This window comes from Diospyros lotus, chromosome 14 (genome assembly GCF_014633365.1).
Source record: "Diospyros lotus cultivar Yz01 chromosome 14, ASM1463336v1, whole genome shotgun sequence".
Lineage (NCBI taxonomy): Eukaryota > Viridiplantae > Streptophyta > Magnoliopsida > Ericales > Ebenaceae > Diospyros > Diospyros lotus.
The window spans coordinates 24,989,686-25,050,633 of NC_068351.1; the positions used below are offsets into that span (position 1 = coordinate 24,989,686).

Sequence of the window (60,948 nt, forward strand, 5' to 3'; positions counted from 1 at the left end):
AACTATCTTAACACATCCAAAAAATTAAATTTCACCCTTTTGGAGTCACCGCTCTACTAGATGAAGGTGTCGTATAGTACTTCGAAAATGTTGTCCCGAGGTTGAAAATGAATCCCTTCTTATTTTGCCATCCAAAAATATGTCATTGTTAGACGTAACTGACAACTAACCTAAACAACCCCACTTTGCAAATGCTTGTGATGAATCATTCTGACCTCATCGCCTATTAAACTCATCCTTAAACATGGAATTTAGATGCAAGTAAATTATGTGAAACAAAATTAAATTTCACATTACAATGACAATAAAAATATTAAATTTGGTTAGAAAATTAGTACTCATGGCAACAGATGCAGCTTTTGAAGAAATCCAACCATCTTTGCCTTTGTAGTGTTTTATCCATGTAAAAAGTTTGAAATTTGTTGTTTCCCTATTCAACTTAATTCTCTACAAAAGAAAAAAGATGCATGTCATTTAATTGAGATAAATATAAAGTTTTTTCATGGGATATAACTAAAATTAATACAATAATTTACTTAAAAATGATATGTAAATAGAACTTACTATTTTTTTCTTATGCTCAATCGTCGATATGTTGCCATCGGTGTGTAGAGATGAACCTTCTCCAAAGTGTCTATTTTAAACATTCTATAAACTCTTTTGCACCCAATGTGGGTCTTATCATTTTTCCTCTAGGGATATCAGCAAGAATCCATTATCCTCTATCATTTCCATCCCTCACTTTTTTCATCGCATTCTTCATTGACTTGGAGCCCTTGTTGTTGAAGTGTTTCCTCACTTCATACTCATCATGTGGTGACTAATTGTCTTTTTTCTGCATGCATGTAAGAATATTTTAAACAATCGTGAAGAGTTAACATTTTATATAAAATATATTATTAATCAATTACTAATACATTTTAACATTAAACGCTTCAAACCACATCTCTTTTCATAGTAGCATCCACCTCACTCCTTGATCTCCAAGCACCTTAAACTTGGATTTCAATATGCTAGAGATATAGGCTGATGGTTCCCTTATTGGCTCAAAACTATAATTATATAAAAAAAATGTTACGACCAACATATATATTATAATAATAATAATAATTAAAAACTAAATAGGGTTTGAGTTGTAAAAACTTACTCTAATCCAGTGATAAGTTGTACCCATATACGCTCGTCTATAGGATCCACCTCCCTAGGTAGAGGTGGATGAGACAACTGCATGGTCTTAGAAGTTGACAGAGTGATAGGAGATTGGATTTGAGTAAAAAATGGTTATGTGGCAGGAGTACTAAGGAGTAGATGAGGGTGAAGAAGTATCAGGGGTCATAGCAATGCATGCCCAGTGTTGACTTAGGTCTTTTCTTTGACCCCTACCCCAACCCATAGCTTGATCTGTCATCTATATAGAATAAAAACATGCATATAATACACCAAATAACCTTGAATCAAATTAGACTTCGTGTTATACATATAATACAATCATATGATACATTCATACAATACACCAAATAACCTAACTAGATCTTGTGTCAGTAAATTCTTCTTCATCAGCATCAGATGGAGTGGACATGTTCTCCTTTGATTTTCCTAAGTCTATTTGAATGAAATATCTTCTATCCATTTTGGTTGCATCACTGTCTTTATCTATAATTTGGTCTAGAACCTCGTTTGATATTTTGTTAGTTGTAGCTGGGGTGACTCAATTGAAACATTCCAATCATGTCAGCTAACATTCAATGCAGGAAATCTATAAATAAGAGAAGATGCTTTGTGAAAAAGGTTATAGAAAAAGAGAACATTTTTTAATACACACTCAAGAACTCTTCTCAAGAGCTTCAACCGATCATTCAATATATTTTCAAAAGCCTTATGCTTCTCACAAGTTTATTTATACTATCTTTCAATGAGATTTTTTAAAGAGAGGATTTTACATTCAAATCTTGTAACTCTCTTTTAAGAGAAAATTTTCAGTACTTACTGTTTTATCTTATATTTTTCTCTTAAGAAATCCTTTCACAATATTTGTGAAACTTGTAAAGGTTACACCTAATCCTTGAAAAGGTTGTTTGGTTGTGGCTAAGACAAGTGTGAAAAGCCAACTGTAAACGTTATGCCTTATCCTTTGAAAGGCAGTAGTTGTGGCTAAACCTAGTTTGAAAAAGCCAACTATAAAGGTTAAGTAACTGATCCTGTGAAAAACTACAAGGTATAGTAAAATACACTTTGTGTGTTTACAAAATCCTTAGTTGTGAACCAAGGTAGTGGACTAAGATTTATAGTTAAAACACTTTAAATCCAATGTGTTGTATTTTTACTTTCCTTGCATTCTTATTTCAATTTCATTTATTTAAGTTCATTTTTAAAAAATGGTGAAAAAGCTTAATTCACCCCCTTATAAGCTAACAAATTTATCAAGTGGTATCAGAGTAAGTCTCTTTTAAGCATGTCCAATAGCCTAAGATAAAAGATCAAATGGCCAACGGATCTAGCAATGCATACTAGGAAAGCTAATCCTGTAACGAGCCACCATTCTTTAATGGGAACAACTACGCCTATTGGAAGAGTATGATGAATATCTTCATCCTCTCAAGAGACGTGGAAGCTTGGAGGATCATTCTCACTAGCTTCCAAATGACCACAATGACAATAAGGACAAACATCATTCCAAAACTAGAAAAAGATTGGAATGAGAATGACATGAAGCAGATAAATCTAAATGCAGTAGCCAAGAATATGTTAGAGTGTGCACTCAGCCCAAAAGAATACAATAGGATCTCAGCCTATGAAACGGCCAAGAAAATCTGGAACAAGCTTGAGGTAACACATGAATGAACATCTAAGGTAAAGAGGTCCAAAATAAGAATGCTTAAACATGATTATGAACTGTTTTTAATGCAGCCTGGTTAGACTATTAAGGACATGTATACTAAGTTAAACAATATTGTTTCTAATCTTAAGAACCTAGGAAAACTTATTTCCAATGAGGATATAGTAGAGAAAATTTTGGAATGCCTTCCTTATGAATGACATCCTAAGGTCACTGCTATTCAAGAAGCACAAGACTTATTAGGATCCCTCATGACACGTGAGCTTTCTATGAGAAGGCAAGAAGAAATTCCAAACATAAAAAATAAAGGAGTAGCCTTAAAAGCATCTAAGAATGATACTTTTGAATCTAAATCTAAATCAAGTGATTTAGAAAATGCTGCACTTATTGCCAAAAAGTTCTTTAGAAGATTCAACAAGAAGTTTTCTAAGTATTTTCATAGGAATAGGTCTAAAAAAGCTTCCAAGAAAGATTAAAAATAGGAAGTGAAGTATGGTTCTAGAAAGCCAGGCCACATCAGGCCAAAATGTCTAGAAGGCAAGAAAGATGAGAAGCTAAAGGACAAGAAGAAAAAGAAGAAGGTGTTGGTAGCCTAGAGTGATGAGGACACATAAGCCTCATCAGAAGATGAAGCCAAGGAGATTACCAACCTCTGCCTTATGGAAAAAGAGGAAGATGAAGTGAATCTGACTACTTTTCTTATTCATCTTATTACTCTAGTGACAATGAAAATGAAAATAACTTAACCTTTAGAAAATTATAAAAAACACTTATTTCTGATTTAGAAAATTCAAGAGACAAATGCAAGATTTTTGAAAAAGAAAACTGTGCTTTGCAAGAAAAATTTGTTGCTTTAGAAAAAGAACTTAAGGATTCAAAACTTGTTTTAACAAAATTTACTGCTGTCAGTACTATTTTAGATAAAAATTCTCAAGTCTTAAAAAGGTTTTTATGATAAAGTTGGTCTAGGATATAATGGAAACAACAAAAACAAAGCCTTTGAAAATTTAGTTATGGCCAAAGCAAAACAGAAAGACCTAGGACCAAAATGCACCTAATGTCAAAATTATGGTCATATGAGCCTTTTTTGTCTTATAGTAATGGGAATCCCATATAAGATTAAAAAGGTTTGGGTTTCTAAGGAAGAGATAAAACTAACTCCTAAAAAGATGTGGGTAGTAAAGAAAAAGGAAACAGTAGGAGGATAGGAGCCTAATCCATTGGACCCAAAGTCCTTGGGTACCAATTCAATTTTTCTTGGTTACAGTCCTTATGCCTCAAAGAAAACAACTCGAGGGTTAACTGGTATATTGATAGTGACTGTTGAAGGCTCATGACTAGAGACAAAATCCTCTTCAATAGGGTAGTAAAGCATCATGGCAGTCATGTCACATTTGGTGACAATTTAAAACCTAAAATATAAAGGTAAAGGTTCAATTGGTAATTTTGTTCATACCTATATTTTTTATGTTTATTATGTAAATGGCCTTAAGCATAACTTGTTAAGTATTAGTCAATTGTGTGATAAAAGTTATAGTGTGTCTTTTAATGAGCATGAATGTAAAGTAGTAGATAAACACACCAATGCTGAAATTTTTATAGGTAAAAGAAGTGGAAATGTTTACATAATTGACATGTCTTGTTGCTTTGAATAAAAATGGGAATACTCTATGGCATATGAGATTAGGACATGCTAGTATGCATCTTGTTTAAAAAATAATGAAAAAAGATTTAGTAAATGGTCTTCCTAAAATGAATATAGATAAAAATAATTTTTGTGATGCATGCATGAAGGATAAACAAGTTAGAACATCATTCAAGTTAAAGAACACAGTATCAACCTCTAGGCCACTTGAACTTCTTCATATGGATTTATGTGGTCCCATGAGAACACATAGCCTAGGAGGAAAATCATGTATCTTTGTGGTTGTTAATGACTATTCTAGATTTACATGGACAATGGAAGGCAATAAGCAACCATTAGTAACATGCATACTATAAGATTTTTAAAGAGAAAGAGAGATAAGAGTATGGACGATAGTGAATGTCACCAAGTTCTTAAGGCCTTATGTCGTCTGTAAAAATACTGGATTTTTGTTCGCACAGTTTGGGCCTACCTACATCCACGAGGAGGTGATCATGAAGAGGAAGATGTACATGTTTTTGTTGATGCGATTTGAACTCAACTACATCTACAGTGAAGGTGTGAAAAGATGTTGTAATTTTGTTTACACGATTCAGTGTATCGTGCCTACTTTCACAACCATGTTTTGTTGAGGCAGTTCGACGTGTGGTGCCTACTTCCACAACCATGTTTTGTTAAGGTGGTTCGACTTATAGTGCCTACTTTCGCAATCATGTTTTGTTAAGGCGGTTCAATGTATGGTGCCTACTTCCATAATAAGAATCCTATTATGAGAATCCCATAGTTTTGTTTACATAGTTCAAGGTGTCATGCCTACTTCCACAGTATGAGAATATCTTTTGTTCACGCGGTTCGGGTGGAGCTTACATCTTCGATAAGTATGTTAGAAGTCCTTTTGTTGACATGGTTCAAGTTGGCCTACATTCGGGTACGTATGTTGGAAGTCTTTTTGTTGATCCAGTTTAGGTAGACCTACCTCCGTGGTGAAAACACAAAAAGATGTTGTGATTTTGTTTGCGCAATTCAGCATATCAAGCCTACCTCCATGATAATGTTTTGGTAAGGTAGTTCGGTTTATGGTGCCTACTTTTGCAACAAGACCATACCTTTTATTTGCGCAATTTGGGTTGATCTACATGTTGTGATATAGCACACTTGAATTAGCACACATCTAGGGGGGTGAATTGGGATTCTTTAAGCGGGTTTGAAACCTTTGAAATTTTGAGTGAAAATGAAAAGATATAGCAATGAAACAATGATGTGTTTGAATAGGTAAATGATTGTAGAGAAATCAACAACAAAAAGTAAAGGAGGGTCACGATATGTAGTGGTTTGGCACCAACCTACATCCATTTCTCCAACAAACCCGTTGGAGATTTTTATCCACTAAAACCTCTTACCAAAAACTGATAGGACCTCTAGCCTCAATATTAGGAATTACAAATCCTCTTACCAAAAACTAGTAAGCTCCCTAGTTTACAAGTTAGGCAATACAACAGTAGGTTAAAATCAAAGATAATCTAAGAGATAGCTCTCTTAGTTACAATGAAGCTCAAAGATAAAAATTCAAAGACTTATCAAGAATTACAAGGTTATAACTTGCCTTTGAATGTAAAAATTGAAAAGTGGAGCACTTGCACTTGTTCGTTAGCTTCTTCTCTTGTCACTTCAAGCTCTAATCATCCAATGCAATTGAATATCTGATCTAATGACCATTGAGCTGCATTAAATGCCTAAAAAACTAGTTGTTTTAAAATGTCAAATAAGAAACTGTTGACAGATATGAAATTGGTCTACTGTTTCTATCGAAACATTTGAAATTTCAAATAGGCCTTTAAATAAACTTTCGACATATTCAAAAGAAGTCAACTTATGCAATCAAACTATAAATAATTTTGAACACAAAGTCGACACTGTACAGTCATTGTTGACTTTATTTAAACTAAAAACATTTGGACTGAAACTATGAAATTTACCTATTGACAGATATAGGAACTATCAACTATTTTTTGCCAAAGACCAAAAGTAGTCAACTATTTCTTTGAGAAATTTGATAGTTTTTGAACTTTGAGAAAACCCATATTTTAAAGGCATAAAATAGTCAATAGATTAATAAAAGAAGTCAACAATTTTGCCTTGATGTTTTAAAAGAATTGTATGAGTTTTAAAGAACAATCTTGACATATTTCTTACACATATTCTTTTAAGATCAACGAGGGAAAAACAAATTCAACCTCGTTGCACTGCTTACAGTTCAGCAATGAGGGAAAAAAAAATTCAAGCTCGTTGTCCTACTTATAGCTTAACAACGAGGGAAAAACAAGCTCAAACTCATTGTCCTGCTTATAGCCTGACAATGAGGGAAAATGGATCTTAGGCCCCTTGTCCCGCTCATAGCCTAGCAATTGGGAGAAAAATTCAAACTCATTGCCCCACACATGACCCGGCAATAAAGGATAAATCCTAATCCATTGTCCCATTCACAGCCCAAAAACAAGGGAAAAATAAGTGCAAGCCTATTGCCCTGCCAATAACGCAATAACTGGAGTAGAATCAAGCCCATTATACGGTGCACAGCCCATCAACGAGTAGAATCAAACACATTGTCCGGTGCATAGCTCGACATTTATGGAAAACAAACTTGTTGTGTACCTCTGTCAGAGAATTAGAAAGCATGAGAGCCCAGAAATTCAAATAAACGATGCGCAAACAGATTCGAAGGAACGTGCAAAAGATGAAACATCTCAAGAGAATGAATGTCCAACAGTTTACAGGACAAAGTACTCTTTCGCTCGGGATTCTTGGCCAAAAGAGTATAGAGCAATTGATACGCCTTACAAATGAGAAAAGCTTCATAGAAAGCTAAGTGGTAGGATCGTAAATAAGTATCCAAGTGACACTACAAGAAAAATACTATTTAGTGACAGAATTAGCGACGGAAAAAAATCCGTCACTAATTAGTGATGAGTCAACAACGGAGTTGTCATCACAAAAATTTAGCTACGAATTAGTGATGGAAAAGGCTGTTGCAAATTTTTTTATAATTTAGTGACGAAAGACTCATCACTAAATAATTTTAGAGAATTTAATTTTAATATGAAATTTTAATTAAGTATTTGAATTTAGCAATAGATTTTCTATCGCTAAAAGAAACTCAATTTTTTAGCAACGACAAAAATTCGTCGCTAAGAATAAAAAAATTAAAATTAAAATACAAATCTTTTAGCGACGGATTAGTTCTATCCCTAAAATTAATATACTGACTAGCTCTGCCATTATGTGATTTACCACATGATTCGTTATGTTGTGTTACCGTTCATGGTTTGATATGCACATAGGTACGGAATGCATGTTGGGGTATTCATTTATTGAGTATGCTTGGACACAGACATTCTAGCATGGTTAGATTGCATCTGGCACAGGCATATGCATCGCATGTGGTTTACTATGTGGGCGGAGCATGGCCTGATGCCCGGATGTATGGGCGCCAGTCTATCACATTGATACTCACTACGTCATTGCTTTTATGTGCATTGCATGGTATTGACAATTCACAGGTCTTAGACTAAAGGACCATTCTGAGGGAGCCTACAGCTCGGCTATTCTATAGTCGGGTGTAGGGAGGACCGACGCGAGCATTCTGGTGACGGGAACACGACTCGGGATGACGCGCACAGGTTTGTTGGAGATATATGTTGCCTTTCAAGGCAACGGTAGGTTGATATAGGACTTGGGTGTCGTGTGTCTTGTGCAGGCCCCAAGGACCGATATGTGCTTTCATTATGCTTTGCTATTGTGTGGTAGCGTCTCATGGCTTGTGTGTGCTTGGGGGTTGGTATTCTAGGGAGAGTTTACGGGTTATGTTCAACCTACGACCTTTCTTTCTTTATGCTTGCTGAGTCTCTCGACTCACTTTATTTTTCCATCATTCCAGGTTGAGAAGAATGGTGTCAGGGAGGATTGATATGGCGATTAGTATTCTTTTCTTTAGATTCTGTGTGTACAGGGCAATCCCAACTGAAAAGATCTTTAGGGTGTGAGTTGTGATCAGGGGCTCTGATTATGTATATGTGGTATTTGATTAATTGATGCTTTATTGAGTAAGGAAATGCCCCTGAGATGTATATTTATTTTAATTTGCTTCCGCTGTTGTATAATAATGGGGCAAATTTTTAACCCACGCATTTAAGTTATTAGTCAGTTGTAAATAAAGATCTAGAAAAATTCTGGGTCGTCACAGTTGGTATCAGAGCACGGTTGGGATGAGTTGCCCCTGTACACATGGAAGAGTTGAGAAGTGTCTAGGTTGCCTTTAGCGGCCGGATATGAGTCTAAATAAGGGACCCTATCCCTAAGTTGTGAAAAGGAAGCGAGTGAAGCGAAGTGTCCCCAACAGTGAGTATGTGGCATGGTATAGATTTGCGTTGGGATACCCTAGCAAAGAGCCATATGCTTTTAGGCCGGTTTTAGGTTGAGGGGTGAGGAATTTGACGCTTGGCTTGATACTTGATTTTGTGTGTAGGTCCTAAGGTATCTTGTTATTTGGTATGGATCCAAGAGGACTGAGTTCTAGGGTACCAGACCCGAATTATGTGGCACTAGACTTAGTTTGGAATCATTGGGAGCGTAAGCTACTCCCCACCCTGGGTGGTAAGCAACATGATGGGGAACATGTGGTGAGTTTCTTGTGGCGCATGGACCAAGTGTTCCTCTTGACCACGCATGAGCACCTACGAGGATACTCCGAAAAGTAAGTGTTTTTGTGAGAAAGCATATGAATGAGAAATGGAGGCAACTCACTCGAATTCTAATGGAGGATGAGACTCTTCAGGTCCACTACGACCAGTTTGCTAGTGTTGTAGAGCTACAGGCAGAGATTTAGGACCCGGCTGATTCCGGAAGACAACAGGTATCATTTGTGGGATGTCCAGCGGAGGCCGTGGTGTAGAGTCCTGCTCGTCTGAGAGATGAATCCGTGGGACCAAGCTCTAGTGTTGGGAGCAGCGGGGGATTAGTGAGTCTGACAGATGAGGCCACATCCCGAGTAAAAGGGGATGCGATAAGCACCACCTAGCGAGAGCATGCCTGGGTTAGCAAGAAGAGGAGATATGAGGTTGACTATAAATAGGGTTTGTGTATGTATTTTCTTTTGGTTGTTGGGGTGGATGTAATCGCTGTTATATAGGGTATGTGTAAATTAAAGAAATGGGAATTTTGTGTAAACTCTCCTCGAGTATGTGTGGTTATCTTGGTATGTGTATGGGAATCGATGAGGTGTGAGCCTTAGATGTAATATTTGTGTTGTGCTATAATAGTATTAGAAGGGATGGAAATGACTTATGTGTATGAGTTGGGTAAGTAAGAGTCTGTAATGGTGTAGAATACAGTTCTGAATGGATATATGGCACACATTCGCGAGGCGTGCCTAAAGCGAGCTAGGGCATGGGATACTTGCCTGAGGAAATTGTGTGTGTGGAGCTGTGGCTCATGGTGCTCATTCGGTGTGGTTCCGACGTGTAGTAGAACGTTGGTCTTTATGGTGGTGTGATGAAATTGTTAATATAAAAGGAATTATAAATGCGTGGTGGGTATTAATACGCAAGATGATAAAAGTAAGACATGGTTGAACATAAACATTGTATGAGGTGGTTAGGGTGTATGACCACGAGCGAGTGAATGGGATGCATGATGTTATTGTGACTTGCTAGGTCACTCTTATTGGTAGGTGCATATGTATGCTCATGGGTAACTGTGAAAGAAATAGGTGAGGCAGTAACGAGGCACAGCATGCAGTCGATCGTGGGTAAGGGAGCTATTGGCCGGTGGCCAACGGTCACCAGTTGTCTTCCTATTTGTCGGTCTCTTTGCTGGGAGTTCGGTATCTACTATGTGTAGCAATGGGAAGGAAATTACAAGTTAGACATGTTAGTTGCGTACCTGAGGACTTGGGTAAACGGAATATGATGGAGTAGAGTGGTTAAAGGTTTATGAGTTGCCACGAGGTTGGAAGGAATAGATGAGAGGAAAAGTTAGTGAAATTAGATAGTCAGAAGTAAGTTATTCTTGGGCAGAACGGTCAATTGGCTGGGGAAGTAGAAAATCTCAAGTGTAATTGGGAAATTTTTGTATGTAGCCTAACTTGCTTGTTGTCATTTATGAAATTGCCCAGCTTGTTGTAATTTGTGTATGGGTTACTTGTGAATATCTTTGGTGGTAGTTTATGTCCGAGGGTGGAATTGAAGTGTTTAGCTATACAGCTGAATGCTGCAATGTGATGTCAAATTAATGGTATTAAAATTTAAAAATGGCGAAATAAGGAATGGAACTCATTGGTACGTTTGTAGGCTGTGTAAATATGTGGACATTGAAGTTTTGTTCTTGGGTATGACGAGCAAATAAATTGGAAGTCTCGTGCTTGGAAGGCCTAACTGCGATTTGATGATGATTGTTCTGTGACGCTTGGGCATTTATTCAGATGTGGAATAGGCACTGTGTAGGCAATGAGATCGAACTGTGTTGGTGATAGTTTGTAGTCTCTAAAGATTTGGAATTCTGGTGTAACTCTGAGTGGGGGAGTTATCGTCTCGGTGACACTTGTGGTTGGGTTCTGAGGAAATGAGTAATTAAGTGATCGGGATCTACTAGATGAGGTAGGCAGTTCACTCGAGACAGTTATTAATGGCTATGTTGATAATGGAAACTCATAGGTGTTAGGCTCAAGCGAGTGTAGAGAGTATGTCGAGACATGAAGGTATACTCAAGTGCATTTCTAGGAAGACTTACCCTCTAAGTTGGAGACCGAGACTAGCGATGGATTGTTGTTTGGGTTCGTTAACGATGTAGCTTGACCAAGGGTGTTCCTTAGGGTGCATTTGTATTTTGAGTGTGAGGGGAAAAAATTGATTTGAGAGTGAGCAAGGATAGTCATGCATAAAATAGGAAGGCCATCACTACCCTGCTACCCGGTTTGGGGTAAAATAGTCCATCTGATGATGTTTGAGGTGACTAACATGCTAGTGACACTTATGGACCGTATGGGTTAAGCATCCCGAGCATCTTTGGCTAGAATTTATGGTGTTGTATGAGTTTAGCTGTCGGCGGGGTTACGAGTGGACTCCTGAGGTGCAGACCGTGAAGGAAATGATCACCTAGGGTCGTCCCAGCCTCATCGATCTGACCACTATTTGTGTGGCCAATCGAGCCATATGTGATGAAATTGTCTGCAGAGCTTGAGGGTAGTTGTTGGTCCGATGATCGTTTGCTTTTGGTCTGACCAGAAGGGGTCGCAAAGCGAGTAAGTGTAAGCTACTACCATAGCTTGATGAACAGAGGTTTGAAGGGCAAGGGGCAGAGACGGGCGCCATGCTTGATGGGGCCTAAAGTTCAGGGGGTAGTTCCACTCCTACCATTACTGCATTTGCATTGGGTTGTGTGTCATGAATCAGATTATCAATCGGATTGAATACCTCTTTATTCTAATATTGTACTTAGATTGATGTGTGGTTGAGATATTGTTAAACGAGAGTGCGATGGGAACATGAGATAGCTTTGGGGTGGCGGTTGGATTGTGATATTATAATAAGGACATCTCGTTGATTTCTATAGTGTGATTGATAATGTTCCTTAGGCTGGTTAAGGTATTGGTAGTCATAACGTGATCTGATTGAGGTGATGGATTGGGGAGATGTGTTAGTGTATTAAGTCGAGTAGGATACGTAGTAGACTTGGATTTGTGGGAATATTGAAAAATAATGATATTGAAGGTTTTGAAGAAAATGTTAGGTAATATCATGAGAGTTGTGAGCATATCTTGAGGACATGGACTGAACGCGAATTTTGAGGATGAAATTCTATTAAGGAGGGGAGAACTATAACATCCCGAAATTTAAAAATAAATAATAATTATAAATATTAGTGTTGAGGTCATTATTAGGTATTTGGAGATTTAAGGAAAAATAATAATTTATGTTGTTTCATGAAAATAGGAAATTAAGGGTAACTAATTAAATTATTTGAGAATATTTATGGAATTAATGATAAAATTAATTAGGTGAATTTTTAAGAATTTTTGGGGTACAAGTGTAATAAGGTAAAAGGGAGTTTAGGGTGTATGTGGAACTTTTTGGAAGTTGTGGGTTTAAGTGTAAATTTCAGAAATGGTCAAGAGTTATTTTAAATTTAATTATGTGTGTACATAATAATAAAGGTGATGGTTGGTCGAGTGCCACGCCTGCGTGAGGGAGGCAGGCGCGGACGCAAGTTCGATTAGCTAGAGGCACGCGCGGTTGGGGGAAGAAATGCTGATTTTAATCAGCAGCCCAGCCCCAAAACGACGTCGTTTTGGAGCAAGGCGGTAGGCAGCCATGCCGCGGCCACGTGGCACGCACTGGTGCGTGGTGTTGCTGCTTCCACGCGCCCTCTATTTTGCTAATTTTAAAGCCCAATTGGCCATGTTTTCTGCCAATTTTTTCGTAGGAATAGGCTGCCATTTAATGCTTTAATTGAAGCGAAAATTCAAGCTTAATTGGGAGCAGAATAGAGAGCGTTCGGGAGAAGAAATAGGCACGAAGCAGCGTGAAGAAAGGAGAAAAATAGAAAGAAAATTCAGGAAAATTAATTTTACTCCATGCAATTGAAGGTTTAAAGGGCGAGGTAGGTTAATCAACTTGTATTAAAAATTTTCTACGGATTAAATCTTATTTTTATGCTGTATTTTGGCTTATTTTAGTGTTATTATTATTTTGCAGTGCGTGGGCATTTAAGGCAAAAAATCTGCGAAATAAGGCAAGCCCTCTTCGTTTGGTAAATTTTAGTGACCTCTTATACCCGTAATAGCCTCGATTTTATACCGAATTAGCTAGATTATTGGAGATACGCGTATAGGTCTCGTATTTAAGTTTCGTGTAATTAGTAAAAAATTACTAATTTGTGCAGTAGCAGATCAAGGAGGTGGGAACCTACTATTAAAAGGCAAGCTCTAAACCCCATTTGTAAACCCTACAACTTTCGTGTAAGTCCCCGTTGTTTCTTGTATTTTAGCCCCTCCCTTACGCTAATTCGGCGCCTAGCATTACTTATTAAGTTATTATTCGTTTGGTATAATTTAAATTAAATCTGGGACTTCTAGAATTTTATTTGTTGTGTCCCTATGGGGTATTGTGTATTGCCCCCATTCCTTTCGGAATGATGTTGAACCCAACTTGGGGACTAAGTTCTTAGAGGTGCGGGTTTATTTATGAATTTCTCGAGCGTGAGTCGACTAGGGCTATCGAGCAATGGGGTAGGGGTCGACTGTTTGGTGATGTTGGAGTAGACTATCATATGGCTCTGAAGTAGACCGTCGGGCAGACACTCCTAGTCATTGACCGTTGACCGGTGTCAGACACTGCTGACTAGATCTGCCATTATGTGATTTACCGCATGATTCGTTATGTTGTGTTACCGTTCATGGTTTGATATGCACATGGATATGGGATGCATGTTGGTGTATTCATTTATTGAGTATGCTTGGACACAGACATTCTAGCATGGTTAGATTGCATCTGGCACGGGCATATGCATCGCGTGTGGTTTACTATGTGGGCGGAGCATGGCCTGATGCCTGGATGTATGAGCGCAAGTGTATCACATTGATGCTTACTACGCCATTGCATTTTTATGTGCATTGCATGGTACCAACCGTTCACAGATCTCGGATGAGAGGACCGTTCTGAGGGAGCCTACGGCTCGACTATTCTATAGCTCGGGTGTCGGGAGGACCGATGCAAGCATTTGGGTGACAAGAGCACGACTCGAGATGGCGCGCACAGGTTTGTTGGAGATATATGTTACCTTTCAGGGTAGCAGTAGGTTGGTGGTATGGGACTTGGGTGTCGTATGTCTTGTGTGGACCCCAAGGACCGGTATGTGCTTTCATTATGCTTTACTATTGTGTGGTAGCATCTCATGGCTTGTGTGTGCTTGAGGATTGGTATTCTGGAGAGAGTTTACAAGTTATGTTCAACCTACAGCCTTTCTTTCTTTATGCTTACTGAGTCTCTCGACTCACTTTGTTTTTCCATTATTCCAGGTTGAGAAGAATGGTGTCGGGGAAGATTGCTATGGCAATTAGTATTCTTTTCTTTGGATTCTATGTATACAGGGCAATCCCAACTGAAAAGATCTTTAGGGTGTGAGTTGTGATCAGGGACTCTGATTATGTATATGTGGTATTTGATTAATTGATGCTTTATTGAGTAAGGAAATGCCTCTGAGATGTATATTTATTTTAATTTGCCTCTACTATTGTATAATAATGGGGCAAATTTTTAACCCATGCATTTAAGTTATTAGTCAGTTGTAAATAAAGATTTAGAAAAATTCTGAGTCGTCACACTCACTCTATATAACTCACCTATATATTTATCATAGTAAATTAATATGCTAAAAACTTAAACGTCATATTTGATTGGTGGATTAAATAGTGTCGCTACAAAGTTAACAATGAGATAAAATAGTGACGACACTAAATAATATTATTTCACACTTATATTATAATTATTTTGTATGTAGTGTGTAAATTAAAAGACATTACTTACATTAAATTAGAAGCGACCAAACTTTTCATTTCCTAAAAGATATAAATATATTTGAGTATATTATATTTTCTTACATCGTTCGTAATCCTATATATTACTTACTCTTCACAACTTTCACTTAGACATAGTATTCTTAATTTTACAACCGAACATATTTATAATAATAAATCCTAGTTCTCACAACCAATTCCATAGGAATAGTAAAGTTCACCTTTTCTTTTTCTCTTTTTAACTTTGTATTGCATATTCTTAGTTGCCTTTATATAATCTTATTTATATTAATTATCTTACCCGATCATTTAATTGACATGTTATTTACTGTATAAATAGTGGAGTAGAAAGTACCTATTAGCGGGTACATATTTTTAATTGTAATATCATACTCAAAATTATATATTTAATTAGCTAAGTAATATTTTTACTATGCTACACTCCAATTAATTGTATAATTGAGATGAAAAATTTTTGAATAATATTTTCAGTGTTTTTAGTGAAAAATGTAAAAGTAAGACTGTAAAGTCTCTTTTACTACTATATTCTATCTATATTATTTGACTCATTTGAACAATAATATAAAATTTTATTCTTTAAAAAATAAAATGATCTTAAAGTTTATCTCAAATAGCACTTTTAAGGAGATGATTGTTCATTTTGCTTTACTCTTGAGAGACTTGTCCTAGAATATAACTTGTTAAAAACAATTTTTAGCTTAAATAATATATATAATTTAAAACTATAAATTAATTAGTAAAATAATTTATATAATTAATATTATTATTTATAACATAAAACTATTGATCATTTAAAAAATAAAAGATTAATCTTTACCTCATATTTTATAATTAAGAATAAACTTGCATACTATTAAAAAATATTTTTATTAAAAAATAATTTTATTCCTTCTTTAATCATTATTCTTCAAGTACTCTTTGTGTTTTATTTTGTTACTTTTTTTCCCTTTTTCTTTATCTCTTATACTTTTTTTCTAATTAATTTGAAGTGGTAAAATCAAATATTTATAAAAGAACTATATTTTAAAATAGTTTAAGAAAGTATATTAATTTAAAAAAATTATTATTTAGCGACAGACAAATTCTCTTCCATCTGTGACGGACAAATGCTCGTCACCCATTGATTAGTGGTTAATTTTATAAAAATTATGTTATAATTACACCTTTCTTTTGATCTTAAAAATGGCTTAAATTAGATATTAATATATATTTTATGATTATATGCAAGTTTAAATTGAAAAATGAATGAAATAAAGTTCTAAAGTAAAATTTAAAAATAATAATATATATATAAATATATATAATACATATACATCATTATATGCGTGCATGTAATATATATATATAATATAATCTAATATATATATATGTGCCATGTGTAATACATATATATATATAATATATAATTTATTAATAACACTAAATTATTTTTTTGTAAGCATGAAGAAGGTGGGATTGGAGACTCAAATTGAATTAAAGAATGAAAAATTAAAGTTCATGAAAAATTAAAATTCATGAAGAATTAATACCCAACTTGAGCAACCCATGGAAGATATCATTTGGAGAAGGCCCAAGCATTATTTTTAATTCTAATGAAGATCAAAAACCCAATTATAGAAATCTATTTTTATTTTTTTTATTTTTTTTAATGTGAGTGCTTTATTATGTGTGTTTTTTTAGCTAAAATCTATTTAACTATTATGTGTATATTATAGCTAAAATTCATTTAACTTTATGAGTGTTTTATTAGGTATGTATTTTAACTAAAATCAATTTAATATTATGTGTGTATTATAGCTAAAATCCATTTAACTTTAAGTGTGTGAGTGTCCATTAGATATAATTATGTCTAGTTAAATAATTGAAATTGTGTGGTTTGTATTGCATCTTGTGGCCTATTTATAGCTCACTTGATTGCATTTGTAAGTGTGATTATTATTCTTGAATCAAAGTTTAGTTGTTTCCTTAAAATTCTCTCTTTGAGAATTGCTTTTGTTCTCTCTTATTTTCTCTATTGTTTTCTCTTGTGGTCTTACTTCCTCTCTTTCTTCTTTTAAATTCTTAGGTCATTTATTGTTACTTTATTATTCATCGCCTAAATGGCCGATTAGTTTATACTTTTAAATTTCTGTAATTTTAATTCTAGTCTTTTAATTATCCACCGCCTAAATGGCCAGTTAGTTTCTGCTATTTTAATTCCTGTCATTTAAATTATGTTATTTAAATTTCGTCATTTAAATTCCTGTCAATTAACTTTCAAATGAAAATAAGTAGCTAAATCTAATCTTGGGTTAAGGCAAGGACAGTGTCCAACGCCAATGATTCCTAAAGAAAGCTGCACTTAAAATGAGTGACATTAATTTAAATTTCAGTATGGATGTGTAATAATTATTGAGAAATCACTAGGTTTGGATTGGAGCGTAAGCCTAACTTAGAGCTTTCATGCCATGTATGGAAGTTACTAGAACTGGAAACGCTATCATACCCAAACCCGGATGATTGATTTAGTTGTTTTGTGTATTAATTACAATTGGATTTATGGTAGTTGCTTAAATTAGAATCCTGCATATCATATATGGAGATTGCTTAAATTAGAAGTATCATCATCTCTAATTGTAGTTAATAACAAACTCTTATATCTGAAATTAAATTAATGTTACTAACCTTATCTGCTAAAATTTGGGAATCAATGGGTTGGCGCTGAAATTGTTTTAACCCAAGTACTATACAATTTCATATTCTTACGTTCAGTATTTATTTCAATTTCTGCCTTGCTTTATTTCCTAGTATATGTTGTCAAAAAAACCATAAAAAAACCTTGTTGCCAATTTGTCCAAATGCGTGTACGTGTGCGTGTGCGTGTGCGTGTGTATGACATTCTTTTTCTTTTGTCATAAATAAATCTCTCAGTTGATGATCTGGACTCATCCAGAAAATATAAATTTAAATTTGGACTACAACTGCACTCGTACACTGATGAGTATAAACATCTCACCAAAATAAAGAAAAGAAAAATATAAAATTTTTATTGTATTTTATTTTGTGTTTTAATTGCAGGGTGAGAGTGCAGCCACCCATCGCAAATGATTGTTGATTTTTTTCCTCTTAAAAGACTTATCATTTTTAACTTAAAGAATATATATAATTTAAAACAATATAGGAAGAAGCTTAAAGAGACTTATCATTTTTTTCCTCTTGAAATGTATCATTTATGGGTTTAATGGAATTCATAGGTATAGGAAGAAACGCTATGAAATAGAGATTTTTTCTTTAGAGCATATTTCTATTGTTAATACAATATATAAGTATCGCTACTTCAAAAAATATTATACCATTGATTGTGAAATATTGATTGCTTGTTAAATCATGTAAATTGCATGAAAATAGAATACTCTAAATTTGGAGTTTTATTTATTATTTATATATATTATTTTATGTTTATTATTGAGTATAATATATATTAGTTTTTATTTTTTTGTGTATTATATTTTTAGTTTTTTGTTATTTTAACTTTTAAATACATATGTGAATATTTTTTAGATAAAAAATATCCATGTTAGTAATAGATTATTTCGTTAAACAAATAAAATAGTCGCAACATATCATTTTTTACTGTTAATTTATAATAATTAGTTATTACTTGATTAATATTTTTGTTGGTTATTTTTTAATAATTAATTGTTAATTTTAATTTTTTTGTTATTTATATTTATTGCATGTATATTAAAAATAAATTTATTTAACGTCTTACTAAAAATTAAAAATAATTATAAATAATTGAACGGAACGTGATGATTGGTTATTAATTAATTATTGCAAGTGGATAATTTACATCAAATGTTATGATTTACTTTTTTGTTTTATTTTTTTACATAAATAAATAAAAATACATAATTTATATATAAGATAACTTTTAATAGAAAATTTAAAAGTTTCAAAAAGTGTAGAATAATTTAGCAGTTGGACAAAAGGATTATATATCTCAAATTTATCTTTAAAATAAAAATTCTTTTTCTTTGCCTAAATTTGAGATTATCCCACAATTAAGAGGTCCAAAAAATGATTTATTAAAAAAACAATTAAAATTAGAAAATAATAGAAAATAATAAATAAAAAAAATTAGAAAAGGGGGAGATAAATTTGACTTGGTCCGTTGGTGCAAAGATACTTAAGAAAAGTAACCCCACCTTACTAATTATTAACAACTTTTATTTATCTTCCTTATTCTCCCATCCATTGATTCATTATTAATTAATAAAGGAATCAGAGACTAACGTTTATTAAATTTTTTAAAAAAAATTTTAATTTGACATACTTAATCTCTTTATAATTTAATTTTTATTAAGAATCATTTTCAACATTATTTTTTTGCTAAAAGAACTAAATTAAAATATTGAGAAAAGAAAATGAATTAATTAATTAATTTGTCACACGTGTCTCAATTAATTTGAAATAATTGTATACAATTTTTTTATTATAAATTAAATAAAAATAAAAATATCAAGCTTATCCTAAGTAGAAGAAAGAAACGTCAATTAATGATTTGTGGGAGGAAATTAAAAAAATAAGTGAGAAAATATAACTTATATACCTAATTAGTCTTTAAACTCAAACCAAAATCTGAATTTATTTCTTAAGAAGTGCAAAGATCAATTCATTCATAACTTTACGTGTAATTTTATTTATATTTGAATCACAAAAGAAATTAAACAACAATTTATCTTTAGATCGTAAAAGTAAAATGATCTCTAAAGAATTAAATTATTTATTTAATTTTTTTAGTAAATATTAAATTTTTGAACACTATATTTGTGCTTCTAATTTTTAAAATTTAATTTTTTTTTGAATTAATGGTTAGCAGAAAAATAATATAAAAAAATTAATTTTTTTTGATAAAAATAAAGCTAGAATAGTATTAAATAATAAAAATGTAAGGAAATTTAATAGATATAAAGCTTAAATAAGTTAATGAGGAGGCCTTATTTTTCTGCATTAAAAATGAACTTATTTTGATGTAGAAAGAAATATTAGAGAAAACATGAATATAAAATCTGAAAACTAAAATGTAAAATAAAATATCCTATAAATAGAAAGTAATTTATCAACGACATGCTTATATAATATTATTTTTTTTAAGTTAGTTTACTTTATTTGTTTTAATTACTCAAATATGAATTTGTCAATGACTATGGTCTATACTACTTAAAGATGATTTTGTGAATTTTCAGGATAGTTTTTTTGAATATATATATTATTGAATTTAATATGAAATTCCCGTCATGTATTAAGTGAATTGATAATAAATATAACCCAAAAAAATGTGTGATTACTAGAGAATTTTATGAGGGTGTCAATGAGTTTATTCAATTTATATCTACCTAAGAAAGTTTCATGAGGCTAAAAGAAAAGTTAAAATGTCCTTGTATGAAATGCGAGTGTATGCAGTTCAAATCAATCAATGATGTGAAATAGATGTCTCAAGTGTTGTTCAGCAAAAAGAAGATGATGATGCAAAGAAAGAATCTATATCAAAAGACGACGAAGAAAAGTTATTGTCTGATAACATAAATAGTGATGATAAAATCATGGATGAATATGTAGAAGAAGATTGATTTATTTTTAAATATGTGAATTTACTTATATATACTATGATATAATATCTTTTGTATTTTTTAATGTTTATGATCTTGTACGTTTAAGCATTTTTTTATTTTTCATGTAATTCTTAAAACAGATGTCAGTACATTCATCTCCTGAACTAAGTAGGAGTACTAAGGGTAGTAGGGGTAGAGGTAGACATTGATCCTATAGGGACACACCTTCTCTAGATCCTAGTAGTATTGGTTCGCAGTCTTCTCTTTCTATCTCCACACATGTTGTCCCTTCTATTCATTTATATTCTCAGTCATTGCACTCATATGCTTTCGTTCCCATGACTCAGTTCCAATAGCCTTTTAGTGTGATGCAATATCTTATGGGTTATACTACAGTCCTAACCAGATCCCACCTACCCGAGACTGCATCACAATCTATCCTATCTCATAAGTCGATTTTTCATCCCCTAGAGGTTCCTATCCATACTTATTTACACTGACACCCCATGCACATCCTTCGTGCTCTTCTCCTGCGCAGAATATTGAACCGACTCCATCTGAGCCAGCTAATACCGATCAAGTTGATCAGCGAGTAAAGTTATCTTGCAATCAAACTGTGATGAATGAGTATCTTATATATTATTTTAAATTAATATTATACACATAAATGTATGTTTTTACCTGATAAATATTGGTTTTACAGTTTTTTCCCTGAGATTGACCCACAAAGTGTATAATCAAAAATTTGGAAGAGACGATACACTGAATCTTGGCTTTATTAGGATGACGTGCTAGAAATAACACGACGGATGTGGCTAGAAGAATTTAGCGTTAGTATAATTACAATTCTTAATTATAGAAAATTTTAATTTAAAATTTTATATATATTTATTCATTTTTAACTTCTTATAGAAGGAGTTCAAGTGACAACCCGAAAAGAATGATTGTATATGGATCACTTGGAATAAGTCTGGTCAGAGAAGTTTCAAGAATAATTTGAATAAAATTAAAGGAGGTGCTGATAAAGGTGAATGGATGGATATGATCGTATGACAGGCATTGCACGTAAAGTGGGATGAAGACGAGTACAAAAAGCAAGCAAAACAAAATAAAAAGAATCGCACCTCCGACACTAGTGGGTCAGTCCACACAGGTAAATCCATTCCTTTCACCTAAGGCTAAAGGATGATGGTAATTAGTTTTCTTACTTAAATGTAAATTTTATAAACTTATATAGTGGTTTATATTTTATTTTATTTACTTCATACATTTGTCATGCAGGCAAAGGAAATAAACTGTGAGCCCAATGAATTTGAGATTTTCAGGAGAACCCACACTCATAAGGATGATCAAGGACGAGAAATGTGGGTTGATAATAGATCAAAGAGCATTGCAGTAATTGTATTTATGTACATCATTACAATTTAATAATTTTTTTTATTAATTAACAACGTCAATGTTTTAATTTATATATGAGGCGTATTAAAAATTAAGTGTAAAGGCATCTTCAACATTCGCTGGAGGTAGCGAGCTATCCTCTCCACCTATAGTCGACGAGTGTCACATCTTTTATCAACCTGTATCTGGTAGGAATAAAAATGGTTGTCTCTACAATCTTGCCTCTCAAGCTAAGCAGTCATATCTAGTTGGATCCGATAGCAGCTCAAGTGGTTCATATGAGTTGTCATCGGAATTAAAACAAATGTAAGCACCCTTGCCCGGATATCCCAACCACCTGGACTACCCAAACAGGAGCGCCTACTGAAGAAGAAAGAATGAAATATAAGGCAGAAACTACCCTGGCATGCATACACGAGAACTAAAACAGCGGAAGCCAAACTATACACATGCATACACTATGGGCACTTCGCTAGCACAACAATCACATGATAAGTAAATGAATACAGACTCTTATGCCCACATACAAGAGACACAAGGAATGACCGGGCACGGTAAAAAAGAATAGAGAAAATCCCTTCCAAACATCAGAGTTAACAAGACTGACGGAACTGTCTGTACACCATATCGACTCTGCCGCTAAATGCTATCTCCCTTACTCTTGACCCACGCTGCTACTACCTGGAATTATGGAAAGCAAAGTGAATCGAGAGACTCAGCAAGCATAAGGAGAGAAAGGCTGTAGGCTGAACATATCCAGTAAATTCTCCCCAAAACACCAATCCCCCAAGCACACACAAACCATGAGACGCCCAACACAGTATAAAAGCGTAAATAATAGCACATATCAATCCTTGGGGCCCACACAAAACACATGCACCCAAGTCCCATACCAACCTGCTACTGCCCTGCCCTGAAAGGAAACATATACCTCTAACAAACCTGTGCGCGTTATCCCAGGTCGATGCTCCCGTCACCCTAATGCTCGCGTCGGTCCTCCCGACACCTGAGTTGTAGAATAGCTAAGCCGTAGGCTCCCTCGGAACGGTTCTCCCATCCGAGACATGTGAACTGTCGGTAACCATGCAATACACATAAAATGCAATGGCGTAGTGAGCATCAACGTGATACACCAGTGCCCATACATCTAGGCATCAAGCCATGCTCCGCCCACATAGTAAACCACATGAGATGCATATGCCCATGCCAGATGCAAAATAACCACGTTAGAATATCCGTGTTCAAGCATACTCAATAAATGAATACTCCAACATGCATCTTGTACCCATGTGCATATCAAATCATGAACGATAATACAACATATCGAATCATGCAGTAAATTATATAATCGCAGAGCTAGTTAGCAATGTCTGGTATCGGTCAACGGTCAATGACTAGAAGTGTTCACCCGACGATCCATTTCATGGTCGTACGATAGTCTACTCCAACGTCACCCAACATCCGACTCCTGCCCCACTGCTCGATAGCTCTAGTCGACCCACACCCAAGAAATCCATAATCAAACCCGCATATCTAGGAACCTAGTCCCCAAGTTGGGTTCAACATCATTCCGAAAGGAATAGGGGCGGTACACAATACCCCATAGGTACACAACAAATAAAAACCCAACGAGTCACATATTTAATTTAAATTAATTAATGCTAATAAAATCCTCAATTCGTATAATTAATACGCGAAACCGAAACGAATTAAGGAAAGGCGTGAGGTTCACAAAATGGAAGAGGTTCACAAGGGTAGAAGGGAGCTTGCCTCGTTTTAGCAGATTACAGGGTTTTTTAAGCTCGCACGCCACCAAATTAATACTCACTGTAAAATAATATAACTTCCCAAAATTAACAAAACTACACCCAACATTAAATTCTAACAGTACAAAATGATTAATACATATTTCTCTACTTACCTAACTAATTAAACCTTGCTTAAACCTCTTTTAATCTTCAGTTTTTTCTCAAAATGGCCCTTTACGCGCTGCCTCTTCTTCTCCTAATTTTGGTATCTGGAATTGCTTGAGTTTTGCCTGATTTCATCCCAAATTGAGGCTTAAAAAAGAGATAGAAGTGGGCGACTCAGCGCATGCCGTGTAGCAGCTGCTGGCTGCCCACCGCCTTGCCCAAAACAACGCCGTTTTGGGCAAGGAATGGCTAGAAAATTCTAGCCAAAATCCTTCCTCGCGCGCGCGCATCCGCAGAATTGAACTCGCGTCACTCCCCTGGTCGCTAGTGCGTGCGACCACCCGCGCCACTCGCTCCCTTCAACCATAATATGCTTCCACTTAATTTTAAGGTGAATCTCGACCACTTCCGCAAATCCCATTTCAGCACCCACAATTTCCATTTCCACTAACATCCCAAGTTTCTAGAAATTCCACTAAATTAATTTATTTTACTATTTCCACCCACAATTTCCATTAGTTACACATGCACACCCAAATTTCCATTTCCACTTATTCCACTAACATCCCAAGTTTCTAGAAATTCCACTAAATTAATTTATTTTACTATTTCCATAAATAATCCCAAATAAGATTATTAATTGCCTTAATTTCTTTTTAATATAAATAATTTAATATTTCCTTCAAACATTAAACACTCCAGAATTACCGTCAACACAAATTAAATTAATGTCTTCCTTAAATCTACAAATACCCAATAATGACCTCAACACTGATATTTATAATTATTATTTATCTCCAATTTTCGGGCTGTTACAACAAATGAGACTGAGAGTCACTCAAATGAACGAGGAGTTGCATTCCGCTTAGACCTAGACGATTGAGGTGCGAAACGAGAATGTGCAACTGCGTCAGTAGTAGCAACAAATGATGGCATGACAGGAATGGATGATGGCATTACAACAATTTGGACAGTCGACTCACCCTTATATGCAACCTGGACTATCAACTCAATCTGGACCGAGAGACCAATTTTATAATAATGAGGAACAAAATGATGATTTCAATGATGATGATTGTAACTCAATATTTATCAATATATTTTATTTATTAAATTAATCGGTTTGAATTTCATATTCATTTTTGTTATTTTATATATTTATATGAATTTTAATTTTTTTATCTTTAAATTAATAATTATAGAAATAAAATTTTAATTTCTATTCAATTAATTAAAATAAATTGTTAATTATCATAAATTTTATTTGATATATATATAATTTTATTTTTAAATAACTATAAAATATAAACAAATTTTTTATATTAAATAAATATTAAAATTTTTATTTATATAATTATATTTTTAATATATTTTTTATTTAAGTTTAAAATTTTAATTTTAATTTTAATTTTTTAATTAATTAATTTATTTATTAAAATATTAATATTATTTATTTATATATTAAAAATAAATAATATATTTATTTTATTTATAGATTTTTTAAATAATTTATTTTTTTTATAAATTTACATTTAAATTTATTTATTTTTATTAAAAAATAAATATTTTTTTATTTTTTTTTTAGCGATCGGAAGAGAGCCATCACTAAATTTCAACGATACTCTTTTTAGTGACGAGATGGGTAGGGAAAAAAGTAAAAACTTTATCAAAAACTGGATATAAAATATGGTACACAAAAACTGATCGAGCGAAAAATGGAGTGGGGATTATTATGGATAAAAGCTTAATAGATGAGGTAGTGGATGTAAAAAGAATAGGGGATATGATTATTATGGTGAAAATTAGTCTAGGAAGAATGACTATGAATATCTTTAGTACATATGCACCACAAGCGGGGTTAGGTGATGAGATAAAAGCAAAATTCTGAGATGACCTAGAGGGACTCATATAAATGATACCAAGAGGAGAGAAAGTGATTATAGGAGGTGACTTAAATGGGCACGTGGGTAGAGACGGAAACGGATATAGAGAGGTACATGGAGGGTATGGATTCGAGGAAATTAATAATGAGGGTAAATCTATCCTAGATTTTTCTATGGCCTATGGGCTCATTATAACCAATAATAGGTTCAAAAAACAGGACGAATATTTAATCACATATAAAAATATCACCTCAAGCACCCAAATAGATTACTTCCTCATGAGATAAGAGGATCGATTATGTTATAGGAATTGTAAGGTGATATCAGGAGAGTGTTTGACTACTCAACATAGACTTCTAGTACTTGACGTCTAAGTAAGAAATTGGAAGAGAATAAATCACATAAAACAAAATTCAAGAATCAGGTGGTGGAATTTAAAAGGGGAGAAACAACTAATCTTCAAAGAAAAATTAAGGGGTAGAAGGGAATGGAATGGAGAAAGACAGACAAACCAAATGTGGAAAGAAATGACTAATGCTCTGAGAAGCACAACAAAGGTAGTCCTTGGAGAGACAAATGGTAGAGCCCCTAACCTTAAGGAGTCTTGGTGGTGGAATGAAGAGGTACAATTGAAAATTAAAAATAAGAAAACGTGCTATAAGGCGGTATATCAATGCAACAATGAAGAAAATTAAAAAAATTATAAAGAAACAAAAAAGGAAGCAAGGTAAAAAACATATGAAAATCTATATAAACGACTTGATACAAAAGATGGAGAAAGGGATATATATAAATTAGCTAAAGCAAGAGAAAGAAAAACACGGGATTTAAATCAAATGAAATGCATAAAAGATGACAATCAAAATGTTTTAGTAAATGAGGGAGCGATTAAGGAGAGATGGAAGGAGTATTTCACAAAATTATTCAATAATGGTGGTGACACAAGAGTTAGGTTGTGACATCTTAGTAACTCCGAAAAGAATGTGAGCTACACATTCTATCGACGCATAAGTTCAAATGAAATAAGGCAAGCATTAAAAAAGATGAAAAATCATAAGGCAGTGGGACCAAATAATATACTAATAGAAGCATGGAAATGCATGGGAGAAGAGGGTATCTCCTAGCTAACGCAACTATTTAACGCCATCCTTAAATCAAAAAAGATGCCAGATGAGTGGAGGAAGAGTACTTTGGTTCCTATATACAAGAACAAAGGAGATGTTCAAAACTGTGAAAATTATAGAGGAATTAAGTTAATGAGTCATACCATGAAACTCTAGAAGAGAGTAATAGAGCAGAGGCTCAGAAAGGAAACAAAGGTGTCAGAAAATCAGTTTGGTTTCATGCCTGGTAGGTCAACAATGGAAGCTATATATTTACTGAGGCGTCTAATGGAAAGGTATCGAGATCATCAGAAGAACCTACATATGGTGTTTATAGATCTAGAAAAGGCCTATGATAGGGTCCCTAGAGAAGTATTATGGAGGGTTTTAGAGAGGAAATGAGTCAAAATAGCCTATATACAAGCCCTTAAGAACATGTATCATGGTGTAGAGACAAGGGTCAGAACATGCGGAGGGGATACTGAACCATTTACAACTACAATAGGACTGCATCAAGGTTCTACACTAAGTCCATACTTATTTGCCCTAGTAATTGATGAACTCACTAAAGATATTCAGACAGATGTGCTATGGTGTATGCTATTTGCAGACGACATAGTGTTGGTGGATGAAACAAAAGAAGGAGTGAACACTAAGCTTGAGTTGTGGAGAAACAATTTAGAATCTAAGGGATTTAAATTAAGTAGAAAGAAAACAGAATATATGGAATGCAAATTTAGTAAAAATGCAAGAGTGGATGATGTTATAATAAAATTAGAAGACCAAATCTTACAAAGAAAAGACCATTTTCGATATTTGGGATCAGTGATTCAAAAAGATGGAGAAATCCACGAGGATGTCGCACATAGAATTAAGGCAGGTTGGCTAAAATGGAGAAATGCATCGGGGGTGTTATGTGATGGTAAAATCCCATTAAAATTGAAAGGAAAATTTTATAGGACAGCTATAAGACCAGTCTTACTATATGGATCAGAATGTTGGGCAATCAAATACCAGCATGAGGAAAAGACGAGTGTAGCGGAGATAAGGATATTAAGATGAATGTGCGGACATACAAGAAAGGATAAAATTAGAAATGAAGTTATTCGTAATAAGATAGGAGTAGTGCCAATCGAGGAGAAGATGAGAGAGACTAGACTGAGATGGTTTGGTCATGTGAGAAGGAGACTAAGAGACGCTCCTGTGAGGAGAGTTGATGAAATGGAACAATTAGTCACAAAAAGAGGTAGAGGTAGACCCAAGAAGACTTTGGGAGAGACATTAAAATTTGATATGAAATATATGGATCTAAATGAGGATATGACAAAAGACAGAAATACATGGAAGTCTAGAATTCATGTCGTCGACCCCACATAGTGGGATAAAGGCTGGATATGTTATTGTTTGATGGAGTTACAAATGATCAAACATGTCATATTGGAATATTATGCCCATGAACAAATTATAAATCGCCTGAAATGAGGGTTCAAAGGTATGGCCCCCAATGGAAGCAAAATACAAAAGAAGCAACTCAAACAGCCCATACTCTTGCGGTTACATAATCAAGATAAGGACTCTCTTAGCCACATGATCGAGATAGTGTTTTCCTCGTACTCATTTGGAAATCTCTTGTTACTCACCCGATCATCTCATGCCTAAAGTTCGTCACTCTCTCGTCACCAAGAATATCTCTCAGATACGCCATCCCGAGACTTTCGAGATAAGCCACAAGACTCTCGGGATGGCCATCATGTGTCCTCTTCTCCCTCCTCTATAAGTAAGAGGCCACGTCTCCTACCTCAGGTACGCTCTCTTTGGCACCTTGAATACACTCTTGCGTTTTTGCTCTCGAGAACTGACTTAAGCATCAAACAATTTGCACGGGGACACCCACTCACTCCCCTAACCATGCGTTTGTCTTACAAGTCTCTTAGTCATCAAGACTCTCTTGGCCATCAAGGGTCACTCGATCATCAAAAACCCTTCCGCCAGATCCAAATGAGTCTCTCGTTCATCAAATCTCTCGTTCAAAAGATCTCGAGGGTTTCCCTTCACTCAGCATACACAAGACATTTTGATGAGAATTATGGAGGGCCGACTAATAATGATGCAATCGGATAAGTCAACCTCGTCAACCATGTCGGAATTGGATGATTGACAAGATTTGCGCATAAAAAGGAATGGTTATTGATTGATTGATTGATTACAAGATTTGGGCGCATGATTGATTGATTGATTAGTTAATTGATTGACAAGATTTGAGAGCATAAGAAAGAATGGATGATTGATTGATTACCTGATTGATTGATTGAAAAGGTTTGGGAATATAAAAGGAATGATTGATTGATTGACCAGATCTAGTTATTTATTTATTTTCTATGTAATTTAGGATTTTTTAATTTTCATGTAGAATTAGGATTTAATTATTTGCCTATTTAAAGGTTTTTCCATTGTAAACATTAGACAGAGATTATTATGAATTTTTGAATTTGAGAGATTTATCTCTTTTATCTTGTTCTTCAATGAACAAAACTTCGAACTTATCAATGGAGTGATTCCTTTATGGCGTTCAAAACCCAAACTTATCAAAGATCTAGGCAGTCTTTGTGGCGTTCAACAATTCTTGGTTCTTGCTTCCGTATAATCAACGGGTCTAGATTTTAATATAGTCTAGGTTCTTGGTTCGTGAATCAACGGGTCGGGAATTCTTTGCCTTCTACCCGATTTTGGCTTTTCTATGGTTCATTTCAATCTTTTGTGGGTTCCTTTGGTCTTGTCCCATCGCGGGTTCACATCACATTTGGTGACAAGACTCTAAGGATTCTCAAGACACTTGTAACACCCCGCTCCCACTTACGGGTGTTACTCGTGAATAATCAATTAACCATTCATTAGCTAAAGTAATAATGAAGAGACGGGCTATGTTTCAATGAGAAACGTCCTAGGTAAGAACTAGGCTTCGCCCTCCATTTGCTTCACTCAAGGGTTCGGGGACATATCGAAAAGATATCGTGAAAATAAACCCAGAACCTTGGTAAAACGTCACCCTTTTGTAGCTCTTAATGAAAAAGTCAAGGATGACCTTTCCCATAATTCGACAAAATAAGCAAACCACACTTGTTTAATTTAACTATGTTTCAAGGCCTTAATTATTAAAAATGAATTTTGGCCTACTTATTAACCCATTTTCTCATTCTCAAGAGCCTTAGAAAAATACTTAGATTAAACTTCTCTTGAAAAATTTAATAGATTTTTCCCTTAGCCAAATCTCCATTTATTTTACCTTTAATTATTTCAAAAATATACCCTAAATTCCATCATTTAAGGAGTAAGTTTTGAAATTCAAACATCAAAATTTTCTCATCTATTTTCCCAAAACTCAAGGAAAATACTCTTTAGTTTATTTTCCAACATAGAGGAAATTTTTCCAAAAATGCCACAAATTTTATATTAATTTAATAAATATTTTGGAGGCTCAAACTCACATTTATTTATTTAAATAAACTTGTTTTTATTCCAGAAATTTCAAACTTTTCTTAAATAAAATAAAAAAATATTTCAAAAAAAAAATATTTAAACAGCAACAAGGGGCATCCAGCAGCTGCGGGTCAAGCTGACTGCGCGGGCGCGTGCAGGCCGCGTGCGCGTGCGGGCGCTAGCACTGGCCGCTTGGCGCGCACGCGGGCACTGGCCGCCTACCACGCCCAGCCCGACTACCGTCTGACCCTTTTTTTTTTTTTTTACACTATAAAATCTAGAAATCTAATTTACAAAATTTAAAACATAAACTCTCACATTCACCCCAACATAAGGTCATACAACTATGAGGCACTTACATAACATACAACAAATTAGGATACATACTCAAGTTCAATCTCCATCAAACTCTCAAACACCCTTACAAAATATAAATGCTACACATCTAGTCTTCCATACTCATAGCCCTTACCCCTTTCAAGATTCTCTTTTCCTTTGAGCTTTCACCACCTGCAAAAAGATCCAAACTGACCTTATGATAGCTCAGTAAGGGTGCAATGTAAAGCAAATGAGAGCATAAATAAACATGTATTGCGAGATGTAATGCAAATATGAGTAGTACTCCTAACTTTCTCAACCTTTCAAGGTGGAGGCTTCAACCAACCATTTTTTTTTCTCAACTCTTAGCCCTCCTTATGGCCAAAGGTCCACTAGAGTACACAAATGCATATTTCTTTCAAACACATGAAACTCATAACAAATATTTGCTAAACATGCAAGACCGCCACCCATGGGGTCATCCCTTACATTAACTCTTAGATGTTTTTCAAACGATTGCTTCCAAGTACCTCTTTGGTTCTAACAACCTAAAGAGAATTTCTTCGAATATTAGAAGATTTCTAAAATTAAGAGATGAGAAGGATTAAGAAAACTTCTTCTTTTCTTTTCTAAGAAAACCAAGTACAAGAATCTTACCTTCCTTTCTCTTCTCATATTCTTCTTCTTCTTCCAATTGTACTCTTGGCCAAGAAATTTGGCCTTCTATACCTTCTTCCTCTTTATATTACCTCACTTTTTCAATTTCTTTTAATTATTTACATTCCAAGATTTAATCTAAACCCTTGGATTTTATTGGTTTGAGAGAATTAATCTCCACCCTTCACTACAAGCACAATCCATGTGCTTAATAAACTTTTGATCTCATCTTTTGATCTCACAGGATTTAATCTCTACCCTTGAGAAGAAACACAATTCTTGATAAAAAAAAAATTTAATCTTAGCCATGAATTTAAAATGGAGATTGAATCTTCACCCTTTAAAGAAGCACAATTCATGTGCTTAAAGAGAACTTCATCTTAGCCCTTGTTCCTACCCAAGAGTTATCCCAACCATCCATTCTAATCTCTTAAAATTAATTTTAATTATATTGGCAATCCATGCCAATTTTTAAGACTCATTTGTGGCCCTTGGATCAACTCCCATTCCAAGACCATATCTCATCCATTGGATCCATCTTAAACTTTTATTTTTTTTCTCCCATTTATTTTAATTCTTCCATTTTCAACCATAATTGCATGGCCACCTCCTGTTTTCCTTTGCATTTTCTTTTTGTAACATAATGATGGCTCTCAATTAAGGCAAGAATGACCTATTTTCTTTTTATTTTTCTTTTAATTAAATTTTACTTCTCTTTTAATGAAATCTTACCAAGTGTCACTCATACACTTAATTTAACAATTTCTTATTTCTTTAATACCTTATCTTTTTCATTGAGAACTTGCCAACTGTCACTATTTGACACCTATTTGGCCCACAACCCATAATCTTGGCCATCCAATATTTCTCAATAAATTAATCAAAATTAACATTTTTCCATAGGATTTATTACATATTTTTCACCCATAATAATTCTCTTTTAATGGGATAATATCTAAATTACCACATTGCCCTTCTAGAGGCATTTCACATTTATAAACTTCCATTAGCCAACTCAGGACAATTTTGAAACACCACATGCCTCTATTTCATAATTTATTTAATTATATTCATACTCACACCTAAGGTGTTACAACACTTGATGACAAGACTCTTAGGACTCTCAAGACACTTGGTGATGAGACTTTCAAGACTCTCAAGACCCCCGAGACTATTGTTGGTCCCTTGACACACAATGGTTACTCAAGAAGGGGTAAATTGAGTGATTAAAAATTTATTTAAATCAAATTCTTTCCTTTTAAAAACTCTTGAACTTTTCTTATACAAAGAAAATACTTGTTATAAATATATATAGTGTTTGAGAGTGATAACAATATAAATACGCAAACAACCACAATAATCAACACAAGAATTTATAGTGGTTCAGTGTCTTCAACATCTACTCCACTCTCTCAAGATCAATCCGACCTTTGAGGTTCCACTAAAATCACACATAGGTTTCCCAACAAGTTCACCTAGGGAACTTTTATACAACACCAAAGTTTTCCCCTTAGCTTACCCCAGAAACTAATACAACAATACATACTTAGATTACTTGGGCTCTAGGAGACCACTTATAATCCACAATTAAAGTAGTTACAATATAATCCTAAGTCCAACAATCATAGACAAATATGGATATGAATACAAGAACAATTATACAAGGCAAATATGAATACAAGTGCAATTTACCACAAATGGAGAGAATATCGTCTTCTCCTTTGCCTTAGGCTCCAAAGGATATATCTTTGAGCTTGAGCCTTAGATTGTTTTTCTTAAGTGTTGGAGAGCTTGGGTGTGCTTTAGGAAGATAGGAAATGATAGAGCATTAGCCTTCTCCAAAAATCTTTTCTTGATATTTATAACAGGGCTTCCAAACGACCTGCAACGGTTATAAAAATCCGACCATTGGAGTTTGACAGTCGACTGTTCTAATTAATAGTCGACTCCGCGACACCCATAGTTGACTCTCGAAACAGACAGTGGACTCTCATTGGCCTACAATAGACTCCTAGTCGACTAGCCAAAATCTACTCTCGGCTACCTCGATTCTACATAACACACAACTGACTGTCACTCACTAGGAGTCGACTTTTAGTCTAGATTTTCATAAAAATAAAGATTTACTTGATGATAGAATGCACAGTATGAATTCATTACAAGATATTTATATTTTTCTTAATTTATATTTTACCTTTCATTTACTTTAATACATAAATGTAAATAAGAAAGTGCCTCCCATTTGGATTCAATAAAAATATCTAAAAAATTAAAATGCAAATCAATAAGAAAGTAGAATTTTGGTTTTAGAACAAATTCTGGATTTGGCGATTTTATCACTTCCAAAATACATACTTTTAATTTTTTGAAAAATTCATTAAAAATTATTTTAACAATAATGAATATTAGCTATCAAAATACCGGGAGATAGTTTTTCAAAAAGAAAACATTTTTTCAAAAAGAAAACATTTTTTCATATGTCCCCTTATAATTCCCTAATATTTCACTTAGAATAAATATAATTTCTTGGTTTATTTTAATACACAAAATACTATAATACTTAAAATAAGTTTTCCACCATAAGACATATCAAAATTCCATTAGGAGATTTTAATATACCAAAAATAGTTTTACTAAAATTATGTTTTATTAAATATCAAAATACACAATAGGTTGATTGGAGCAATTTGACTTAACAACTATAACTCTACACTCTCAAGATTCTCGCGATCAACTACACACATTGTATTCTCCCACGTTAAAAATAAATTATTGTATTTTGGCAACAACATAAAGAAAAAAAAAAGATTCAATATTTTTTTTAAAAAATAAAAAGTTTCAAAAATGATGTTTTTATTTCTCACTTTGCACATGCAACTCAATGCCCACTTTATATATAACCATTTTTTTCATTTTGTTTGACTCATTATTTTTCTTTTCATTTTTCTTCCTTTTTTTTATCTTTTACTATGCATGCATGAGTGCACAGAGAGCAAGATCAATAAAGATTATTTGAGATTGGACGACCCAAATTGAGTATGCACACACACACATATATATATATATATTTATATTTGGAATTCGGAGAGAAAGGGGATGACAACGATGATGAAAGAGGTCCATCAGTGATAGAGGAAGACAAACAATTAATAATGAGACGAGAGGAAGATAAGATAGAAGAGGTAGGTAAGTTGTGCAAACTTATAATGAAATTAAAATTACAAAAGGTGATAAAAGGAATATGATTGTTTAGTTTTTTATTTTTCAAAAAATTACTGAATTTTTTATTTTTAGCATTTTCCTATTTTATGAGGAATTTTTATAAAAAAAATTAATTTTAAAATAAAAAATCACACCATTAATTTAAAATTAACAGTGTTATATAATTAGTATTGTTATGGAAGTTCAAATATATATATATATATATATTTAATAGAAATTAAAAGTTTATTATATTATTGATATAGGGGATAGAGTTAGAAGAATTTTTTGATAGTTTATCCTTTTGTTAATTAACCTTTTATATATATATATATATATCAAGCATATATATGGGTTAGCCCTAAGAGCGCCCAAGTGATTTCCATGGGATGAGAAAGTTCAGAAGTTTAGGTTCAAATCTCCTTGCGATTACTTGTTCTTGTGTGTTAGAATTTATCTCCTCTCCACATGAATGAGATTTCAATAGAGAGGCACATGTAAGGTAGCGTATCCCAAACATATATATGGGTTTGAGAAGTAATTTTGTAAATGAAATATTTAATGTAAGAAGGAGGCTTCTCTTAACACCAACACAAAACACCAACACAAAGGGGATTGTGAGCCTTTATCATAAAATCAAAATGAGATTTTTTACATAATTTATTTTTAAATTTGATTTTAAACATTTTTATTAAAAATTACGTTAATTAGTAGAATTTTTTTTTTTAAATATTTCATTTAGCCGGCTTGTAGATGGGCCAGTACTTGTTTCTGCAACCGTGGCCCAGCCCGTCTTTACAACCCGATCCAAATGAAAGGCGGTTGGTTTCTTTGGTATCCAGACCCGGAAAAGAACGAGATTATTGTGACCGCCATTGCCCAATCCAAACTAATAGAAGAGGCAAACCTAACGGGGACTTAATTTCACAGTTCATTTCACTCTCTTCTCTTCTCGACGGAGAGGAAGTGCTTAAGGGTTATCTCGCTCTCTCTTTCTGTGCATACCGCCATTGAAACCCTAGAATCATCGAGCTCTAAGATCAGAACGAAGTCTCCATCTCATCAGCCCGAATCTGCCGTGTCCTGTTTTTCTGTATGGTTTAGGGTTTGTCTGTGATTGGAGTCAGAGGATATGTGGAATAACAATGGTCAGATCGCGCCGCCGGGCACCGGAGGGTCTTCGATTCCCCCTCCTCCGGCGGCACAGCCGTCTTACACTGTCCTGCCGTCTCCGGCAGAGGCGGAGGCTCGCTTGGAGGAGAAAGCGAGGAAATGGATGCAGTTGAACTCGAAGCGGTACGGTGACAAGCGGAAGTTCGGATTCGTTGAGACTCAGAAGGAAGATATGCCTCCCGAGCATGTCAGGAAGATTATTAGGTGTGCTTTTCGTCTTTACTTGGATCTTAATTTGCAAATCACTTGTTTGTGGCTGCGGACTTATGCAAGTGAAATTATTATGGCACCTGAATGTTGAGCATGCTTAACTAACTCAGGATATAACTTAAGGTTTCTTTGGTGTGCCAATTCCTCTCTTGCATCATTGACCCCATATTGGGTAGACCAAACAACAACAGAAGTAGGATTGGTTTCCTTTGGAAACTTTAGCTCTTCGTTACGAATTAGAACTTTTGTGGTGGGAAAAGTAAGGAAAGGAAAAGAAGGACTCGGAGCTAAATTTATTTGCTTAGGGCCGCTGGAGGATGTATCTGTCTGTGTTTTTGCCTCCACTTTTCAGTTTTTCTTAGGAAAATAAATACTGAACATCGCTTTATCATATTGTCTATTTTCAAATTTTTTAAATACCGAACATGAACGTGTTATAGTAAAAAGGTTTTGTTTAATTTATATGGTGATTAAACATTTGGAACAATTTACTTTTGACAAAATACATTATTATTTTTTTTGATTTTCTACTTATTCTTATCCAACTAGTGAACCTACTTGTTTGACAGTTGAAATGTGTGTTTGGGTTTGGCCAGCAGACCCATTGTCGCTTCTTCTTTTACATTTCAGGTGAACACTGGTGATTATTGTGTTTCCTTTCCTTAGTGTTGTAGCATGGATATAACAATAAATTTGTTGAATGGAAACGTCGTCTTCAAACTACCTGAGCCTGCAAAAATAAGAAAATAGTTAGAGGGCGCAGGGAGGTCCTCGCGCAAACACTTCGACGTTTAAGTTAGACACTGAATATGATGAAAGAAACTGTATTAAAATTAATATCAAAGACGTCCCCCCTTTTAGGAATAAATGATTCCTTATTTATAGAGAAATATGGAATGATTCAAAATGTAATAGAATTATGATTCTTGTAGATAACACTTATCTTAATGGATGGCGTTTATCTTGCCATTTTTAGGGATAGAATTTCTTAGGGATAATGCTTATCCAAATATTTCATAACCATTTTAGAATTTAGAATTCGTTATGGATAATTATCTATCCTTTTCTTGGAATATTCAAAAGGATTTTTAAATGTCAGACTTATCATGTTTGCGCGCTTTGTGCAGGACCCCCTTCATATGGGAAATTTATGCCTTTTAGCCCAAAAAGACATTTTGGGCTTTTGGGCTTTTTTGACATTTTTAATGGGCTTTTACATATGACACAACACTTAGGGTTTGGGATTTTAGTGAACCAGCTTGACAGCTGGCTTTGGTTTTGGGTTTGTGAGCTAACCAGCATCTGGGATGAACTTGGACCATGTCTGGATTTGCTTGGATACAATTTGGGTTTGCCATCCAAATTTGACTTGGTTGAAGAAAAAAACGAAATAAAAGAGGGACAGAGAGAGCGTGTGCGTGTGCACTTTGGGTCCAGCAAACCTAGATCACATTTGGGCTCACTAAAATCTGGTCTTGGTTTGCCACTTAGATTTGGCTTGGGCAAAGGAAAAGTTGAAGAAAAAAGAAAAAGAAAAAGAAAGAAGGAAGAAGTGCCAACCAAGAAAGGAGGACAAAGAAAGACCTCTGGCGGCCTTTTTCATAAACAAAAAGCAAGATAAATAAATAAATAATTAAATGAAACTGTATTGTTGCCTGGATTAGGATGTGTGACTATGTCCTCATTTTTGTGGCTAGTTTTTGGCCAGGAAAACCTGTACACCTTGTTTCATGATTTGTATTTTGTGAAATAATCAACATATGGTCAGTTTTTCATAAATAAAAGGGCGTAACATTTAGCTTTTTTTTTTTTTTTTAATTTTTGAAACAGAAATAGAAAAAAATGGGAGCAAAATCAACATGTGCCCATTTTTTGTTTGGGATGGGGTAGGAAAATGGGAAGCAACTAAATATTTATGTTTTAAATATATATTTTGGTCTGATTATCCAAAGTCCAGCCCTGACTCGGGCTTCGTCGCCATCTCCGACTTCCTGTGAGTCGCCATCCACCGCCGAAGACGAGCTTCGTATTGGGCTTCGTCGCCATCTCCACAGAAGAGAGAGAGAGAGAGAGAGAGACTCACAGTGACGGCGACAACGTTGCAGCTGACCCAGATGGCGACGATGGGGTTGGAGGAGCCGATGGTGCAGAAGATCGACGATGGGGTTGGAGGAGCTGATGGCGAGGATTTGGTTGTTGGCCATGGTCGCGGGAGATCGACCCTGACCTAGAAGATTGACGATGGGGTTGTCAGCCCGATCTTCTGCACCTTCAGAAACGCCTAGCAACGACGATGGCGGGAGGGAGACACGGGAGGGAGACAAAGAGGGTGAGAAAGTGGGTTTGGGGGTGAGAGAAGGTGAGATCGTGGGTTTTTTAATTTTTGAGTGTATTTTTATTTTATTTTATTACTATATTTCATCACAAATTAATAAATGGAGTGTGTTTATTATTATTTTTAATTTTTTGTGATAAATAAAATGTATAGAAATGAAAAATAAAAATTATCAAATTCTATAGAAAATATTACTAATCAAACAACAGAAGATGGAAAATAACATCATTTTTTAGGTAAAAAATTCTACCAATCAAACAGCTTAAACTTCTAATTTCTAGGAATTCATTTTCCCTGCAATTCAATTCTCCGGAATTCATTTTTTTTCTACCCAAATTCCACCCTTGCAATCAAACGCACCCTAAAGGTTTTATGTTGTACAGATTGAAAACTGAAAGTATGGCCTCAGCATAAAAAAAAAAAAAAAAAAAAAACTGAAATGTATGGAATGTAAGTTTAGTAACAATATAAGTATGGATGATGTTATAATGAGACTTGAAGATCAATCATCCAAAGAAAAAATTATTTATATATCTTGGATTGGTAGCATAAAAAAAAGGGAAGATTAATGGGGATGTTAACCATAGAACAAAGGTAGAATGACTAAAATAAAAATCAGTGTTTGATGTTCTATGTGATAATAAAATCTCATTAAAGCTAAATGAAAAAGTTTATAAGACAACTAGGCACAGAATGTTGGGTAATGAAGTACCAACATAGGCAAAATATGAGCGTAACAATGATGGGATGCTAAGATGGATGTGTGTTCATACAATAAATGGATAGAATTAAAAAGGAGGTTGTTTCTAGTAACATTAGAGTAGCGCCAACTCAGTAGAAGATGTGTGAAACATGACTAATATGTTTTGGTCATGTGAGAAGAAGACATCAACAAAATCTCTTGTGAGGAGAGTTAATGGAATGGAATATTTTTTCAGAAGAGTTAAAAGAACAGAGATAACTTATGAGAAACTCTTAAGTGTGATATGAGTTATAAGGGCTTTACAGAAGATATAACCATAGCAGTGATGATTGGCGAGCTAGAATTTATGTAATTGACCCCACTTAACAAGATTATGGTTGGATATGTTGTTGGAAGTGAGGAATAGTCTAACTTGTAAATCCAAAGTTTTAGTTTCATCAGCATAAGTCTCTAGTTTTTACCTTTTTTTGCATCTGAATGCTTAGAGTAATGATACATAAACTGCATGATTTGGGAGAACTATGAAAAAATGTTTGATGTTTGTAGCCAGAGAGTTTTTGGGCATAGGGATCAGAAACTTGGTTTTTCTTGATCAGATGGTCTGTTATTCCAAAATATATTGTAACTTAAACTAATGAGGATTCATTTGTTGTCTATGTGGCTGTTGAGTTAATCCTTACCATGACAGTAGATAGTTTGAGTTTTGTAGTTTAATAATTCTGGCGTTGATCGCTTAAAACCTAGCAAGTATACTAGTTCGTATAAAGTATATGAGTCCAAGTATGGATCTCTCAAGGACTAACCCATTTAACTACTGAAATTATGGAATTATCTATTTTAAGTTAAAACTTATCAAATATTGAGAATTAATTTAAACTAATTAATTAAAATAATAAAATAAAATTGAGTTAGACAGTGACTCAAATAAAAGAAATCAATGGATTTTAATAAGTAAGACGCATGTATAAACCTAGCTATGCAGTGAAAATTATGGATTTTAAGTGATTGAATTTGTAAATTGAGTATGTCACGATGAAATTTCCTAATTCCTTTGTTATCCTATCTCAAGGTTATAATGAGTCTATTCTCATTTAACAATTTTCTATATTTCTATAAAAGTTTAATTAAATGAAAACACATTACGATTTGTGAAATTCCTAACTTATCGCTAAAAGCCGCACAAAGAAACCGAATTCTATCTCTAGTCGGTTTTACTTTATATTGTATGGTACCTTCGATACAATCCTCAACTTATCTCCTCTCAGTCTCAAGATTAGGCATCAAATCATGTAAATAATGACTAATCCTTCACAAGCATTAAATCCAATACCACACATCTCAACATAACCCAAACTATTTGATCACATAAAATCATAAAAATGCAGCACCATCATAGTTTTGGCCATAACATGGCCTTAGTCTAATAAACTAGTTCATGACAAAATTGATTAAAATCCAAAGTAACAGTGAAAGCATAAGAGAATTAATTGAACAAGGAAAAAGAAGAAGAAGAAGCTCCTTGCGTCAGATCTATTTCAGATCTGAAACCAGATCTGCTCTGGCCTTCACCCGCTTTCCTGCTTGCCCGCGTTGTCAGCCTTGCGCACACCTTGGATGCATGCGGCTTGGCCTACGGCTGTGTGGATGAGGCTTGCGTGGCCATGCCTTGCGGCTTGCCTCCTGTGTGCCTGCTTGCTTCTTCAATTTCTTCCTGTTCTGCCGTCCCCAATTCTCCTAATTCAATCTTCCCTTCTCTCCATCCTTTTTTAATATTATATATATATATATATGTATGTAAAGCATGCCAACCTAGCCCTCCAATTCTCCAAGATGTCTTTAATTGCAATTCCTCCCCTATTCAATCTTTTATAATATTATATATATGCACGGCTTCCTTTAATTCATTATTAATTCTTTAATTATATTATAATATTAATTTATAATATTATTTTTGAAATTAACATTATAAATTAATTTATAATATCTTTTTTTTTCTTTTTACGCTCAAATCTTCGAATTAATATTCTTTGCTCGATTCCTACAAAAAGAGATTAAAATTATGTAAAATCCATATAACACACATTTTAAATAGGAAAAATAGCACGAGGTTAAGATGAAAATTAGATAAAAATATGTATACAATTGAGCCCTATTAGGCATTTTAGGTCTTGATTACAGAATTTGGAGTCCACTTGAAATGTGAAACATCAGTTGCTTGTTGGAACTCAGGAATTGCATGAAAGTATTTATTTTTCGACTTGTAGATCAATTTGTAAAATACTGCTTATTTCTGGCAGCTGTATCCATGTTCAATAAAGAAAAGTTGGTTTGAATGCTAGGGTAGGGTGAATTGATTGTTTAACATGGCGTTTTCCCAGGGATCATGGTGATATGTCCTCAAAGAAATTCCGTCATGATAAACGTGTTTATCTTGGAGCCCTTAAATTTGTCCCACATGCAGTTTACAAGCTTCTAGAGAACATCCCAATGCCTTGGGAACAGGTATTTGTCTTTCCTTTCAATATACTTCTTCTGTTGTTGTATTTCTTTGGTGCTAGCTAATTGTTTATTTTTTTTGTTGGGTACATTACTAATTGATTTTTAATGATTATTAAGGTCCGTGATGTAAAGGTTTTATACCATATTACTGGAGCTATCACATTCGTGAATGAAATACCATGGGTTGTGGAGCCCATTTATTTGGCTCAGGTATGCTGGTTCTTGCTCCTTGAACCTCTTACATGATCATGGTCTAGGCTATCATTCTGAGTGAGACTTGAGGATCCATTGTGAGCAATACGTTATTTTGGAAACTGTAATTTGCATCTATATGGTGCATTGACTTCTGTATTAATCTCATGTTGTGTTATTTTTGCTGCCTCTTAAACTGATTTGGATAAATTTTATTTTTCCAGTGGGGTACAATGTGGATCATGATGAGGAGAGAAAAGAGGGATCGCAGGCATTTTAAAAGAATGAGATTTCCTCCTTTTGATGATGAGGAACCCCCATTGGATTACGCTGATAATCTTTTAGATGTAGATCCTCTGGAGCCTATTCAACTAGAGATGGATGAGGAAGAAGATTCAGCTGTATATACCTGGTTTTATGACCATAAACCACTTGTCAAAACAAAGCTTATAAATGGTCCAAGTTATCGGAAATGGCATCTCTCTCTTCCTATCATGGCTACACTTCATCGGCTGGCGGGGCAACTTCTCTCTGATCTAATTGATCGCAATTATTTCTACTTGTTTGATATGGAGTCATTTTTTACTGCTAAAGCTCTGAACATGTGCATTCCTGGTAATATATGTGCTCTCTCATTTATGTGCTGAAACCAATATTTTGTTGTTAAACTTATGGTTGTACCAGTAGTATTTGCAATTTTAATTTCTACTTTGGCTGTGAATGTCATTAGCAAATAGTTTGGATCTCCTTGGTTGAAACCTGAAACTTTTAAGGTGATACTTGGAAAGCATGGAAGCTAAGGGGTCATCCTTGTTCTTGTGGTTTGAGTAGTTGTTAAGTAATTCTATTCTTGCAGGTGGTCCCAAGTTTGAACCTTTGTACCGTGACATGGAGAAAGGTGATGAAGACTGGAATGAATTCAATGACATAAACAAACTTATCATTCGATCACCTCTGAGGACAGAGTACAGAATTGCATTCCCTCATCTTTATAACAACAGGCCCAGGAAAGTAAAGCTATGTGTATATCACACACCAATGATTATGTACATAAAAACTGAGGATCCAGATCTCCCCGCATTTTATTATGATCCTCTAATACACCCCATAACCACTGCTAACAAAGAGCGGCGTGAGAAAAAGGTTCATGAAGAGGATGATGATGATGATTTTTATCTTCCTGAGGGAGTAGATCCGCTTCTGAGAGATACTCCATTATATACTGACACTACAGCTGCTGGTATTTCCTTATTATTTGCCCCTCGTCCTTTTAACATGAGGTCTGGTCGGATGCGACGAGCTGAAGATATTCCCCTTGTGTCTGAGTGGTACAAGGAACATTGGTAAGTTTTGGCACTGTACACTTTTAGTGTTCAGGTATTTAAAGAAGTATTAACATATGTTCCCCATGCAAATTCTGATGCTTTGCTTACTTGCAGTCCTCCATCATACCCTGTTAAAGTCCGGGTCAGCTACCAGAAATTGTTGAAGTGCTTTGTGTTGAATGAGCTACATCATAGACCACCAAAGGCTCAGAAGAAGAAGCACTTATTCCGCTCTCTTGGTGCTACAAAGTTTTTCCAAACTACTGAACTGGATTGGGCTGAGGCAGGTCTCCAAGTTTGTAAACAAGGGTATAACATGCTTAATCTGTTGATACACAGGAAGAATTTGAATTATCTCCATCTTGACTATAACTTCAACCTAAAGCCTGTCAAGACACTTACTACTAAGGAGCGTAAGAAGTCAAGGTTCGGTAATGCCTTCCATCTGTGCCGTGAAATATTGCGGCTGACAAAGCTTGTAGTTGATGCTAATATACAGTACCGCTTGGGAAATGTAGATGCATTTCAGTTGGCAGATGGCTTGCAATATACATTTTCACATGTGGGCCAGTTGACAGGCATGTACCGGTACAAGTACAGGCTCATGCGACAGATTCGAATGTGCAAAGATTTGAAGCACTTGATTTACTACCGATTCAATACTGGACCAGTGGGGAAAGGTCCTGGATGTGGATTCTGGGCACCAATGTGGAGAGTATGGTTGTTCTTCCTGAGGGGCATAGTGCCTCTGCTGGAAAGGTGGTTGGGTAATTTACTTGCACGACAGTTTGAGGGGCGGCATTCAAAAGGAGTAGCCAAGACTGTTACAAAGCAGCGTGTTGAAAGCCACTTTGATCTTGAGCTTCGTGCTGCTGTTATGCATGATGTTCTTGATGCCATGCCAGGTATACAGCTCCTATGAAAACACATCTTTTTTTCTTCTGCATTCTTCTCTGTATTACTTACCTATTTTCCTAGCCTGTATAGAACATTAATTAGATCATGTTGAACTGCAGAGGGCATCAAGCAAAATAAGGCAAGAACTATCCTGCAGCATCTTAGTGAAGCATGGCGCTGTTGGAAAGCAAATATTCCTTGGAAGGTATCATACACATCTAGATGTTCACCCTTTTCCTGTGTTCTGTTTCTTCTTACATTTGTCTCACTTTGGGTCTTCACAGGTTCCTGGATTGCCTGTTCCAATTGAGAATATGATTCTTCGTTATGTCAAGTCCAAAGCAGATTGGTGGACAAATGTTGCCCATTATAATCGTGAACGTATAAGAAGGGGTGCAACAGTTGATAAGACAGTTTGTCGCAAGAATCTGGGAAGATTGACTCGCCTCTGGTTGAAGGCTGAACAGGTGCACATATGTCTTGTTTGTTGTGTAATAGGCTTCTTCCTAATAGGATGATTAGTGATGGTTCTCTGTGGTCCACAGCTCATCTCTCTCTCACAAACTCCCTTCAAGGGTCAATAAGAGATCATTTTGGTTGTATTCATTTATATCGTGCCCTTTGATATTAGTTTTACTTATTATATTTTGTTTCCACCCTTTTATAGGAACGGCAGCATAATTACTTGAAGGATGGTCCATATGTGACACCAGAGGAAGCTGTGGCTATTTACACAACTACTGTTCATTGGCTGGAATCGCGGAAATTTTCTCCTATTCCATTTCCTCCATTGTCTTACAAGCATGACACAAAGCTTCTTATCCTTGCTCTCGAGAGGTTGAAAGAATCTTATAGCGTGGCTGTGAGATTAAATCAACTACAAAGAGAGGAGTTAGGTCTTATTGAGCAAGCTTATGATAACCCACATGAAGCATTGTCTCGCATAAAGCGTCACCTCCTTACACAGCGTGCCTTCAAAGAAGTATACTGCTTTACTATTTGGATATGACATTTACTATTATCAATACACTTTAGCTACATTTTAGTTATAATTCATCATTGTTATTCTGTAGGTTGGCATTGAGTTTATGGATTTGTACAGCTATCTGATTCCAGTTTACGAGATTGAACCACTTGAGAAAATTACTGATGCATATCTTGACCAATACCTGTGGTATGAAGGTGACAAACGCCATCTTTTCCCCAATTGGATTAAGCCAGCTGACTCGGAGCCACCACCATTACTAGTCTATAAATGGTGCCAGGGTATAAACAATTTGCAAGGAATATGGGACACTAGTGAAGGGCAGTGTGTTGTGATGCTTCAGACTAAGTTTGAGAAATTCTTTGAAAAAATTGACTTGACAATGCTGAATAGGTCAGTTCAAGTTATTTGTTTGGTTGCTGTGTTCAGCCTTCTTTGACTTTTCATTTGCTGAATAAGTTTTAACTTCTTTTAACAAGTATTTGCTGAATATATCTGACGTGTAATATTGTCATATGGATTTTTTATTTGTTTTGTCTTTTGCAGGCTTCTGCGACTGGTCCTTGATCACAACATTGCTGATTATGTCACTGCAAAGAACAATGTTGTATTATCGTACAAGGATATGAGTCACACAAACTCTTACGGGCTTATACGTGGACTTCAATTCGCTTCTTTCGTGGTACAGTATTATGGGCTGGTGCTAGACCTTCTACTTCTTGGTTTGACTAGAGCCAGTGAAATTGCTGGTCCTCCACAAATGCCAAACGAGTTCATTACTTATTGGGACACTAAAGTTGAAACTCGGCATCCAATTCGATTGTACTCGCGATATATTGACAAAGTGCATATATTGTTCCGTTTCACCCATGAAGAAGCAAGGGACCTCATCCAGCGTTATCTTACTGAACATCCCGATCCTAATAATGAGAATATGGTTGGGTATAACAATAAGAAGTGTTGGCCAAGAGATGCAAGAATGAGGCTAATGAAGCATGATGGTAAATGATTTCTCTTTTATTGTAGGACATTTTGATAGAAGATCATTATAGCAGAATTTTTAGATTTAGTGACCTGGATGAGACAATGGCAATCTGACTGATTTTGCTTTTCTCTTTTCAGTCAATCTTGGAAGAAGTGTTTTTTGGGATATGAAGAACCGTCTTCCTCGAAGTATCACGACATTGGAGTGGGAGAACAGTTTTGTTTCTGTTTACAGTAAAGACAATCCAAATTTGCTTTTCAGCATGTAAGTGCATATTGTCTTCTTAAATGTCTTGTATTTTTTTTTTTTTTTCTTAGCAACGGACCATTGTTAGTAGCCTACGCCATGGCAGTGTCTACGCGTTTGAGGACTGCAAAGAAAAATAGGCATTTCTGATGGGTTTGACCTTGTTACAAGTAAATTCAGTAGCTCCAAACCACCCCTGCACCCACCTTGGTTCTTACATGTCCTATGCATCCATAGTGGTTTTAGCATATGGTCATGGATTGGCCATGTGTTATTGCTTCTTGTGTCAAGGTTCTAAGGTGGATTTTTATATGTAATTTTGGTCATCGTGGGTACTTTTGTCTGGGAATTCCCATGTATAGATGTTAGGAATGTATAGGCATGGATATTGTTTCTAACCTGACTAATGTCCCACATATATGGGCTGGATTGTGTTTTCTGGTAAACAAGATGGGTTAATCAATGCAGGCAAGTTTTATTCTTCCCAATGATCAAATTTTTATCAAATATATGTTTTATGCCATCCAACTCTAGAGTCTGGATTCTGTTATCTTTTGCTTTTATCTGTTTTGTAATGCACTTGCTGATGGCATGTAGGTGTGGTTTTGAAGTTCGGATACTGCCCAAAATAAGAATGACCCAAGAGGCATTCAGCAATACAAGAGACGGTGTTTGGAATCTGCAGAATGAACAAACTAAAGAACGGACTGCAGTTGCTTTCTTAAGGGTTGATGATGAACACATGAAGGTGTTTGAGAATCGCGTGAGGCAAATTCTTATGTCTTCGGGTTCAACAACATTCACAAAAATTGTCAACAAATGGAATACAGCTCTTATAGGTTGTTATTTGGTGTTTTTTTGCTCATAAAAGCTTGTATAGATTGTTATATTGCAGATTAATGCAGTTTTACTGAATGGTTTTTGCTTTGGGTTATTTTGTAGGCCTCATGACATACTTCCGTGAAGCCACTGTGCACACACAAGAGTTGTTAGATTTGCTGGTGAAATGTGAAAACAAAATTCAAACCCGTATAAAAATCGGATTGAACTCAAAAATGCCTAGCAGGTAAACTCCTGGTTATTCAAGTTTTTATATGTTGACCTTTTTGTTAATAGCTATCTCAATCTGAATGAAAATTTCCTTTCAGGTTCCCTCCTGTCATATTTTATACTCCAAAGGAAATTGGTGGGCTCGGTATGTTATCTATGGGTCACATACTGATACCCCAAAGTGATCTCCGTTACAGTCAACAGACAGATGTTGGCGTCACACATTTTAGGAGTGGAATGAGCCATGAAGAGGACCAGCTGATTCCAAATCTTTATCGTTACATACAGGTAACTAAATGCTTATTTCATGAGAATACATATTTTGGAGTTTGCAAGTTTCATATTTTAATTATCTTACCTCCTTGTTTGCACAGCCGTGGGAGAGTGAGTTCATTGATTCTCAGCGAGTATGGGCAGAATATGCTCTCAAGAGGCAAGAAGCTCAATCGCAAAATAGGCGTTTGACTCTTGAAGATTTGGAAGTGAGTACTATTTTCTCTTTCTGCATTGTTCATTGTGAGAAGTCAGAGGTCGAACTCCAACCTGAAAAGTTAGCTTAACAAGTGGAGGGATCCTCCTCCTTATATATAGCCTAGGTCTCCTTTACTGAGACAATGTGGGATTCTCATACACATCCTCCCCCCCCCCAAATGTCAAAGCTTCTCCAATAACTGATACATGCCCAGGTGATCGGGCAGGGTACTAGTCCATGACCACGACTAAGGGTAGTCCCCCAGCCAAGGGTTGTCTTTGATACCATGTGAGAAGTTAGAGGTAGAACTCCAATCTGAAAAGCCAGCTTAACAGGTGGAGGGATCCCCCTCCTTATCATAGTTATTAAAGGCGCGCCTAGGCGTAAGGCGCCTTAACGGTTTCTGCAAGGCGCGCGCCTTGCAAGGTGAAGTAAATGTCCACATTTTCTTTTATTTATATTTTACCTTCCATTTACTTTAATACATAAATGTAAATAAGAAAGTACCCCTCATTTGGATTCAATAAAAATATCTAAAAAATCAAAATCCATAACAATAAGAAAATAGAATTTTGATTTTAGTACAAATTCAGGATTTTGCGATTTTACCACCCCCAAAATACATACCTACTATTTCTTGAAAAATTCATTAAAAATTATTTTAACAACAATGAATATTAACTATCAAAATACTGGAAGTTAGTTTTTCAAAATGAAAACATTTTTTTATATGTCTCCTTATAATGCCCTAATCTTCCAGACTTAGAAAAAATGCGCTAATCTTCTAGACCTAGAAAAATAGCATTTTTCAAAATGAAAGCATTTTCTTGATTGTGGACTTGTAGTGTTTATTGATTGTGGAGAATACTAAAGCTATTCCAAAATGTCCTCCATCAATAAAACAAGAGATTGGAGAGTACATGCAAAAGAAGAAAAATAACAGGGAATCAGGGATGAGCAAAATATGGCACCGTAAGATGATAATTTTCAATTTGGTGAAGGGTATGATGATGATGATGATTAAAACTTCTTTATTGATTGTGGACTTGTAGTGTTTATATGTTTGTTTAGAACTTTGCATGATGGTTGGTATTTGTTTGAGTTTGAGACTTTAAGTTTGAACTTTGATGATGTTTTTAGTTTAGAAATTGTATGATGAATGAATTAACTTTGATGTTGTTAGTTTAGAATTTGAAGATAATGAAACATTAATGATATGCATGTGTTATTATTGATAATTTGATAGTTTTTTATGATTTTACAAGATTTTTAGTTTTTTTTCTAAAAGGTGCGCCTCGCTTCGCAAAGGCGCGCCTCGCCTCGTGTGCCTCAGGCTCCAGGACTCTTTGCGCCTCGCTGCGCCTCGCGCCTTTCAGAACTATGCTCCTTATATATAGCCTAGGTCTCCCTTGCTAAGGCAATGTGGGATTCTCACACTCACCAATGGAGAGAGTTGACACTTGATTGACATGTTGAATGTAGAACCTGTTGGCAATGTTTATGAGATCATAATAACATGGTTGTGTAGATTGGTGCGTTTTGCATGCAAGGAGATCAATTATATCAATAGCTTGTTTCATTTTTTTTAAAGGCCATCTTATTTATATTCTCTAGGACATGCAAAGTTTTATTTTATTAGATTGTTACAGAGTAGTCCTGAAGTAAAAGTTCTCATTAATTCTAACTATTTATGTATTTTTATGTCTAGGATTCATGGGATCGTGGAATACCTCGAATCAATACCTTGTTCCAGAAGGATCGCCACACCCTTGCATATGACAAAGGATGGAGAGTTCGTACAGATTTTAAACAGTATCAAGTTCTGAAGCAAAATCCATTCTGGTGGACGCACCAGAGACATGATGGAAAATTATGGAACTTGAATAACTATCGTACTGATGTCATCCAAGCACTTGGAGGAGTTGAAGGAATACTTGAGCATACATTATTTAAAGGAACTTAGTACGTTTCTGTGTTCCTCTCTTCAATGTTTGCTCTATAGTTTTTCATGAACTAGATTTGAGAAGGCCAAAACTGTCAATTTGAAAAACGTAATTCATACATTGTCTTGTCACATCTTTTTTCATAACCATTCTATGAATGTCATGCTCAGCTCCTTTATGTGACTTCAGGTTCCTAATGAGAATGAGTCAACACCAGTGCATTCAATTTGGTGCTTAGCTTACGATCATTATTTTTTGCCGTTTACTTTATACTGCTTAGACATCTGCATTGGTGAATATTTTGTGCCTTACTTGCACTCTGTTATTTCAGCTTTCCTACTTGGGAGGGTCTCTTCTGGGAGAAGGCTTCTGGTTTTGAGGAGTCCATGAAGTATAAAAAGCTGACTAATGCACAGAGATCTGGTCTTAATCAAATCCCTAACCGGAGGTTTACCCTTTGGTGGTCACCTACCATTAATAGGGCCAATGTCTATGTTGGTTTCCAAGTGCAGCTGGATTTAACGGGTATATTCATGCATGGGAAGATTCCAACTCTGAAGATCTCACTCATTCAGATATTCCGGGCTCACTTGTGGCAGAAGATTCATGAGAGTGTCGTCATGGACCTGTGCCAAGTTTTGGATCAGGAGTTGGATGCACTTGAGATTGAAACGGTCCAGAAGGAAACCATCCATCCAAGGAAGAGTTACAAAATGAACAGCTCTTGTGCTGACATTCTTTTATTTGCTGCGCATAGATGGCCCATGTCGAAACCAAGTCTAGTGGCTGAGTCAAAGGATGTGTTTGATCAAAAAGCAAGCAACAAATACTGGATAGATGTTCAGCTTCGTTGGGGAGACTATGACTCTCATGATATTGAACGTTATACTAGGGCCAAATTTATGGATTACACTACAGACAACATGTCTATCTATCCTTCACCAACTGGTATACCATTTCTTTCATTTGCCCCATTGTGTCATTTGAATACTAAATGTTCTGCTTGCATGATCTTTTTAAATTTCTTTTCCAGGGGTAATGATTGGTCTTGATCTTGCTTACAACTTGCATTCTGCATTTGGGAACTGGTTTCCTGGATCAAAACCACTGCTAGCTCAGGCCATGAATAAGATAATGAAGGTATATGAGAGCATAAATTATTTTTTTTATGCTTAACATCTACTGGTTAGTTTATTGGTACATGTATGGAGTCATGAACTTGTTATCTTTTGTGTTACATGCAGTCAAATCCTGCTTTATATGTTTTGAGGGAGCGCATCAGGAAAGGGTTGCAGTTGTATTCTTCTGAGCCTACAGAGCCATACTTGTCATCTCAGAACTATGGAGAGATATTCAGCAATCAGATAATTTGGTTTGTTGATGACACAAATGTGTATCGTGTCACAATTCATAAGACATTTGAAGGAAATCTCACAACTAAACCCATAAATGGTGCTATATTCATTTTTAATCCAAGGACGGGGCAGCTGTTTCTGAAGGTTTTTTTTTTCTCCCTCTTTCGAAGTGTAATTCTGGAAGTAGTGTGTATCACAACTGTATGACATAATTGATGGCATGACAATCTTGCAGGTCATTCACACGAGTGTATGGGCAGGACAAAAGCGTCTGGGTCAGTTAGCCAAGTGGAAGACAGCAGAAGAAGTGGCAGCTCTTGTGCGGTCCCTGCCTGTTGAAGAACAACCAAAACAAATCATTGTGACACGTAAAGGAATGTTGGATCCTCTGGAGGTCCACTTACTGGACTTTCCCAACATTGTTATTAAGGGAAGTGAGCTGCAACTTCCCTTCCAAGCTTGCTTGAAGATTGAGAAATTTGGTGATCTCATTTTGAAGGCCACAGAGCCACAAATGGTCTTATTCAACATATATGATGATTGGTTGAAAAGTATTTCATCCTACACCGCATTCTCCAGACTCATTTTGATTCTGCGCGCTCTTCATGTGAACAATGAGAAGGCAAAAATGTTACTAAAGCCTGATAAGACAATTGTCACTGAACCCCACCACATCTGGCCATCCCTTTCAGATGATCAGTGGATGAAGGTAAGAGTATTTTGAGCTTCATTTGCTTTGGGATAAAGTATATTATTTTCCCAGTTGGATATTCCGACTGTTCCAGATAGAAATGATAGGTAGAATTCATGTAGCTGATCCCACCCAGTGGGGTTAGGGTTTAATATGTTGTTATATGGATATGAATCTGAAGGAAACAAAAGATGCTGAGTTTGTTGAGTATAAATGCATATTATGTACTTAAGTAACAATCACTCATGCACTTTATTGTGCAGGTTGAGGTGGCTTTGAGAGATCTTATACTTTCAGATTATGCCAAGAAGAATAATGTGAACACATCAGCATTGACACAGTCTGAGATTCGTGATATAATTCTTGGAGCTGAAATTACGCCACCCTCACAGCAAAGACAACAAATAGCAGAGATTGAGAAACAGGTGAATTTTTAGTTTGTGGTCTTGTTGAATCTATGCCAGGCTGCTCTTATGTTAAAGAATTGCACATACTGGTTGCAATTGTGTTACATATGCAATTCACTGAATTAATATTTTCAGGCAAAAGAAGCAAGTCAATTGACTGCGGTAACTACAAGGACAACAAATGTTCACGGTGATGAACTCATTGTCACCACCACCAGTCCCTATGAGCAGGCAGCATTTGGGTCTAAAACTGACTGGCGTGTCAGAGCAATTTCAGCCACAAATCTCTATCTCCGGGTGAATCATATATACGTGAATTCAGAGGACATAAAGGTACATGTTACTTCTTTTTAATCTAGATCCGTGCTTACAGAATATATATGGATTTGAGTACTTACATCAAGTACAACTAATGGTGCAGGAAACGGGCTATACATACATCATGCCCAAAAACATTTTGAAGAAGTTCATATGCATTGCAGATCTGCGGACTCAAATTGCTGGATACTTGTATGGCATAAGTCCTCCGGACAATCCTCAGGTCAAAGAAATTCGTTGTATTGGCATGCCACCACAGTGGGGTACTCATCAGCAAGTGCATCTCCCATCAGCCCTTCCTGAGCACGATTTTCTGAATGATTTAGAGCCTTTAGGGTGGATGCACACACAACCAAATGAACTTCCTCAATTGTCTCCCCAGGTTTGTACCCCTTGCGTCCCCTGTTCAATTGTGTGATGGCTGTTATGGTATGAATACGGTGGTCGTTTCCTTGTTGGTCCTACGGCTGCCTCCAGGATTGACATATATATATATATATATATATATATCAAAAGAACACGGGAGGATGGAGATTGTATATGAATTTTGTCGTCTGACCCGTGCAAGTTCCTGATTGCAGGATGTTACCGCCCATGCACGGATCCTTGAGAACAACAAACAATGGGATGGGGAAAGATGCATTATCCTGACTTGCAGTTTTACGCCAGGCTCATGTTCGTTGACTGCATATAAGCTTACCCCGACTGGGTATGAGTGGGGACGGGCCAACAAGGACACTGGAAGCAATCCTCATGGCTATTTGCCAACGCATTACGAGAAGGTCCAGATGCTACTGAGTGACCGCTTCCTTGGGTTCTACATGGTAAGAAGAAAGATGTTTGTGATGTCGTTATCATACTTGCCCGCGTTTGAATTTAATATTCAGTGTGTTTTTTTGTTGTTGTTGGGATGGCATGTCAGATACCGGATAACGGCCCATGGAATTACAACTTCATGGGAGTGAAGCACACGGTGAGCATGAAGTACGGGGTGAAGCTGGGAGCGCCGCGAGAGTACTACCACGAGGACCATAGGCCAACTCACTATCTGGAGTTCAGCAACTTGGAGGAGGGTGAGACTGCAGAGGCTGACAGGGAGGATACCTTCTCATGAATGAATGTAGTAGTAGTGGTAGCGGTAGTGGAGTAATTATGTATCCCAAGTACTTACTGCTAACAACTACTTTTTGGGCAAATCATCATCGTTGAAACAGAAAGAGCGAGCTTTTACTACTGCTGCTTGCTTGGTTACTAGTGGTAGTGCAATTGTTGTAAACTTAAATGGCACTGTAGCTGTAGCGAAAGCGGAAACAAAACCGTCTTATTCTGGTTTGGGTGGGTGGGTGTGTAAATATAGATGATGTTGAGCTGAGCTGAGAGGTAGAGAGAGTTGTGAAGTGGATGTATAAGTTGTTTGTACGGAATGGAAAATCGATTAATGATGGCCCTTTTTTCATAGGTTGCCTGCTCTGCGTATTATACATGATTACCAAATCCTTAAAAAGTTTTGTTCCCAACTAGAAAAGTGCGCATGGCGGCATGGGTTTGGAATTCTAGACCTGGACTTGTAACTGGTATTTGTATTGGCCTTGCAATGTGCAATTTCGTCTCTCCTCCTAACAGGGTTGCAATTGAATCAAGTGGAGTTTCATTAAGTACAGTAGACGGTGGCAGAACAGTGGAAGGCAGTGTGTGAGCAGACGGTGGTTCAGCCTCAGATGTGGAGGCGCTTGCAGCTCATGTGGTGGTGACAGGTGCTGACCGAGAGCGATCTCTATGCTTGCCTCTTGTTCTTGGCTATTTTTTTTTTCTTTAATATTAAATCTCACTTTTTATAGTTCTTAATTTAGACAACAATTTATATGGTCTTTGACTAAATTTAATTAGGTATTTTATTTTATTATATATACATATGTTATATTATGTTAAATAATTGAATTAATATATAAAATAATTTTAAACAAATTCAATTTAAATATATTATTATAGTAATTTAAAATTTGATAATTTTATATTAAATGATATATTTATAAAATTATAAATAAATATATTAATATATTTATAAACGAATTTGTTCATGAGTTATTCGTAAATTTCTAATCGAACATGTTTACAAACTTCTACTCGATCTTGTTAATATTCATGAGTCTCTAATTGATCATATTTGCGAGTTTGAACGAGTCAATTTTTACCGAGTTTAAGCTTGGCTCATTTACAAATTGAATTTTAAAAGTTAAGTTCAAGTTCAATCCATTTACTTTAACTAACAAACTCAAACATTTTGTCAAGTCAAATACTGAGCTGCCTATTTATCTAGTTTATGCTTATTAAGATTACATAATACAATAAGGTAACTAAAATTACTTTTATATTTTAAGGTAGTTTTTGTTAACTAATATGTGAATTGAAAAAAAAGGATATGGAAAGCATTTTAGATAAAAGTATTTTTCATTATATTTGTTAAATTTATCTGACAACTTATAAGTCATGTGACTTTTTATTTGGGATTATTCAAATAAATTTATCTCTTCCATTTCCTCTAGATAATTTTACTTGGGACCTTACAAATAAGAAAAAATGACTCATATGCCCCTAATGTATTTCAAAAAATTTAACAAACAATATGATAAAATTCTTAGAATATTTCTCAATCTTATCTTGATAAGTTCATATGTTGGTTTGAAAAACATTTCAACCTTATTTTGATATAACTTTGTATTGCTCATTTTAACAAACACTAACTACAAATGTTGATAAGTATTAAATTTATGAACTACAAGCCAACTTATAATTTATATAATCTAATTTGCAAAATTACAAATAACGCTGATGATATGTCCAACTAGGAGTGTGCATTCGGTTATAACCGAACCGAACCGGGCCAAAATACCTAACCGAACCGAACCGAACCTAGACATAAAACCGAACCGAACTGACCGAACCTATTCACTAACCGAAATAACCGAAACAGGACTAACCGAATTTAAATTTTTGATAATCGAACCGAAAACCGAACCGATATAATTGCCCAAAAAACCGATATACCAAACCGAAAACAAGCTACCTATCCAAATTCAAATACAATAAACTGAACGCACAACATTCAAACACAAAGCATCAATCAATCTAAACACACATATATGAATATACACACACAACATCAATCTAAACATCAACGCCTTTGCATCCAAATCTTCTAAAATTGAAGGAAAATTGGATAAATTTCATTAATGATTAATAAAATGACATCAGTTGATTTCTACGATCATTTACTCAAAAAGTTACACAAAACCTACCTTGCACCTGTATATGCACTGTACAACTATATATACACACACATACATGTACCTGTTAACCTTCAACTCTGAATCGATCAAGGAATTGAAGCGAACGGAAGCTTGGATACTGTCTCTCTTCTCTCCCTCTGTGCTTTGAATATGATTTCTCCAGAGAAAGGGATGAAGGGGCGACGATGACGGTGTCGGGTCTATGGATCTCAGCTGTCGGTGTCGGTGGGGTGGGGTGGGTGACTATTCAGAAGCCAACAACGACAGCGATTAGTTTCGAGGGCGAGGGCGAGGGTAAGGGACTTAGGGTTTTGATTCGCTCGCCCTCTCCCTCGCCCTTGAAACTAAGGGACTTAGGGTTTCGATTCGAGGGTAAAGGACTTAGGGTTTCGATTCGCTCAGCCTCACCCTCGCCCTCGAAACTAAGGGACTTAGGGTTTCGATTTAGGTGCAGGGGGGCTGGGCTGGGTGGTAGGGGTGACAGGACAGCCATTGGTTTCAGTCTTCGATCGACGGCGATGGCAAGGATTAGGGTTATTTGCACGGGGTGGGATTGGGGATTCGGGTGTAAGGGGGTTGAGTGTGAGCTGGGAGTTGGGTTGGACTTGGGGGGTCGAGATCAGTTCGGTCTTTGTTTTGGGGGGGGGGGGGGGCGTGGGCGGGCGGGGAACTGAACAGCTCGGTTTGGTTTTTATGGTTATTTATACCGTAATAACCGAACCGAACCAATTACTCGATTTTTTAGAAAATTAGTAACCGAACCGAATCGTTTATCAAGAATAACCGAACCGAGCCAACTGAACCGATCGGTTCGGCTCGGTTAGTTTGGGTTACCCGAATTTTTGCACACCCCTATGTCCAACAAATAATAGATAATTTAGATACGAAACAAATCCAAGTGACAGATCCAAATCAAAATCTATGGGTTGACATCCAGTTTAAGTGCATGTTTAGATGGGCCAAAATCCATAAACTATGAGAAAAAAAAAACAAATTAATCGAGAAAACAATAAGGAAAAATTAGAGATAAAGGCATAATGATTAAATATTTCAAGGCATAGCAATTAAATATTCCAAGGACAAAATTGAGTGGCCACTTGGTCACGTGGCCACCCGGCCAGCAAACAAATTGAAACATGAAGCTTAAAGCAATTAAATTATTGGTGGGACTTGAAAGATCAATTGGCAACTGGAGATTGAGGAATAAATCAACTAAACAATTGGAGATAGAATTAGAAGCAACAATTGAAGTGGAGAAGAATTGGAGATTTAATTGGAGGCAGCTTGGTCCCCATAACATGTAATGGCCTACCTCCCAGAGCTCTTGCTAGCATAAGAGATTTGTGATAGAGTTATCAAAGACGAGATACAAAAACCTAACTTAACATAAGCCAACCACATGGATAATACTGTAATCAACAACCCTGCATATATACATAAACATCACCATGCCATTACAATATTCCTTTCGAGCTTAACCGCCCATGCATCACAAAATATCCAAAGGGTTAGGAAAAATTACAAAACAAAATTAATCTTTTTTTCCCTCAAAATAACCCCCAAGAATCTTTTGGTTGGGAAGACATCTGTACACATATCTAATACAAGACTCATCAGCGACTAGACTCGTCACCTTCCTTAGCTTTTCCTTTTATCTTTACCTGAAATGGCACAAAGAAACAATATAAGCCACAAGGCTTAGCAAATCTATAAAGCAACCATGGATCACAATAAAATGAGCATTATATAACAACCAAATAAGGGGGAACAATAGTGGGTAACAACATATATCAAACCAAGAAATCTCCTACCATGAATAAAAATATCAATGATTACACCTCTATGCTATGCTGCATTCCATCTGATAAAATAACATATATCCTATGCAATTATGGACTTGTATCTACCCACCACCTAGTTCATACCAGGCGACGTTGTGAGTTGAACCTTTGTAGATAGGCACAAGCCTTACTAGCTTGGTAGTGTCTCTTCTAATTTCACGTGGCTAGGGGTCAGAGCCAAAAAAAATATTCAGTGAGGGCACAACTTACTAAAGAAAAAAAAAAAAAAAAGAAACAATATAGTAATATAAATATGCTAAAGATTAACATTATTTATTCAATATCATATAATAGTTCTTTGCGATATTTCATATTTTGACAACGTTGTATAATGACTTCATTATCAATGTTCAAAAATATCTCTTTCTCAACATAAACAACTAGGCTATCATTCATCCACTGATCTCCCATTCGATTGCGCAATCTATCCTTCATAATGTTCATTGCAGAAAATACTCTCTCGATAGTAGCAGTAGCAATCGGGAGAACTAGTACCAAAGTCAGAAGTTTGTACACCAACGGATATATTATGTTTTTTTTCGTCATAACCAACTTCTCTGCAAGATCACCAAGGTCTTTCAATCCTTCAAACTCTTTGTTAGAGCGCATATTAAAAATAAAAGTTTCTAGTTGATCATCAAGTGTTAGGAGATTTACTAATGAAAAATCTTCTGGATAAAACTCAGTAAGTTGAATCAATCTCTTCTTGTCAAAAGCAGAGAATGAATCTTTTGGACATAGACATGCTACACAAAGAAGCAACTCGATATTTGCCTCCGAAAAACGATCATTCAACTCTTGAAGTTGCATATCAATGACAACATAGAATAAATCTACACGGAAATGATGCAAATATGTTATTTCTGGAGCTTGATGTTGTGGGCGACCACGAGCTGCACGGCATATAAACATATCATCCATGTTTGGAACATCAATGTAGTGCACCTGACAAAAAGAATAGACTTGTTGCACAAACGAATCCCACCCATCATTTCTAAAAGATTGGAGTAGTTGTTTGCATAGTTTCACCAATTCCATTGCATTTACAATATCTTGATCTTTTCTCTGTAATGCCTTTGATAATTCATTTTTCATCGCCAAAACAGTTCTCATCAAGTGTAGATTAAATGCAAAATCAAATGATAGTATTGACTCCAACCAATTATATGCTTCACATTTTTTATCAGAATTTGATCCATCAACACTAATCATTTCAAGCACATCAATAACAATTGAGAACATGGCAAGCAAGCTAATCAAAGAATTATAATGTGAACCCCAACGCGTATCACCAGAACGCTGAAGGGTAGTTTCTTGATTAAGTCCCTTTCCACTTAAAATCTCACTATTCTCCAATGCTTTTGCAACAATATTTGCTTGTTTCTCTCGAAGATGATCACAACGTTTAGACGATGCTCCAACAATATTGACCACATCAGCAACCAAACGAAAAAGGTTAGAAATTAAAGTATTCTTCTTTGCCACGGCTACAAGAGCTAGCTCAAGCTAGTGAGCAAAACAATGAATGTAAAAGGCGCAAGGATTCTCTTTTAAAATAAGTGATTTGAGACCATTGAACTCACCCTGCATATTACTTGCCCCATTATAACATTGTCTTCTCAATCTAGACAAGCTTAAGTTATATTTAGAAAATGTCCTGTCTATTGCAGCCTTAAGTGAGAGAGCTATAGTACTAGAAACATGCTCAAGACCAATGAAACGTTCATTTACTTGTCCACTATTGTTCACATAACGTAAAACAATTGACATTTACTCATTTGTTGACACATCACGAGATTCATCAACTAGAATAGAGAAAAATGAATCCCCAATGTCTTTGATAATAGCATTGATCGTTTCAGCAGCACAAGCACTTACAATATCTTTCTGAACATCGAGTGATGTTAATTTGCAATTTAAAGGAGCTTTGTTCATTGTAACTGCCTTAATCTCATCATTACGATAGTCACTTCGTACTTGTTTTGACTGCTTGAAGAAAGCTGACTGAATGTGTTGCTCTTGATTCATCAAAGCCTTACACTTGATGCGAGCTTTATTGTGTGCACTATCATGATCCCCAACATGAATATTAAGCTTGTCTTTACTTTTCCAATACGAGAATCCTTCACTAACAAAAGCATCGCCTCTTCCTTGTTTACCCACACTTGTTTTGAATAGATAACAATACAAGCAAAAAACAGCATCTTTTGATACACTATACTCCAACCAACTACCAAACTCTTTAAACCAAGCAGGATTGAATCGTCTAGTTTGTGTCTATCCAAATGGTCTATATGGAAAGTCATGATCTAGAGGCTGACACAGACCTTTTTGCATATAAGCCCTTTGGACTTGATCTCAAATATTAACATCGTAATCCAAAATTGGAATCCTTATTCCAGGATCGGTGGGAAGTTGTGTAATATCAAAAGTAACACTATTTGATTTTTCCCTATCAATATCTTCTACAACCGATGGAGATTTTCATTTAAAAAATCTATCCATGACTGTTTCAAATTCAAGATAACAAATGATAATTAGAGAATGCACAAATTCATAAATTTATCAAGTGCACATGTGTAAATTATAATTGATCAATATCCAAATTACGTGCGCTTGTGCAATTGATCCAACAATCAAAATATCAAATTACGGCAATTGATCCAACAATCAATTAACCCAACATTAACAATCAATTAACATCACATTAAAAAATTTATTTTCAAAAACAAAACCCCAACATCAATAAACCCAACATCAGTTGACAAAATTTAAGTTCACCTAATTTTAAAAATAAGATAAAAAATTTTACCTTCTTCGATAAAAATGAGCAGTGACAGACAGGGGGGTCGGGTCGCTGGGTCGGAGCCCAGAGCTGGAGGGGCAAGCCAACGACGAGGGAGACTGGGCGAGGCCGAGGCAGAGGCAGCGAGCGACGGAGACAGAGGCCCAGGCCCCAGAGAGAGCTCAGAGAGGCTAGCTCAGCCTCAGCGTCGCTGGTTTAGGAGGGTGAGCGAGTCGGCGCGACGGCGACTGACGGACTGAGCGAGGCGAGCAGTGGGCGACCGAGGAGGGTGAGCGAGGGTGAGGCAAGCGAGCAGCGGCGACCTCAGCGATGGTTCCAGTCGCCCGATCCGACGTAGACATGGAGGAAGGCCGGAGCAAATGAGGGCAAGAGATAGGAAGTGGAAGCCCGAAGCCAGCGGCAGCGAGTGAGAGCTGGTGCGAGTCGCGACCGTGTGAGAGAGGGAGAAGAACAGAGGGCGTGGGCGGCGGGTGAGCAAGAGAGGGTCAGATTGAGGGAGCTAGGTAGGGTTTCTCCCAATATTGAATTTCTAGTGGGCCTGAGTGCAGGCCAAACTCAATGGCGGGCCAAGGCCGAGTGAGGGCCAAGGCCCTTACTGGGCCTACATTGTCTCTG

The 60,948-nt window shown here is 35.6% G+C and overlaps 2 protein-coding genes across 2 annotated transcripts; one reads left to right on the top strand and one right to left on the bottom strand.

Moving 5' to 3' along the window:
- The first annotated feature begins 35,530 nt into the window (after positions 1–35,530).
- Positions 35,531–53,855, top strand: LOC127789802 (pre-mRNA-processing-splicing factor 8A). The gene is made up of 26 exons (XM_052318805.1): positions 35,531–35,990; positions 41,413–41,536; positions 41,651–41,743; positions 41,950–42,340; positions 42,582–43,068; positions 43,165–43,955; positions 44,067–44,152; positions 44,232–44,414; positions 44,615–44,929; positions 45,021–45,325; positions 45,479–45,933; positions 46,055–46,181; positions 46,761–47,002; positions 47,106–47,229; positions 47,312–47,501; positions 47,588–47,695; positions 49,394–49,647; positions 49,960–50,576; positions 50,662–50,768; positions 50,873–51,127; positions 51,219–51,692; positions 51,938–52,099; positions 52,217–52,414; positions 52,503–52,781; positions 52,981–53,223; positions 53,322–53,855. Exons 1-26 carry the CDS (start codon positions 35,746–35,748, stop codon positions 53,511–53,513), a joined length of 7,047 nt encoding a protein of 2,348 aa, XP_052174765.1. The 5' UTR covers positions 35,531–35,745; the 3' UTR covers positions 53,514–53,855.
- A 3,945-nt stretch (positions 53,856–57,800) lies between these two features.
- On the bottom strand, positions 57,801–59,131 carry LOC127790959 (uncharacterized). The gene is made up of 2 exons (XM_052320695.1): positions 59,123–59,131; positions 57,801–59,033 (listed from the first exon to the last, which is right to left on the bottom strand). Exons 1-2 carry the CDS (start codon positions 59,129–59,131, stop codon positions 57,801–57,803), a joined length of 1,242 nt encoding a protein of 413 aa, XP_052176655.1.
- Between the last annotated feature and the right edge of the window lie 1,817 nt (positions 59,132–60,948).

What these genes read in the sequence shown, in the direction of transcription:
- LOC127789802 (XM_052318805.1), top strand. Translation starts at nt 35,746, where the DNA reads ATGTGGAATAACAATGGTCAGATCGCGCCGCCGGGCACCGGAGGGTCT. An exon ending in TCCCAATGCCTTGGGAACAG is followed by an intron (nt 41,537 to 41,650) that starts GTATTTGTCTTT and finishes ATGATTATTAAG; the next exon opens with GTCCGTGATGTAAAGGTTTT. An exon ending in ACATTATTTAAAGGAACTTA is followed by an intron (nt 49,648 to 49,959) that starts GTACGTTTCTGT and finishes CTGTTATTTCAG; the next exon opens with CTTTCCTACTTGGGAGGGTC.